The 72089-nt window shown below is 35.3% G+C and overlaps 1 long non-coding RNA gene across 1 annotated transcript; it reads left to right on the forward strand.

The window, feature by feature from the left end:
* Nucleotides 1–3475: 3475 nt before the first annotated feature.
* LOC107976627 (uncharacterized) lies at nt 3476–31584 on the forward strand. Its single transcript, XR_001720698.3, has 3 exons — nt 3476–3544; nt 22981–23061; nt 31483–31584. It is a non-coding gene; the product is annotated as an uncharacterized LOC107976627 (long non-coding RNA).
* Nucleotides 31585–72089: the final 40505 nt, after the last annotated feature.

The following is a 72089-nucleotide window of genomic DNA, read 5'->3' on the forward strand; positions in this document are numbered from 1 at the left end:
AGCTACCCTAATTTTGCTTACTAAACAATAAAAGCGCTTTCACAACAAGGATGAAAGATAAAACAGTGGAATATACTCAGAGATGACTCAAAGGAGAGGCATATGCAGGTGACAGAAAAGATAAAATAACATCTTCATTCCTGGGTCACATCCCTCATTTGGCTAGTTTACGACAATAACGGTTTCCGCCAACAACCTTCAATTTTATCTTCTTTTTTAGAAAACCTTATAACTTCCTTTATGTGAACAAGTACAAGCAATAAATCTAACAAATTGCTCATTCTACCTAAAACCCATTTGTGGTACTTGAAGGGTTTATGAATTTCTGTGAAAGTTTTCCCCACCTTCCACAACACCCTTTAAACTTTTTGGCTGGAATGTAGGTAGATATTTAAGGGAATAGTTAATATTTTTCTTACTTCTTTTCCAAGAAGGCAAAAACGGCAGTAAAGAAAACATATGTCAAATGTTAAATGTGTTTGTTTGAAAACATTTAGAAACTTATTTTAAAAAATGAAATAAAGGTTAGAATCTGAAAAAAAAAATTTCCTTCACTTTCAGAGTCTGATATATCGTTTCTTTGGATGGGTAGCTAATTAAAGTTTTAAAACTTGGAGCTTTTGATAATAATGAATATTTGTGGTGATTCCCCAAATTTAAAGAGAAATAATTTAAATAGTAATATTAAATAGGAAAGTAAAATTTTGTCATGAAAAATGATGACTATTTTTCAAAGGCCATCTGAACATCTCACAAGTCATGCCCTTGTCCTCAAATTAAGACAGGTAATTTTGTTTCTCTTAATCTCACCATTGTTTTGAAGTTCTAATTTGGGAATTTATATTAAACTTTTGGTTATCAGAATAATAGTCAGCTTTTTAACATGAACTTGCATTTTTTAGTCTTTTCATTACCAAGATGAAAAGAAAAAAACATTGAAAAACACATAAGTTTCTGGTGGAAAGGATTGATGTTTATCTCAAGCTTATAAATGCCAATCCATAAATTAATGAGATGCCGTAGAGTTTCTAGTTCACTTCTTAGAAATTCTATGTACATTTCTAGGGATGTACTTCTTGTACAGTAATGTTAATACTTACAGAAACATTAGTATTATTTTAATTCCTTAGTTTCTCTTAAACACTAACTGAAATGATTTAACACATTTAACTTAAGGAGACCAGATTATTAGCAAATAAAGATTAAATTTTTCTTATTTCACAAACTGAAATAAAAATTTTCACAAATGAATATTTCAGCTTATTAAAAAACTAAAATCACATAACATGAGAAAATATATTTCAGCCTGTATTTATTTGACCAGAAATCAACGTAAGGGGATCAAAAGCTCATTAACTACATTGCATTTCCTTAAAACCATGTGGAGTCAGCTGAATTTCTGATCAACTTGATCAGTGGTATCTTTAACAGAAGACTGATTTCCCTCTCCAGAGGGAATAGAATAGACTGATTCCCTCTTTTGATGTGTTATTAAATAACTGATGCTGGTGACCTAAATTTGGAAAATTTGTCCAAGTTGAAGTTGTTTCTATATGAAAAAGTTAGCTCAATTACTTATTTTTGTAATTCTATTTTCAATTTTGGTGTTCTGTCTCCTTGTTCCATGTGAGGGATTCCTGCACCATAGATTTATGACAAATGGCTCAGATATTTCGTGACTGTTTTCTCAAGACTGGGGACATTCACTGGCAATGTCTTTTACCTCTATGAACAGGTGGTGGTACAGCTCTTTCGTGAGTTCTCCAGATAAAGTCATTATTCTCTTCATTATATAAGTCGCACTGACAAGCCATATTGCCTGACACATGATAGACTCAACAAATGAATTGATTTGGTTTCATTTCACATTCAATTAGGTCTTGGCAAAGAGAGTTTGACATATTTTAACCATAATATTCCAAAAATGTGTAATTCTAGGGCATAATGTATACTTTGAATAAATTCACCCAAAATACAAGAGAGCAGGGGGAGGTGGGACTTTGTAGTTCTGTTCTGATACAACTTCAAATTCACACTATTTAAGGAAGGTTCTAAGTTTGACAAATTCTGTATCACTTAAAAGAAAGTGATGGTATCTCTTATTAATGTGTATTCTCTGAAATCATATATAAGAGTCATAACAAAATTCACACTCAGTCAAGTCTTAGAAATTAACTAAACCCTTATTCACATATGAAAACCTAGGTGTTTGAATCTACACATTTAAAAAGGTATTAATTACCAACCATTGGCAATGCTTCCTAAACAAGAAGCTAGCCACAAGAGGGTGAATAAAAGGAGTGACACGATCTAGGTCTTAGGAATATTTGGAGCAACAATGAGCCTGAAAAGAGGACAATCCTTTTTCATTCCCACTAATGTCCGTATCCATGGAAACTCCCTTTTAATAGCATCCACATCACACTGGAAAAACAGGTATGCTACCTTTTGAAAGTGAGTGCATGAAAAGAATCCAGCCCTTTGCTAAGAAGGTCAGCTCTTGAAAGCCTTCAAGAGCTTTGGTAGCTGAGAAAGCTGGAGGGCTGTAAATCCTTCGTTTCGTTGCTAAGAAGCTTGGCTCCTGAGAATCACATCAGTGCTCTCTAACACAGAAAGCGGAATGTGAATCCTTTGTTCCCTGTCTATGATGTTACACTCCTGAGTACTTGTTTCCTTAGCTAAGAGAACATGCAGGAGAGGCCTATTACGTGAACCTAGAGATTAATTATGAATAGACACAAACTGAGAAAGGCAAAAAGATGTACAGTGTGTGAAGAAAGAAGACTTATTCACAAGAATGCCAGATGGCAAATGCCATTACACTAGAAATATATGCACTGAAATAATATTCACATGGTAACATTTTAAAATATTTTGTAGTTTCAGCATTTTTTTTTACTATGATAAATATCTGTCAAGGAAAATGCCTTCCCCATTGGATTATTCAATGCTCTTACTGAAAGCAAAGAGAAAAACATGAAAGGTCATTGTGCCTTTAAATCAAACTGTGACATATTAGAACTACTCTTCTTTTATTATATAGTCATAGAAACACATTAAACAACTAGATAAGACATAATTGTTATTGTTCAACAAAATATAAGTACAGTATGTTTTGGATACGCATATAAGGCAAAGTATCTTTTTTATTTGCACAATTAGATACACACAAATATATTGGTTATGTGACAATTTTTACATTGGCGTATCATAATGAATATCTAAATATTATGATACATATGAAAATTGATGTAATAATTTCTGTACATGTTAAGGTAGAGAAATCCATATGGCTATGATGGGTTATAATACCATCATTAGAATGGCTGAACAATAAAAGTTATTGAGTTAATAATAATGTTAGTAATAATCACAATGCCATGTATTGACTTACTAAGTAGTTCAGGCACTATTATAGGCATCATACATTCATTTATTGTATCATAATCCTCAGTAAAATATCATGAGTTTGGTACTACTATGGATTTCATTTTACAGAACTGACACAGAGAGTTTGAGTAATTTGTTCATGATCAAACATAAGGTAAGTGGCGGAGCTGAGATCTGAACCCTTGCCACCATCAAAAATATTATTTAGAGAGAGTACAACCAGGCTGTTGGCATTCTATGAGTAGTGGCTTAGACATAGAAAACAGTGATAGTCATTCTATTTGTCATTTCTATATATCTTATAAAACAATGTTCCATTCTTTAATTGTTTTGATCTTTATAACTCTTTTGTAAGTGAAGATAGTATATTATATAGCTGAAAACACTAATGTTCAGGGGCAATAAGTGATTTTTCCAATATCATATGTTTAGTGAGTGGCATAGTATGAACCAGAACCAGCTTCTAATATTTGTCTCACTTTAATAGCTTATTTTTTTCTTTTTATAAACAATACAATATTGCAAAAAGCTATCAACCCAAGTGATGATAGAATGCCACAATAATAGCTAATAAATATAAGTATTAATAAGCAATGAATTTACTTTCTCAACGACTATTCCTTCCTGGTGACTACTGGCAACAGAAACAGCATTTTTTTCTGACTCAGAAATTTGCAGCCATTTTCACTCTCTCCCTAAACCCAGTTAGTAAATTGTGATTGTTCTTTAATGTGTAATTTAAATCAGTTATTTTTCTTTCAGTTTCTACTATTAGTAAAATAGCTACTCATAAACCTCATGCCTGGATAACTGCAAAATCCTCCTACCTGTTTTCACTGGGTCTCCCCATTTCAGCCAAACCTCAAAATTATAATTAATCTCTAACTCAAGACAAAGAAAAAATAACCCAGTAGGTTAACTATGGTTAACTGTTAAACTCTCTGCACCTTACAGTTCTCTTTCAAATAATGGTACTCACTCATGGGTCCTTATAGTGTCTAAATGAATTGTTACATGTAAAATAATAGAAAGAGTGTCTCACACATAATAAGCACTCAATATATGTTACTTTTTATTATTATTAGATTCATTGATTTTGTTCATTTACATTTTAAAATAACTAGATTTGAAATGTTCCCAACATAAAGAAATAATAAGTGTCCAAAGTGATGAGTATTCTAAATTCTGATTTAATCATTGCACATTGTGTACATGTATGAAATATCACATATACCCCACAAATATGTACAAATACTATGTATGAATAACGAAAAGAATATATCTTGAAGATTCTTGCTGTTCAATTTTCAAACGCTTGGATATAAAAAAAAAACATGATTTGAAGATTAGGCAGTCAAGAACCTGAACTCTAACTCTGCTCTTACCAGCCATGTGGCATTGAGCAAGTAAGTGCTGCTTAAACGCTCTGCAGCATTTTATAATTCTCTTTCAAATACTGGTACTTACTCATAGGTCCTTACACTGTCTAAATGAATTGTTACATGTAAGATAATAGGAAGAGTGTCTCACACATAATAGGCACTCAATAAATGTTGCTTGTTATTATTATCAGATCCACTAATTTTGTTCATTTATAAAATACTTAGAGGAGCTGTACGGTTAGATGCATCTTCCTGCCTGCCAGTCTTAGGTTTGAGTTCTGCCTGCCTCTTTTGGCAGCTGTGTGACCTTGAAAAATTTGCTTGATGTCTCCAAATCCGTGGTTCTTTATCTTTAGAGTAAATTTTAATTAAAATATCTCCTGTGAAAATTAAATAAGGTAGTAAATATATAGCATTTAGCACTAGATGTGGCTGGTGATACATGGTCAATGGTTGTTAACTATTTCATTATTTTTATTGATGCTGTATGATGAAGAGGTGGTTATAAGAAACAACCATATGCCGTATTCTACGTAATCATTACCAGGAAAATTTTTCAGTGCATCATGGTATCTGACAAATTGAAAGCCACCTGAGAATTTTTTTTCACGAAACATAATACCAAGAAAAACTACGCTACTTCTCCTTTAAAGAAAATCTTACAAACGTAACCAGTTTTATAAATAATCATATTTCCCTTTAACTTTGTTTGCTCTAACTTAAACAAACAAAAAGCCAAATAAATGTGGAATCTGAATTCAGCAAATGAACAAAATCTGTTAAAATACATTTGTTTTCTAAACTTATTATTGGCTTATTGGCTTCTGTCTACTTTTCTACCTTAATATGTGTTTTTCTCAAACCTGTTTGTCTATTGATAAAATGAGGGTACACGATTTTACTCTTGTATTTGTCCTTAAACTACAATTAGATCAGAATACACTTTTTGTTTGCAAATAGATTAAATTCCAAAAGTTCTTTACAAATTTAAAATAAATTTTTTTCCATCTATTCAGTTGGAAGTAATAATGATTTTCCCCATGTGGAAAAGTTTCATGGGCTGATTTCTGCACCCCTTGTCCCCTTGGCAAGTTCAAAAAAACTCATTTAATACACGTTGTACAAATGTGATACGTGATGCTTTCGCAATGGAAATAGTGGAAGCCAATGTGGAGAGGGCTGTGGTGCTGCTGAAGTGAAAAATGATTGCCCTGTGCAGCCTGGTGTCACTGGCTTTATGAGTATTAATGCCATTTTCTCCAATATCTGGTAGCAAAATTCCTGTTTTTCCTAAGATGGCTCATCATAGACTATAGACATATGCTAAGTTCTGGGACTCCAATGTGAATGAGAAAATTTTTTTTAAAAGAATTTGACAGAAACGAAAGTTAACATATCAAGTAAGGACTCACTTTTTTGTTGTTTCTTTTTTGTTTTGAATGAGAGAATATTATTTATATTGAAAACTCAGAAATCAGCTCCAAGAAAACCTGTTTTCTCTTGGAAAGTGAGAAATTGGGCTCATGTTGTTTATTTAAAGATAAAATTTGTTTTTATTTCTTGTAATTAACTTGATTAATTATGCTTTCTATTTATTACAACATAGCCACCATATAATCTTTTCCATTTTATGACTTCAGCCAGTTCTAGGGAAAAATGATTGTTATTTGAGATCACTTTCTCTGCCATTGCATTCTGGTCTGTCTCTTATTAAAAGCCAAATATTTTCGTTCACGGTAATGGGAACTATTACTGCTGATAGTTTCCTTTGTTTTTTTGATTGTTATCATTAAATGAAAAACTTGAACTTTTACACTCTGTAGAAAAAAATATAAACACCTACCTAGTTATTGCACGTTACTTTTCAGTTAATGGAATGGATAAACTCCAGTAAGCCTAGTTGAAATACTTCCCACTGATTCTCATCATAAATCAGAAACTTATTCCCATGCTGGGGGAGAAAAGCACCAAATTCTACTCAGTTCAAATCAGCAAATATTTATTGAGCACTTACTTCACCTAAGATATTGTGCTGAGCACTGCATGGCATACACAGAAGAGGAAGACCTTGGCACTGCTCTCAAGTTATTAATCATCACCCTAGAAGGAATAGTTAGTATGCAAATATGTCTAATTCAAGAGGAATACAAAGATGTTAAAAGATATAAACAATATATTATGGGACTTCAGATAAAAGTGATATCATACCCTGCTTTAGGAAAACAAAAAAGGCTTTGTGGCTTTTTGACTATTGGAGGAGAGCAGAGGGGGTTCTAGGCAGAGTAAAACATCTAAGACAGACAGGGAGTTAGGAACGCATGGGTCTCTTTATGGACTAAGCTCACATTGAACAAAACATGGTATATGTGTAGAGGAATACTAGGACATAGAGATTTGCAGATATTTCCATCTTAAATGATGAGTTAAGATAAATTGTATCTGGTTCAATAAGTATTTGGGACCAAAGAAGGCTTTTGAGCTAAAGAATAAAATAAACCGAGACTGTTGAAGTCATACAAAATGGTTCAGGTAAGAGAACACTCAGACAGGGTTTTATTATTGCAAACTGCCAATTTCTTCTCCTTTGGCACAGGTAATACTCTGGGATTACCTCCTGACATCCCTGGTAAGTAATTATTAAAAGATGATAGCAGAAGAATTTCTCTGAATGTTGATAAAAGAACATAGCAGAATACAATATGTTCAGTGGTGGTAGGCCGTAGGGGGAGACAAAGTGAAATTAACAAAAATGCCACAATAAATACACATTTGATTTCCAAGACATATTATTAAGTAAAAAATCATGGTGTAGAACAATCCATGTACTTTCCTCCCATTTATGTAACAAACAACCCCTCCCTCCCCAAAATTAAAACCTGAAAAGTGAAGCTTATACAGATATTGAAAAAATTGGGGGAAAGGTTTTACTTTACAAAACCGTCCTAGTTGTTATATTTCAGGAGAAGTAGGCTGAGATTCTCAGGTAGGAGGGAGTCATATATGAATTACTACCACGTATCGTCAAAATTGTGTTAAAAATAAAGAGTATCTTTGACTTGATGAAAAGCGGGGTATTTTAATTTGGATTGACCCTGTGCATTTATTTCTCAGTAAAGAGAAACATACTAGCTAATGAATAAGGAAATATTGTAGGCTTTTGCTAGAAGCCAAGACTATTAAGATGACTTCTTCAGGAGTAGATTTATGACCAATATATAGAAAATCTAGATATGTTTTGTTCATTTGAAATATCAATTGAAGAGTTAGATATTTAGCCAAACTTACTTTATTTTTCTGTCAGAATTAAGCAAATTAAAATGTATCATGAGACATGGAAAGGAAGAAGAAGGAGAGTAGAGGAGAAGGAGGGAAAAACAGAAATGTAGCAGCAGTCAAATGACGACCTCAAACTCTAACAGCATGGGCCTCAAAGGCAGTGAAAGAAGGCTAATACAGTGGGCCCCAGAACTTTGCTCCTGTACATCATGACTTGAACGTGGAAGATGGTAACTCAGCCTTTGGGATTATTTTAGAGTTCATCAGTAAGGCCAATGCTAAAAGTATTTAGCATGCAAGGGAGTAGTTCACAATACCTAAAATATAATATTAATATAATGAATAAAAATAATGTTGAGAACTTCAGGTTGAATTATTAAACCTGTGTACAACAGATGAAATTCAATTTACCTAATTTTAAAATCATAACTATACTTTGTGGGGGCGAGGACTGTTATTATTCCATCTGATTAACGAGAAGAATAAATTTGAGAGATACTCTTAAGGTCCCAGATTTGACTGGCTTCAAATACATTAAGCTCTAAGCAGACAGAAGATAGTTAGGTTTCAATAAAACCTGTTTTTGAGGAAAGGAGGTGGAAATGTGAATGCCTGTGGGACTGAATAGGTAAAGCTCTTTTAGGTGCTTTGCAGTGGACTAATGGACCCAATGTAGGAAGCAGCTCTTCGGGCAACAGTAATAGAAGGGAAGAAAGAATGACATTCTCAAGAAATGAGGATACATCATGTTAATGTACAAAGTATACCACTGCCAGTTAGGATTAAGTGGGTTATACAATTATTTTTTTCTTATGTTGTGCTTGAATCAGACTGACTTACAGTGTTAAAGGAACAGGTTACATCTTTGAGTGTTCTGTTTTTCTAGGCTGAAGCAAGTGGAAGTCATTGCCTTTCAAGTTACCCCAGGGTTCCTGGCACTGTCACATGTCTGGCTCTAGGTTATAGGAGAATAATCCGTTAACAATACCTAGCCAGCAATAGTCCCTGGCATCAACAATGATAGTAGTTCAGAGTTCTCTTTCAGTATCCCATTAGTCAATTTGAGTATCAAGATGGGAAGTATCATGGGACACAGTAATAACGAGGTAATGAGGATAATAACGTGGCTCTCTCCCACAAATCTTCCCTGTCCTCTGTTGATGTCACTCATTGCATGGATAATCATTCCATTCTTATCCAGCTTCTCCTTTTTGGGAAGGTGGGTATAAAATATCAGGGGAAAAGGATAAATAGGTGTATAATCCACATCCTGGAACAGAAATTTTCCTATGCCTTCCAGTGGTCCTCTAATATGTGAAATTTCCCCCCCAAAAAAGTCTAGAATTATCCTTCCTAACAAGAACAGATGCTTCAGCAGGAAAGTGTAAACTCTTTCTATTAAACTGTTCAGGACCTATATTTCTGACCAAGACAGGAATAACAGGGATTGGGTATCTTCTCCCTCAGGAAACAACCAAAATCAGCAACAAAGCTGTGAAACAGTGGTTTGCAAGAAACTGCACTACAGACAATAAAGGACAGTGGTCCCTGCAAGATGTAAAACAGAGGAGGCAAGCTCCATGACTGCATTAGCTTAGTGCCCTGAGAGTTTCCAGGCACTAAGCTGATGCAATGTGCAATGTTCCTGCTGATTAGGGAGGGGTATCGAGGTGAAGCTTGAAGGACTCCCTGAATTGAGGTAGAGGTGAGAGCTATGGGAGATCCAGGTGGCTAGAGTTTGGAGGACAGGAGACTGCACAAAAAGAGAATATATAGATCTGTAGACAGTCGCCAATAAGCATTCAGCAGAGTACTGACCAGTGCGTGGACATGAAGAAACTATATGGGGTAGAGGGGAAATAAAACACATCCAAAATGATTGGAGGGAACTTTGTCTGGAGTTTACACAGGGCCAAGAGTAGTGCCTGTTCTTACCAGCCAAACTGAAAGACCTCATTAGTCACTGGTCATTGGTAGAATCATCACAAGGGGTTTGCCTTAGTAGAGAGGAATTATTATTTTTGAACGTACCTAAGGAATTTTAACAGCAAGACCCAAAAGGATAAAACTGTTTTCAAATGATTTATCTTGAGAAAAAGCTCAAGAAGATTTACAGGAATACAAAATATCCAGCATGCAAAAGAGTAAAATTTTTGTTTAAACAGCCAATTATCTTTTAAACACATTTAAATAATAATTTAAAAATCTTATGCATTTATCCAAGTAGTTACTGTTTCTTCATTATGTCATGTTCATTTATTGCTTAAGCTTCGTATTCCTTTATTGAGAATTTTTATTGTATATTGAATGTCATTTTTGACCAACTAATATATTTTATCAACAAAACCTTATTGAAGTATAATTGACATACAAAGAGTTCTACATATTTAACACATAGAACTTGATGAATTTGGAGATAAGTATCCATAAAATCATCACCACAGTCTATGCCATTAACATATCTTTTAACCCTAAAAGTTTCTTCCACCCTATTTAATAAATATCATTATTTGACACTTACATAAGATTTACCCTCTTAGAAAGTTTTTAAGTATACAAAATGGTTAACTACAAGCACTATGCTGTAGAATAGATCTCCAGAACTTATTTACCTTGCATAACTGAAGCCCTGTACCCTTTGACTACTACCTCCCCATTTCCCTCTTCCCCTTCCGCTGGAAGCCACCTTTCTACTCTCTGCTTTTAAGAGTTCCAATATTTAAAATTCTTCATATAATTGTCAAATAATTCCTCATATTTGTCCTTCTGTATCTGGCTTATTTTATGTAGCATAATATCCTCCACATTCACCATGTTGTTTCAAATGGCAGAATTTCCTTCTTTTTAAAGGCTGAATAACATTCCATTGTTTGTGTATGCTACATTTTCTTTGTCCATTTATCTATCAATGGACATTTAAGGTTTCTTGGTTAATGTGAATGATGCTTCAATGAAAATGGGAGTGTAGAAACTTTTTGAGATGCTGGTTTTAGTTTTTTTGGATTGTGAAAGGAGAGTAAACCTTGGGACTGCCAAAGGGAAAAGGGAAAAGCCAAAGGGAAAAGTTAAGCTGGGAACTTCATTGGGCAAACCTGCCTCTCATTCCATTCCTAAATAAGATAGCTACAAAGATAAAACTGCTACATACCTCCCTCACAATTTGCCCACAAGGAAATTCCTTGTGGGCGAAGGACAGACAGAACTCAAAGTGATCTCTCTGCACACGAGACAAATGCATATCTGATTGCTTCTTTTGCCCTATTGTTTCACTAAGCCAGACTGAGACATAAGTGACTATGCCGGTAAATTGCATATTCAATGAAAGGCTAACCAGAAACTCAAAAGAATGCAACCATTTGTCTCTTATCTACCTATGACCTGGAAGCCCCCTCCCCACTTAGGGTTGTCTCACCTTTCCAGACCAAATTAATGTACATCTTACATATATTGATTGATGTCTCATGCCTCCCTAAAATGTATAAAACCAAGCTGTGCCCCAACCACCTTGGGCACATGTCGTCAGGACTTCCTGAGGCTGTGTCGTGAGTGTGTCCATGCGCTCCTTGGCAAAATGCACTTTCTACATTGACTGAGACCTGTCTCAGATATTTGGGGTTCACAGGATACATATTCAGAAGTGGGACTGGATCATATAGAAGTTCTATTTTTAATTTTTGGAGGATCCCTCATACTGTTGTTCCAGAGTGACTGCACTAATTTACATTCCCATCAACATGTACAAGTGTTTCTTTTTCTCTACATCCTTGCCAACTCTTGTTATCTTTTGGGTTTATTTATTTTTATTTTTATTTTATTTTATTTTTGTTGTTGTTGAGAGGGAGTGTCGCTCGTGTTGCCCAGGCTGGAGTGCAGTGGCTTGAACTCGGCTCATTGCAACCTCTGCCTCCTGGGTTCAAATGATTCCCTGCCTCAGCCTCCCGAGTAGCTGGGATAATAGGCGCCCACCACCGTGCCCAGCTAATTTTTTTGCATTTTTAGTAGAGATGAGGTTTCACCGTGTTGGCCAGGCTTGTCTTGAACTCCTGACCTCAGGTAATCTACCCGCCTGCGCTTCCCAAAGTACTGGGATTACAGGCATGAGGCACCACACCCAGCCATTTATTTTCTCTTATACTGGCCATCCTAACAGATATGAGGTGGTATCTCATTGTTGTTTTGATATACATTTCCCTGATGATAATGATATTGATGCCTTTTCATAAGCTTGTTGGTCATTGGTAAGTCTTGTTTTGGAAAATGTCTATACAATTATTTTGCCCATTTTAAAATTGAGATTTATTGCTTTTGAGATGTAGGAGTTCCTTATATTTCTGAATATTAACCTTTTACCAGATACATAGTTTGCAAATATTTTTTTTTATTTCATAGGTCGACTTTTTATTATGTGGATTGTTTCTTCCACTCTCCAGAAACATTTTAATTGAATGCAATCCTGCTTGATTATTTTTGCTTTGTTGCCTTTGCTTTAAGCATCATATCCAAACAATTATTCCTAAGACCAATGTCAAGAAGATTTTCCTCTATGTTTCCTTTTAGGAGCTTTATAATTTCAGGTCCTATGTTTAATCTTTAACCATTATGAGTTCATTTTTGTGTACCATGAAAGACAAGAGTTCGTGGTTTTTTTTCTTTTTTGCATGTAGATATCCAGTTTTCCCAATACTTCTTGTTGAAGAAAGTATCCTTTCTCTATTGTGTATTCTTGGCAACCTTGTTTAAGATCAACTGACCATATATCCCTAGTTTTGTTTCTGGGCTCACTTATTTTGTCTATCTTTATGCCAGTACCACAGAGTTTTCATTACTGTAGTTTTCTAATGTATTTTGAAAGTAGTACGTGGATTCCTCCAGCTTTGTTCTTGATCAAAATTTCTTTTGACTGTTTGAGGTCTTTTGTGGTTTGCAATTAATTTTATGATTGCTTTTTCTCTTTTTGTAAAAAGTGCCACAAGGATTTTGATAGAGATTGCATTACATCTGTAGACCAGTTTGGGTAGTATGAATATTTAATTAACAATATTAATTTTTTTCCAACCCTAACCATGAGATTCCTACTTTATTTGTGTCTGCTTGAATTTCTTCCATGAACGTTTTATAGGTTTCAGTGTACAAAACTCTTTCAGCTCCTCGGTTAAGTTTATTCCTAAGCATTTTATTATTTTAGGTGCTATGGTAAATGGGATGGTTTTCTAAATTTTTTTTCAGATAGTTTGCTGTTAGTGTATAGAAACACTGCTCATTTTTGTATGCTGATTTTGTGTACTCCAACTTTACTGAATTTGTTTATTAATTCTAATAGGTTTTTTTGCATGGAGTCTTGCGAGTTTTCTACATCTAAGTTCATGTCATCTGAAAACAAAGATAATTTTACTTCTTATTTTCTGATTTGGATGCCTTTTATTTCTTTTTCTTGCCTAATTTATCTGGCAAAGACATCACATCAACAGAACAAAGGATTCAAAAATCATATGACCATCATCATAGATGCCGGAAAGCATTTGGTGAAATTCAACAACATTTCATAATAAAAGCTCAAAAATTCTTAGATATAGAGTGAAATTTTGTCAATACAATAAAGACCATCTATATGAAAAGTCCACAGTTAAACATCGTATTCAGTAGCGAAAATAAAAAAACTTTTAGTTTAAGATCTGGAGCAAGGCAAGGATGCTCTCCATCTCTTGCTATTTCTATTCAATGTAGAGCTCATTTCTTTGCAGTGTTTAATTGCATCAATCCTTTCCACAATATTTTTGCATATAGACATTGGAGTTTTCATATTTATAAGAAGTTCTATTTTTATATTTTTATATCTTTGTTGTCTCTACTCAACTTTTTGAATGTACGAAATGCACTTACAGTGACAATACCATTTACAAAGACAATCTGAAATAACTAAGAATAAATCTGACAAAGTTTTTTTTTCAGTTTTCAGTGCACATTTAAACCCTTATTTATAACCAAATAACCTAATAAAAATTTAGCAAAATATTTGAACATTTTACCAAAGAATGTATGCCCATTGAAAATAAGCACATGAAAGATGCTCTACATCATTAGTTATCAGGTAAATTCAAATTAAAACCACAATGAAATACTGCTACACTTCTTCTAGATGATATACTTAAATAGATTGACAATATCAAATGCTATTGAGAATGTGAAAGAGCTACAATTTTCACGTACTGCTGATAGAAATGTAAAATAATACAAACACTTTGGGGAAAAAATTAGAAGTTTCAAAAATATTAGGCACATATATACCATATAAATTATCAATTCCAGTCCTAATTATTTACCCAAAGGAAAATAAAGCCTATATCCATAGAAAAATTTATACCTAAATGCTCATAGCTTCTTTGTTTAGAATAGTCAAAAATGAAAACAACCCAAATGTCCATCAATAAATGAATGGGTAAACAAAGTGGTATATTTAAATAACAGAATACTACTCAGCAATAAGAAGGATTGAACTCAATATATGCAACAACATGAATGAATCTCACAACATGTATAGAGTCAAAGAACTAGATATAAAAGAGTACATAATATGTACTTGTATTTATGTAAATCTCCAGATTGATATATGTACATAGGTATATCAGTGTAACCCAATTGATAGTGACAGAAAACAAATCGGTAGTTACTTGGGATAGGGAGTTGGGGGAGATCACAAAGGGACATGGGAAACTTCTAGGAGTTATGGATACGTTCACTATCTTGAATGTAATGTTCATTTTGCAGTTATATACCTATGTCAAACTTATTAAATTGAATTGCACATGTAAATTTCAATTATATCTCCAAATATATTAAACAAAGTCAATAAAACTTAAAAATAAATGTTTTTAAGATTCCAAAGTCAAATCTTGAAGAAAAGTATCTTCCAGTGATTTTTATTGTGGTCTACTACTCAACATTTGTGGAGATACGGAAGGTAACCCTTGTCCATACTGGTTTGCCTGCTTTTGTTCCTACTACTCCCTGCTTTTGACATATCCTCCTTTTATCCTCAGCTTATTGTCAAAATCACGGTTTTCTATAACCCATTTCAAAGGCTGCTTCTTCCATGAAGCTTTCATTGTTCTCCCAAACTAGAAATTATGTATTTTGCTTATGAATCTTCGTAAGCCTCTAGTATGTATCTCTCTGATTATATTTATATTTTATCCCTTCTTCACAGTCTTAAAAGTCACTTTTTTTGTAGCTAAGACCCTTTGAATCACTGAGATAATTTGAAATGCATAGTTTAGCTTATATAAACTGGGTATTTTTTTTTTATCTTGATACTGAGAACCCTGGGGAGTAAGCTTGTAATATTTCTGGCTTTTAAAGTATGACTTCTGACTTAGGTATTTTCCACAGTACATTCCCTTCCCGATTTTAGCGTTCTCTGAACATCACATGAGAGGAAGTAGAAAGTACATATAATGGAAACTTTATGCTACTTTAACCACTGCCATGAATTCTAAGATAGTTATTTTCAGATAGTCCTTCTAATTTATTTCCTCTAAGCTATTTGCACTGTGTGACACACTCTCATTAAATCCTCTCCCCAATCACAACGGTGGTTACTAATATGATCAGTAATATGATTTCATCTCACAAATGATGAGAATGTAGCATCTGGGGTTTTTTAAGTAACCTGGCCAAGTTACCTAACTACTAAGTGAGGAAGCTAGCACTGGTTGCTATTTACCTCTGACTTCAACTCAGTAATGTTATGTCAGTTTTCTGGCATATAAAATGAAACAGAAAAGGCCAAATACTTTAACGTTAAGGAAATTAGAGTGCTCATGTGTGTGTGTGTGTGTGTGTGCATGCGTGCACATGAGCGTGCCCGCGTAGGGGTGCAGGAGTAATCTATTTTAATCAACATCAAAATGCAAAAGTATCACCTAATAATTTTACTCAGGTTACTGGTGATTTTAATGGAGAATCCAAACCAGGAGGCTTGCCAGTTCAAGTTAATTATTTTCATTTAAAAACAAAATTAGACCACACAGTTTTTCCCTGCAATATCATCTAATACCTCATCTGTACTCACTTTTTCTGAATTGTTTTAAAGTTATCTTCTTATAGTTGGTTTGTTCAGATTAGGATATAAACAAATTCCACACATATTGTTGATGTCTAAGTGTCTTCTAATGATCATAACAGTTCCTCCATTTTCATGACATTTATTTTTAAGAAAATGAGTCATAGATTATTATCTTTTTAAAGTCTCCGCAATACCTCTTAAATTATGTAACAGGGCTATTATATCACATATACATTATGGGCAAAGGCTAGTCTTATATAACGTTGAACATATCTTAGGACTCAACTAAGAGTTTTGCACGTAGTAAGTACCCAAATTACTGAAGTGAATTGAATTGGGGTCTAAAGTATCACTGACAATTAGTCCTTAAAATCAAAGTGTGGACACACCTATTTCTACCTTCACCTAAACATGAAGCCATGGATACTATGCTCTAGTGTTCACTTGAAAGAACTCTTGTTACACCCAATGCCTGTTGTTCATTTCAATGTCAACATTCTTAGGAGGCCTGAGAATTTTCTGTGTTTCTAATGCAGATATGCACACGCACACATACACATTCTTGCACAATACACACAGACAAAAACAAAATCCTGAGCCACTGCAGATTACATTTTCACTTCACTGAAGTTCATAACTAATTGACTCTCTCCATCTGTGAGAGAGAATTTAATTTCCTTTTAATTTATTTTTCCCTTGGTCAGCACTTTCCAATTTCAGTGCATGTAATAGCAAATGCTGCTTTGACTGAATGAGAGACTAAGAATTAGATGTGGTCTGTGATACATAAACCAGTTTCTTTTATCCCAAAGGAAACTAAAAGTACTAATGTTTCTCAACCAGTTGGTAGGGACTGTTATTTAAATTCAAATTAAAGAAAAACAAGTTTTCTGTACATTGCAAGCAATTCAGATCAGAGAGGATACTGAAGCAGATCTCTGACTACGATGTCGTTGGGTGCCTTTCAGAGAGCAAAGATGTAGTTAATGTGGTAGCCTCGGCTTTTCCAATAATAAAGCATATCAGCTTTGTCTGGAGATTGACTTCCTAATTACTCAGGCCCTAAATAATGCAAGCCATGTTCTCTTTTATTAGCTAATATCTTTCAGAGGCTGGAAAGATGGTTATAAAGCCAATTAAAGATATAGTTTTCTGGCATGCTGGACCAATTCATAACATGCACAATATGAAATGCCATGTGAGAAAGTCATTATCAGAATATTCTCCCCTAGTTTATATTAGTTTTTAATTTTTTCCTTCCCTTTGTATCACATTTGATACAAAGCCTTTGATGGTGGTGTTGTAACTCTTGTTCAATAACGAGAAATTCTAATTCCATAAAATTCCTTGATACCACATTAACCTTGCATCAGATAAACAAGTACATTGGGAACTGTGGCTAATACAACTGAATATGAATATAATGCATTGTATTTGAATAGAAACAGAAGAAAGTGAGTACAGAAGCAGCTTAAGTAATAGATAACCTTGTTACATAAAAATGTATTCATTTAATACATCTGTTCCATTAACAAGTGTTTATTGGAGAAAAATCTGTTGTTTTATGTACATAGAGATGCTATACTGCTTTAAACAATTCTGGTTTATTAATACTGACATTAATTTAGTAATTTATGTTTTTCAGTATTTTGGAAGACATTTTTTCATTTAGTAGATAAGAGTAAATAACAATATTTCTATTATAATTCCAAAACTGTAACAGTGATTTAGAAGACTATATTTAATTTCATTAAAACTTTCCAAGGTAACTTTTCTATTCATGTACTTTTAGAGTTAATCTGAATACAAGTAAATTACACATGGTAGATTAAATGATGACCCTACAAATATATTCATGCTCTAATCCTTGGAATCTGTGAATATTATTTTATATTAGAAAAGGAACTTTGTAGATGCTGTTCAAGTATGATTTGGGGATGGGAAGATTAACCTGTACTATCCAGGTGGGCCCAGAATCTTCACAGTGGTCCTTATAAGAGGGAGGTAGGGGGTGTCAGAGTCAGAGAAGAAGGCAATGTGATAGCAAATTAGAGAATACAGTGAGATACTTTTTGAAAACTGATTATAAGCCAAAGAATATGGGCAGTCACTAGAAGCTGAAAAAAGCAACGAAACAGATTTCCCCCTTAGCGCCTTGAGAAGGAACTAGACCTGCTGACACCTTGACTTAAGCTCAGCAGAAATGATGTTGGACTTCTGACATTCAAAACTGTAAGAGATTAAATTTGTGTTGTTTTAATCCACCACATTTGTGGCCAATTGTGAAAACAATAATAGAAAACGAATACAATGCATTTTAAAATTTGTGATAAAATTTCTGAAGCATGTAAGCACTTTGGAAGTTGTCATAGTTTTACCACGTCTCAGGCAAAGTAAGGTTTTTACAGCCAGGAGTATCTGTTTTAGAATCAGGCACTATTGCTTAGTAGGCCTGCAATAGAAGGGGAGTTATTAAGCTCTTTGAGTCTTATTTTTTCTGTATTTAAAAACTGGAAAAAGAAATAGAATCTACCTCTTAAAACAATTATAAAGATAAAATGAGAAAATACATGTAAAAGCTCTTAGTATAGGGCCTGAATGCATAGTAAGCAATTAAAACGTTTTTGCCATTGTTATATTTTAGACAAATGTTAATCTCTGTTGCTTTATTTAACATACGTTAGTGCAGAAAAACCCGTAATGAACCAGTTAATAAGATCTTGCTCTTTTTATCACCAAGGGATAAAGCTAGTAGGGTTGTCAAAAGACTGAGATACATCTGGAACCAGGAAGCCACAGGAATTGAAGGGACACAGAAAACCAGGGTGAGACATTAGCATTAGAAAGAGAACTAATATTTGTTGAGTATCTTCTCTATCTTTGCTGAACTCTTTATATATGTTCAATAAGAACAATGGTGCTATAGGAAATATATTATTATCTCAATTTTGTCAGTGAAAACAATGAACAGGCAGAAAATTAAGTTGTCCAGGATCAGAAACTTGGCAAATGGCAGTAAACATTTGAATTAAATTTGACTCATGTTACAGCTTATGCACTTCAACACACCAATAACAGGGAAAGTCTGGCATTAAGTGAGCCATATTCTATGTTCAGGACAGGAATCTATTCCAGACTGGTGACTCAGGATGCTCAGTTGGAATCTGGTTTCAGGCATTTTAACACCCAAGAACACGGGAATTATACCTTTTATTTTTGTATGTGCAGTGAAGAGCTTAATTTTTAGTTTATAGTGAAAATTTTTATTTGTTAAAATATTCCTCTGGTATATCCCTAGATAAAGCAAACTCTCTCTCCCTACATTATCATTTTTGCTTAATACATTTTTTTATTTATTAGGAATATTCCAGAGAAAGTTTGATCATATTCTTTGCTAGGGTAATCCATATTATAAGTATAGCACACCGAAGTGGAATAATAAATTTAACTCAATGATGCTGGGCTCTATGTGTCTAAACATGGCTGTTTTGAAGAGAAGGGATTCTACAGTTACACAGAGATATGCCTATAAGGTATGCCTTCAACCCTCCACTAGGACAATTCCCTGTCCATGGTGTGTTTCCTACTCTACCAGTAGCTTGATTCTGTGCTGGTTCAAGTGGTATTTTGACATTCCCATGGGCTGGTTAGTAATATACAAGGCAAGTTGACCATATTTGAATCACGGAAATGAAAGGAATTTTTGTCATTTAGTTATTTTAACATTTTATGGGGAAAAAAAACAAAAAAAGTGACAAACTTTTCATCTGTTTGCCCATTTGATATCCTAGTGGTTTATCAGTTATGAATCCTACATCTACTAGAGATTTGCATGATTCTATTGATATATTATCTTCCCTGCATTTGATTTAGGTGACAATAATTTTCATGATATTTTTCTCTGTCTTTTCTAAAAATCAGAGCATCTACCCTCGGACCTTGAGGCGAACAAATAAAGCCATAATAGTGTTTATATTTCTTTCTTGTATAGTAAGGCCATTTTTCTCCATTTCCTCGGAAAAGAAACTCTAGGGTCAATTTTGACATTTGCTTCTATTCTTATCCACATTCGTTAGTCTTATAATTTTCTTTAAACTATGTCTTGAATTCCTTGTCCTGCCACATTTTTGACAGAGTCTTTCTCTGCTAATAATGAGAATGATAATTACATATGTTAGTTGGGCCCTTCATATATACCAGAAACTTTTTAGGTGGCATACATGCATTAAAACATTTAATGTTCATAACACCCTAATAATTTACATGCTATTATTTGTTTTATGTGAAAGGAAATGCAGTCAGAAGGTTTAGCTTGCTCATGACCTTACAGTCGCAAAGTTGAGAAGTATTACAGTATTTTTTTGATATTTTGTGTTGTTGTTTTACATTTCTCTTTCTTTCCTCCATCCAATCTATATCAAATGCATTGACAGGCAACCCTTCCCTATAAATATCACTGTTAATAACACCTACTCAATGCCTCCCGTATTAATTTCTATTATTAACCAATTTTTAAGGGGCTATGTAATCAGCTTCATTTTGCACCATACACTCTGGTCTCCTCAACATCTTAGTTCTTCTTCTCAATCCTCAACACAAATAAAGTATCATAATCTTTTACTCAGAACCCTTGGGTAATCCATATTATAAGTATGGCACACCAAAGTGGAAGAATAAATTTAACCCAATGATGCTGGGCTCTATGTGTCTAAACATGGCTGTTTAGGGATCAGATGTATAAAAGATTTCAGAAATCTTTAGATCTTGGAAAGATACTAATGGAGGCATATCTGTAAACTATGTAGCAATCCTAGTTAGATCCAAGGCAGCATCTTTAAATAAACATATTAATATTTTGCAGCTAAATAGGTAAAGACTCACACTAATTGTGATACATATAGACTATTAAAATCTTTACATCAGTTCAGGTCCTATTTTATCAATAAGTGTGTTACAAAAACTTTCATTTTTCAGAACTTTGTGGATTTCAGGGTTGAATATTAGGAATTGAGGAATTAATAACACTTTCATTATCTTAAGGTCATCATGTTATCTAAAATGTAAACTTATTCCCACACTCACAAATATAAACCTTATAATTGCTTTAATACACAGCTTAAGTCAAACCCTGCAACCCCCACAGTGAAACTTGGGTCGCAGAAACACAACCCAATGTATCTTTCTTCTGCACTTAAAAGCCACACAATTTAACATTAGATGTGGATAGGTCTGTAAGTGTTCTACATTTTTTCACCCTTCTCAACTAAACCTTAAGCATATAGTGATTAGAAATCATGTCTTATTTCTATCAACCCATAACAAGATGGAGTCATGTAAGAGTTTAAATTACTATGTAAATCTTTGTCTAAGTGTTCCAGGAAATTACTGGATTGGCTATGTTTAACAAGGTGAATCAAGTTTATGTGGAATATTGATAAAGATAAGAAAGTTACTTAAATGATTAGTTATGTTTTCTTTTCTCATAATGTGTTAGAACAACTTTTATTATTTTCTTTATTATATGTAGAGATGTGAACTGTTGACACATTATTAATTACTGACACATTTAAGAAGGCTGCTGTGGTATAGTCATGTGTCACTTAATGACAGGTATACATTTGGAGAAACATTTCCTCAGGCAATTTCATTTTGTGCAAACATCATAGAGTGTACTTACGCAAATGTAGATGGTACAGCCTTCTATCTACGTAGGCTCTTTGGTGTATCCTAGTGCCCTTAGGCTAAAAACCTGTCCCCAGCATTCAGTACTATAATCTTGTGGGACCTCTGTTATATATGTGGTCCACTGTTGACTAAAATGTCTTTATATGGTGAATGACTATTTATACAAAGATCTTGAGTTTTGAAAATGGAGAGGCCATTTTCAAATAGGTTTGACTATTGATAAATAAACAAACCTTTCTGAGCCTGTGCTTTTCCATCTGTAAAAAAGATAGCTAATACTTCCCACACGCAAGAATTTTACTGAAGACACATATTAAATGCTACTTACCCCCCTCCCCGCCCCATTTGTCAAATAAAAGAAAAAGGTGCCCAAAGTTTCAGCCTTTCGACCTGCTAACGTTGTCCTGTAACCTTGTAGAAATCACTTACTAGTTTTTATGGCTACTAATTCTTCTCTAAAGAGGGGGACATAACTGTTTCGCCTAACTTAAATTGAAAAAGTGAATCTTTTAAGGGCTTTCAATCTGTGAATTCACCTTACTACTTAGTGTATAGTGTGTATTCTTTTGTCAAAATTTAATGTAAAGAACTGAGGTGGTATTTGGCTTTCGAGATCACTCACATTAACAATAGAGTATTTTTTCCCAAAGTGTGTTTATCTTCCATATAATAAAATTCTGCAACTTTCAGTACATTAGCCCATTTCATGTCTTTGGTAGGAAATACAGTAGCCAAGGAAAATTAAAGTCCAAACCTGAGACTGAAAAAACCCTGGGGTAATGCATAGACCCTGGGGTCACGTTCTGGTAGTATTTTAAGAGTAAAAAGTGAGAGAAATTCTGAAAGAGAGGTTATAGTCAAAGGAACCTGGTAGCAAGTAGTTGGGGGTGGCACTTCATGTTAGAATATTATGTCTAAAATTGTCTGGTTAAATTATAAGTTCTTTGAGAGCTAAATTTAATACAATAAACTATGTAAAATTCCTGCAGAAACTCCAGAACTGAACAATAGATGCTCTGGCAAACATGTGTTTGATGCTGAAGAGGCTAGAAGGCTCTCAGTTGTGCTATTTAATTTGAGGGAAGATGAGTTTAGCTGAAATACCATAAAACTTCTTACAGTTTTTTTTTCTTCTTGATACCAACATTTTATCTTTTTCTCCCCAATTCTGTCTGTTTTAAACAGTGTAATAATCTTATGTGTGTGGGTTTTGAAGAGGAGCAACAGTTACCTGGTCAAAGACTTAACTTCCTCATCTATAAAATGGTAATGATAATAATAGTTCATATTGCATAGATGAGGATTAAATATGGTAATAGGTGTAAAGTGCTTTAACTAACTCTGTAAAAGCTAACTAGAATGAAGATGATTCTGTATGGTGCATGTTGAGAGTTCTTTTGAGGATGAAAATATGAAGCAAAGAAAGAGTAAGAAGATGAAGAAAAGAATTAGGTAAACAGCAGGAGGTGTGGCAGTAGAAATAAAATGAGAACAAGCATGGAACACAGCCCAGTTCTTTCCTAAGTTCAAAGCATTTTTCTCTCATAAGACCATGTTCTATAGAGATATAAATGCCAGTTGTACCAAACCCCCACATATAGCCACACAATTAGCTGTATAAAGCAATATGATTTAAAAGTTACGAGCATGGGGTTTGTAATTGCAAAACCATTAGTTTAAATCCTCATTTCAAAACATATCAGTTTTATGACCTGGGGAAATGACTTAAGTACTTTGAATTTTAGTTACATTTGATAAAAGGAGGCTATTAATAGCTCCTACTTTGTGGATTGTTGAGAACACTGAACAAGATAAAGACTGGGCACAGGATTAGCATAATTCTTGAGATATGGTATGTGTTGTATAAATAGGTGGTTTGCATTTATATTTATTGTATTATACTCTTTTAAAAATTTTACTTACACAGAAGCTTTAAAAACTCTTGCATAATTAATATGCCTTGTGTGTGTATATGAGTGTGTGTATGTAAGAGAGAGAAAGAATGAGAGAGATAGTAAAGGACAGGGGTGAAAGAGCTGGATGGGCAAACACTGAACACACTCCATAAGGCCGTCTTGTTTGTTAACTGATGAATGGGAAATTTGCTACTTTGTCTCCCTGTGATCTTGTTGTATTTTTGTGTGTACATGATTGGTGAAAACTACCTGACGGTGAAGTTTCAACTCTTTTATTAATATGTTGCCTTGACTTGAACTTTTAGCTATGAAATTATTTCTTCTTCTTGAATGTGAATGTGCAATGATTCCTGTATAAAACAGAAACGTTCAGAAAGTAATCAGAGTGGCTCAATTCTTGCAGTAAGTAGAATGAAAGTGATCTGCTAACAGTGATATTTGAGGAACAGCAGGAAACCTTAATTTGTGAATATTTTCATAAACTTATAACTAGAACAGAAAACTTTCAGCAAATTTGTAGGTAAAATGAGCTAACCCATGCTCTGAACTATTGTGCTGATTTCTACCAATTTATTTCTAATTTATAGGCATTTTAAAATTATATCCAGGGCCTCTTTTTTTATACTGTCTAGCATGAAAAATATTGTTAAGATTAAATGAGCAGCATTTTTCTCAGTTCTGTTCAAACCACAGATGCTACGTTTGATTTTATTTCTAACAGTGAGATTGAAATTCTATTTTAATATGCAGAACTGCAGCCCAGGGAGTAATAAAATACAGAGTGTTTTCATTAGATGATGGCCCTGCACCTCTAGTTAACAGGAAAGCTGATTCATCAAACAGCAACCATCAAGACAGCATTAACTAAGACCTGGAATGAAAACACGAGATTGGGGTGAAAATTACCTGTTTTGCATCACGTAATTGTAACTTTGGAGAAATTCCTGGTTTGTGGCATAAAACTGTTTCCAGGGATGCAGAAGTGTTTGCTGTAAATTTGCTACAGATGGTCTAGAGATTGAATGTTTCCTGCATTTAAAAGGGATCTTAAATTTTATACCAGTTGCCCCTAATTTAAAGGAATGAACATTCACCTTTACGCTTTCTGCTCCCCACCAGAAAAAGAAATAATCAGAACTAATTCTGCTTTTCAATTTACCTCTCAAATATTTACATACACAAAATATGGAGTTGGATTTTTAGGCCATTTTATTCTAGTGGAATTCACAGGTAAGGGATTCTATCTCCAGTCAAAATGTCCCCGTGGACTCTAGGCAATAAATTGACATGATTCTTCTCATCATATAATTGCCCATAGAAAAAGGGATAGCTTTTCTTCTCCTAATGAATTCTAACGCACTTTAAAAGCAAAACAAGTAACAACAACAAAAATAACAAAACACTCAAGCTTTGTGATACATGTAGTTATTGCAGCTTGATATAAAATGTTAAAGCTAGAAGAAATTTTAAAGATCATCTAGTTTCACTGGTTTTAAGCTGTTCCATGAAGTTGCCTTGCGGGTAGCTTTAAGTGGAAAGCCTGGGAATCGAGACAAGAGGAGATTTACATGCTTCTTTGGAGGCCCTCACATTTCCTTTCAAGTTTCAGCCAGATCACATTCACTTTACCTGTTTAATCTAATGGGTTCTATTGAAGGATTTCTTTGGAAAATGGATACAGCTGTTTAGAAGTATTTGAAAACTACATCAACCTAGTCATATTACCAATGATCCAAAACTTTGTCACCAAGTAGAAAAACCAAGGCTAGAATCCTGATTCTTAATGTAGGGTTTGCTGGGTTTTTTAAAACCACATTTTGAAATTTAGTTATTACAGTTAGGTCAGTGTTTGTATCCCCATGATGCACATCCCTTTTGTACATTAATCAGTTGATGTTACATTTAAAAGTCAATAGCTAAAGAACATTTATATAATATCTATGACAGGTTTCCTGAACACAATGCCCTATTTAAAATACTCTGATCTTTTATGGGAAAAACAGCATTAACAAAAATAAAAACCAAATTTTATACTGTGGGTAGAACTGAAAATAACACCCTAAATATATAATTGGATGATGAAATATCAAATGTAAGTACTTAAGGTAACAGAGAAGAAAAGGTAAAAGAAACAAAGTAATTATTTTTATTTGTTGACTAGTCATTTAAATTGAACACTACCAAAATACTATTAAGGCCAAGTTATTTGACTAAATGATGGACTTGGTACAGAAAAATCATATTTGTGCATATGTGACATATATACAGTTTGAATAATCAGCAAATAAATGAAGGAGACAAAATAATTAATTATTAAAACCACCATTGTCTTAGTCTGTTTTCTGTTGCTATAACAGAATACCTGAGACTGGGCAATTTATACTTAACATAAATTTATTTCTTACAGTTCTAGAGGCAGGAAAGTCCAAGGTCAGGAGCCTCATCTTGTTAGGGCCTTCTTGCTGTGTCATAACATGTCAGATGCCATCACATGGCCAGAGTGCTAGAGTACATCAGCTCATGTCTTTCTCTTCTTATAAAGCCACCAGTCCCATGATGGAAATCCCATTCTGATTACTTTATATAATCCTAATTACCTCTTAAAGACCCCACCTCCAAATACTATCAACACATGAATTGGGTGATGAAGTTTCCAACACATCAAATTTGGGGGACACATTAAGATCATAACAACCAGTAATACTCTGTGTACTAGATTCAGTATGAAACAAGGTTTAGATATATTAATTCATGTAGGAGTAGGAAAAATGTTCAAGACCAGCACTGAAAAAGGAATGGGATGAGAATGAATGATGTGCAAAGGAGTGGAATATAATAAATATATTTCAAAAACTTACTACGTTTCTAAAAATTTTTGGAATCTGGGATAGATAAATAAGCAAATTGATAGAGATTGTAGTTTAAGGTGTCAACATAATAGGTAAATAAGTTATCCAATAGAAATGTAGAACTGCAAATAGTGATAAATACCATGCACAGGCTGGGCACGGTGTCTCATGCCTGTAATTCCAGCACTTTGGGAGACCGAGGCGTGCAAATTGCCTGAGCTCAGGAGTTCATGACCATCCTGGGCAACATGGCGAAATCTCATCTCTACTAAAATACAAAAAAAGTAGCCAGGCGTGGTGGCATGTGCCTGTAGTCCCAACTACTCAGGAGGCCGAGGGAGGAGAATTGCTTGAATGTGAGAGACAGAGGTTGCAGTGAGCCGAGATCATGCCACTGGACTCCAGCCTGGGAAACATAGCAAAACTCTGTCTCAAAAAAAAAACAAACAAACAAACAAAAAAAATGCACAATGAAAGTTAGTTTCAATAAAAATTTGGGGATGAAGGCAGGTAGTCCATGTGAAAGAAGAACATAGTCTGAAGTTAGAAGATGTGATAAAATTTAGCAAACTGAGGAATTGAGCCATGGTGGAACTATTTGTTTTGTTTATACTCAGGATACAAGAATGCATTAATCTTATCTACTCAATTTCATGATTGATACCATTACTTTATTTTTTCTCATTGAAACTGTAGCTTAGTTTTAGTAAAGAGGAAGAACAAATACTCCTTTCAATAATATGGAAATATTGCATTCATTTTCACTAAAAATACTACTCACTAATGGTGTTTGTTAAAATATAACTGTGATATTGTGAAATACATATTTGATCTTTATCCCAATTTCCTGACATATAGCTCCTAAAATCCTTGGAGTAAGTAGAATGGAGAGTATCTGTTATATGTTAATGAGATGACTAGTGACTAGCAGCCCCTAGGTAGCTTCAGGATGGAGGCTGGTTACCAGAAAGACCAAGGCTTTGTTAGAGGGTTGGGATTTTTAACCCGTCCCCTCCTACCTCTGGAGGAAGGTAAGGGCTAAAAGTTAAGGTGGTCACCAATGGCCAATGACTTAATCAATCATGACTACATAATAAGACTTCCAAGAAAACCCAAAAGAATTGGGGTCAGTAGCTTCCAGATAGCTAAACAAGTGGAGGTTCCTGGAGGGTGGTGTGTGCTGAGAGGGTATGGAATCTTGGTGCTCCCTTCTCCCACGCTTTGCCTTATGTGTCTCTTCCATCTGGCTGTTCATCTCTATCCTTTGTAATATCCTTTATACTAAACTGGTAAATCTAAGTACGTGTTCCCCTGAGTTTTTTGAGCCTCTTTAGCAAATTAATGCAACACAGGAAGGGGGTCATGGGAACGCAAATTTATAGCCAGTTGGTCAGAAACACAGGTAAAACAACCTGGGACCTGTGATTGCCATTGGAAGTGCAGAGCAGTCCTGTGGGACTGAGCCCTCAGTCTGTGGGATTTGATACTGTCTTCAGGTGGATAATGTCAAAACTGAATTGAAATAGAGAACGTCTAGCTGGTATTCACTGCAGGATCTCCTGCAGAATCATCTGCAGAATTGCTTGCTTACTCCCCCCACATACATTTGGTCACAGAAGTGTTTTTGTTGTGAGAGTATAGTATGAAAAACTGAGTTTACTTTTTGTTATATCTACAATACCCATTCGGGCATTAAAAACTGCTGAACATGGTAAAGATATGATTGAATCTGATGACATTTACGTAGTGTATTATTTTTAGGCAGCATTATCTTTCCATCAGGGCAAAAAAAAAAAAAGATACAACTTTTCCCCGGATATCAATTTTGAATCAAATGTGTATATATGTTTTTACACAGATAAATTAGTTTTTATTTGTTCCATATATTCTCATGCATTCTACAGAAATAAACAGCTGTCTTAACCATGGTAATATTTGCAATTATTTTCTTTAGCAGTGCAAGACTTACACAGTCCAGCTTCAGCATTTCCCTGCAGCCATTTATAAGTGATTATTGCATAATTATTCCCAGAGGATAAGCCAATTTTAGAGAGTAACAGCTACACGACATCATTTCAAGAGCTTTTGAAGTGAAGAAGCAAGGGCCCCTGTCCTTTATTTCTTGGTGAATTTGCTTAGAATGCTGAATAACTAGAATGTTGAATAACTATTATTGTTATTTTCAATTTCAAAACAGCAGCCACTGCAGCCATACAAACCTTGGTTCATTTCTCCATAGTAGACATGTGACTTTGAACAAATTATTTCTTCTCTATTATTCTCCCTTTCCACTTGTATAAAATAAATATAATTATAGGACCTATTTCAGAGTGTTTCTTTGAAGACCAAGGATAAATTCTTTGGAACATAGTTATAGCAAAATAAGTGGAATTATTAATCTATCTATCTTCAAAACCAAAGTCTATCAGTTCAATGAAAGAGTAAAGGATCCCAAGAAAAGATATATTGGATTGTGCTCTGGTGAAAAATAAGCTGAAACCATCAGGGGCTTAATGGAATATTTTCTAGTTTTATGTACCCTGGTGGGTATGGCTTAACAAAGATTAAAGAGTTGAGATAGAGAAAGAGAAAAAACCAGATCTGTCTAAGAGAACTTCTCTTAGTCTCATAAGTGAGATTATTGCAGCACAGGGCTCATTTCCCCAACGGTCTTATTCACCTTCTACCTCCATAATCAACATATCCTTCCTGAATTTGCTTTTTTTTTTAGGTCTACCTTCATGTGTGGCTGAAAAAAGGATGAGGAAACAACTACTATTTATTAAACAATTTCCAGGTTGTAGTGTTTTATATACATGGTCATTTAATCCTCATAACAAGCCAGTGAAGAAGAAATTTGTGATCTCATGCTACCAATTCGGGTCTGGGATTTACAGAAATCACATTATTTTCAAGGTCATACAGCTTACACATAGTAGACCAAAGATTCAAATTCAGGTCACAGCTGCTCAGGGAATCACTTTCATTTTATGACTTCGAAAGTCAGCTATTTATCTGCTCCTCTCTACTACCATGTCCAATTCAAGATCGAATATCTTGGTCCTAGCCCATACCAAGTACATAAGAGAAAATACTATATACTTGCTGATTGGATGAATAGATATTCATCAAGCCCTCAAAACCATTGCAACACGGGCAAACAGCGGAGTAAAGGAGTATCGGATGGTCCCTCTAGGAAGGAGATAAGCCACAAATTTCTTGGTACATTTCACAGTTCCTAAGACACTGGAGAATATATTAAGTTGGTGCAAAAGTAATTGTGGTTTTTGCCATTAAATGTATTAGTAAGACTGGGAGAGGTGGCTCACGCCTGTAATCCCAGCACTTTGGGAGGCCAAGGCAGGCGGATCACGAGGTCAGGAGGTTGAGACCATCCTGGCTAACAAGGTGAAACCCCGTCTGTATTAAAAATACAAAAAAAAAAAAAAAAAAAAAATTAGCCGGGCGCCTGTAGTCCCAGCTACTCTGGAGGCTGAGGCAGGAGAATGGCGTGAACCCGGGAGGCAGAGCTTGCAGTGAGCCAAGATCAGGGCCACTGCCCTCCAGCCTGGACAACAGAGCGAGACTCTGCCTCTAAAAATAAAATAAAATAAAATAAAACAAAATAAAATAAAAAATAATAAAAATAAAAAAATGCATTGGCAAAAACACAATTACTTTTGCACCAACCTAATATAAAGTCCACCCATTGTTGGCTGAATAAGTCTATTATCTTTATTTCAAAACTGAGTACTCAGAATACAGATATCTTTTTACTTATATTTCTCTTTGAAATAAAATTTTAGAAAATAGGTTTTATTTGTTAAAACTTATGCTGAAGAAATTCCTGGTAGGAGAACTACAAAGCAAATTCCGGATTCAAAACAATTTGTAATCAAACATCATGTGGTAAAGCAATATGCCTACCAAAAGAAATTAATGAAACCAAGGCTAAATATTTGAAGGTGATAGTATTCTGAGATTTAATTATAGGGGGCAAAAGAAAATGGCTGCTGAGTGTATTTTTATTTATGCAAGCCTTCTCAGAAAGACAGAAAGGAAAAATATTACCTATTAACTTCTTACTTAGTGGATTAACATCTCTTTTCCCCACCTGCAAAATGAATACTTCAAAGTATGAGCACTCTGATTTCTTTTTCTCTTTCTGTTTTTTATTTTTATTTTTATTTTTATTTTTTGACAGTCTGGCTTGCCACCCAAGCTGCAGTGCAGTGGTGTGATCTCGGCTCATTGTAACTTCCACTTCCAAGGCTCAAGTGATCCTTCTGTGCCTCAGCCTCCTGATTAGCTGGGACAGGCGCATGCCATGACGCCTGGCTAATTTTTGCACTTTTGTAGAGATGGGGTTTCGCCATGTTGCCTAAGCTGGTCTGGAACTCCTGGACTCAAGCAACCTTCCCACCTTGGCCTCACAAAGTGCTGAGAATACAGCTGTGAGCCACTGTGCCTGGCTAACGCACTGATTTTTATCAGCGAGGAAAAGACCAGTGACATACTGGCCCCTACACAGAGAGCCTGTTTATAACATATTGTAAAATCTTAGTAGTCTTGCCCTCACCAGCTTCTTCCCCATGCTGCATCTTGTTCCACAGATGATTATCATCTGCTCATGTGCAGGCAAAGGTAAATTCCTTGCAATGTATGAGAGAAAAGAGCTCATTACCTCTGAATTAGCAACTCCTGCAAAGATTGCATGGCAGAAGGGACAATATTTTGAAATCAGTTATACTTGCTTATGTATCCTAAATGCTGCTTTTTTTCCTGACAGATAATATCAAATATCATACTAACTTCATATAGTAAATTTTTATATTTTGTCAGTAAAAATTCATAAAATAATATGGTTGAATTCTGCATTCTGTTTTCACCCTTAAGTAAACTCTTTAATATCTTTTTTTTAGGTTTTTATATCTGTTACATATGTATAATTTGTTCTCAGACATTGCTGTGAAGACTAAATAAAATGCCATATGTGGAGGTCATAATGTAATACCTAACACCAGGTAACTGTTTAATAGTTAGATATTTTTATTGGTATCCTAGATGCTACCTTCCAAATCTAAATGTTCTTGTCCTTCTGAGAAACTATCAATAAATTATTTTTACTCCACATCCTGGAGCAAATAGAATTGAGAACTAGTCTTTTTGCTATTGGTTCTTTCGAAAGGGAGAGCCCTTCTCTAGCTTTCTCCATGTTCCTGCTTCTACTCATTGAAAGGAGATGCCATTAGTGCAAGATCCCTTTTCTCACTGAGGGCAGTTTTGGAGAAAATACTGTAGGTGTATTTGTATTCACTTGGTCACATTTTGCTAGTGGATAGGGTAAATATATTTTAAAAATTTGAACCTGTATCCATATGTCCTTTCTAGTTGTGTTGCTCAGGGATTGTAGTCACTCATGCACTGCCTGCTTTCCTATACTAAACACACCTGAGATCTTCTAGTCTCAGTGAGGTTCACTATTCTCTCCCAGTTTTTTCACTTACATCTGATGGATGCTACACTGTGAGCCCAAGTGGTTTTGATTAGAGATAAATAGGAAGCAGGAGGGAGTAGAAGGGTCCGTGGTGACACCATGTCTAAAATTACACGTTACTATAAATCTTGTGTCTTGGCATTTGTGAAGTGCTTGCTTATCTAGTATAGTTGTAAAGGCATACTTTCCCTGTTGGCTTGTGAGCCTTATTAGTCAGAAGTTGATAATAGTGGGAAATGATAAGGTTGGGATGGGAAATCAGGGGTGAATTGCATCTAAAAAATATTGTAACATGAAGATTATAAAGAAATAGTTAAGTTTGGCCATTCTGCAAAAAGACTTATTGTGTATTATTATTGCTAGTGGCTCATAAACGAAGCGAGACCTGGATGTGACTTTTGCACATGTATCTCAATATTTGAATAGGACGTTAACTGATTCCTACAAACCTCTTGTGAACTCTCATTTATTTTAGAATTCTTTTGTGCTTGCAAAACATCCATCTGTTCTTAATCACTTCCTCAATATTCTTGCCACATTTTTTTCATATAGATTTTTCCCTCATTTACCATGTGCTAAGTATTTTGAGGATGGCATTATGATGAGAAAGAATATACTAAAAAGAATGGAAAAATAGCATATTTCCTAGCATCAACTTGCTAGACATTCCAGATAATTTGAAGAAGATGCTTGTCTTTTAAAATAATTTAACGTTTCCTGCATAACAAATATGTTAAAATGGTACAGCTACAGAAGAATTATAATTTATTTCTTGCTCTGTTTGTTTGTTGCCAGGCCCTTGGTCCATTATGCCAGCTCAAATTACCTACGAATCATACACCTACTGGTCTTGCATACCAGCAAGGATTGGAGACAATTGATCACTGGAGACAGTATAATAGAATGGCTCAGAGCTTCCAATTCTTGATTTAGACATTCCTGAGTTCAAATACAGAGTCTTCCAACTATTTTCTAGTTGAGTGTCCTTGGGGAAAATATTTTGCTATTACTTAATTTTCCTCCTCTAGAAAATAATTATAAATATTGTTCAACACACATACAAAGTGTTATAAGAATTAACTAAGATAGTTTAGGTAAAAACCTTATAATACTAGCATAATGTAAGTGCTCAAAAATATTAATTATTTTTGATTATTACTCAAAATCACCATACCCTTTAAAGCCTGATTCCTTATTTGTATCAATCCATTTCTAAGCTCTTGCATTTATTACTTTGTCTTTGATTCCTTCCTCTATCTTGCTTGGTCTTCATATATTTTCTCATGATATAAGAATATTCTCCCTAACACTCTCTCTCTCTCTCTCTCGGACTTTAATTGCCTCTCAGGCCTAGAATTTCCTTTTATTTCATGTGGTAGCTCAATGTTCAAGTATCAAGCAGCCTAAAACCTATTTTAAGTCAGTCCTTCACCAAAGTCTACTGTGGCAATTAAAATTTTTATTTATGTATTTTTATTACTTAGACACAATAAGGCACTCAGACCATTAATGAAAAACAAATAAAAACAAAAACAAAAAAATTGCCTGCTCTCCACTGATCACACAGGGAAAATGTGGATTTATAGTTCTTATCCATATATCTACACCTAATCTTCATGTTGCTTAAATAGTTTGATCGTTAGCTATCAGCCTCTGAAGACATTGCAGCAGCCATCCTCTCACTACAACAGAGGAGAGTTATAAATAAAGCTTCTCCTTCCTTTACTTTCTTTCATCAATCATGGGAATTCAAGATATAAATATTCTTTTGAAATGTGAAATAAAATTTGAGCATACATAAACTTGAACAGAATCCTAAAATCGCTTCACTTTTAACACATTTCCAATTCTTCAGCCCATAAATTATAGGCTACATATCCTATGAATTTTAACAGAGAAAAGATGGAGGATAAATAAAATTAAAACCAAAGATGTCTTTATCCTGATTTCCAAGATAATGCCTATATGGCATTGTAGATTTAAGAAAAGGCTGCTAAATAAAGGGTCAAGGATTTAGATGTCAGCCCCAGCCCAGTCCCCAAGTTGCTAATTCAACTTGGGTTCATCACTTAGCCTATGTCGACTGCTGCATCTTCCTCTGTACAACAGAGTCTGATAAATTATTTATTGAAGGATTTACAACTTGTCTATTCAAGGAACCAAAATACCTAGTAATATTCATATACCTATGAGTCTTGTGTGCTAGTATTTTTATAAATAAGCTACAGCTAAATGTATATACACATACACACACATATATGGTCTTGATTTGGCAAGTCTAAGTGGAAATGACGTTACTGTTTCCTTTCTTTCACATTTCTACACAAAACAATGGTGGCACACCAAGCACCATATCCTTTATCACCATGAGGTTAATTTTCCTAAAATAATTTTAAGCACTTTGATTTGTGGTCACAGTTTTTTAAAAAAACAGCATAGTTCCTTAATTTTTTTTCACTCATTTTTGGTTTCCTTCACAAAAGGAAAGAATGAAGGAATTATTTAAAATATCCTAATTAAAAATCTAATAACTGTAGTCTTGCACAGCAGGAGATATTTTAATTTACATTATGGCTATTATTTATTGATCTTTCATTATTAATTAACATCTGCAATAGATTATGAACGTAAACTTTTTATAAAACTTCAAAAATATATTAATACTATAAGATCATCTATTTATTAAATAACCCTATTGTTACTAAACACTGGACATTTATTTTGAGAATATCTGGAATAGTTTTTCAAGTGACACTAAATTTTCTTGCATACAGATTTTTAAAATGCCATTTTAAAAGAATAATCCATGTTTTCTTGCTTATTAGAGAGCAAATGAAGGAAACTACGAACAAAGTCAAACCAATATAAGCCTTCTCTGGGCTTTGATCAAAGCTTAAACATTAGCTACAATAGTTACTCTGTTCATTGCAAAGATTAGAGGGAGGCAGTGGCTTCAAACAATTTAGATGGAAAAAGAGCAATCAGAGGAATGGTTGTGTGCCTTGGATCCATACAATCCCAAACTTATAAAGCACCCATAAAAATGCACCCATCAGTAATTACAAATAAAAAAAAATCATCTAAACATAAAGTTTTCGCCTCAAGGGAAAACAACAAGAACCAAAGGATGGGAGAGGGAGTAGGGAAGGAGCTAATGCAAAAGAGAAAAAGAAAGTACAACTATTGCTGTTCAAACCATGTAAGACTTGGAAGGAGCAAGAGAAGCAGCTAAATCAAACACTTAGCTGGAAAGGAGAAACTGAAAGCAAACAAAAAAGAATCCAATTACTTTATGTTTGTTTTTGTAAATGGTTTTCTGTAAGAGGAACAGAAACTATTTTGACTTGTTTTCCTCTGTACTATACTGCTGAGAGCAAACCGTACCTTATGAGTAAGTCCAAGCAACTGCTGATACTTCTGCTAATGCTAATTAACCTCCTGCTACAAATATCAACAAACCCACATCTGAGCTTTGTCTGCACATCATTCCACCCTCCCTTTTATAATTCAAATTACAGTAGTCACCATTGGTTGCTACTTATTGAGCAGAATCACACCAGCAGTTGAAAAACAAGATGACAGCCGGGGTCACACTGTCTGTTATTTCCCAGACAGAAAAAGAACAAAGGCTTAAAATGGCTTCAAGAAGTCAAAATATAATTTCTATAAGGAAAGATAGATGAGGGACTCATGATTGAGGTATGAGGGTTGAGAGTTTTTCTGGAGGTATTTGGACATGCTTAGAATCCCATTTTGTATCAGGAATATCAAGGTCATTGGAAATCCTTACATCTGGATTATTACAAATGCAATGTACGCAATTTTCAAAAGCATGGTAAGGGCTCTCTCAACATCTAGTATTTTTGCATAAATGCTCTTTAATTCTTTGTTCAGTTCAGATCAATGAGACTATATAGGCCAAAAATAAGAGGAGAAATTTTCATTCCTTCCTCCTCTTAACTACTCTCCAAAGTTGAAACAAAATTAGCATCTACAATAGTTGCTTAAAACCAAGGATAATTGGCAGAAATGATCCTGACATTAAACTCTGCCACTTGATCTTGATTTTCTCTCAAATATGCTTCCTCTATTTTGTTTCCTCTATTTTCCTTAAATTTTCAGTATATTTTTAGGCATATGAGTTTTAGCCTAGGAATCTAGAAATCATTGCAGTGAGCCAACAAAAAAGATGCTTTCTACTGGGGAAAATGCTTCAGAGCTCCTGAGTTTGAATTCACATTTGCCTGCCCTCAATGTCCTATACTATTTTCATGATCACCCTGCCTTTAATGTTTTTTCAAATGATTGAGACTTACCTATAGAACACGAAGCTTTTTTTTTCAAGATAGCTATGTGACATACACCATGCACACCATGTTCTTCTGGCAAATGCTCATTTGAGATTTCAGTATTCTCTCTTTTTATACACCTTTCTTTCAGATAATTGAGTTTCTAGTCATAAGCATGTGCTGTTACCATAGAAGGTTTGATGATAATTAAGAAGTTCTTGGTTAAACAGCATTGCTTAAAACACATAATATGGATAACACCACTCCCAGGAAGATGGAGCCTTGGTCTCAGACTGATAGTTTCCCATTGCCGATATGATGTAAATTATTACAGTATCAACAGCATTGATTTTCCAAGGTAAGAGGTGGTTTTCTCTGTTTAATCACCTGCTGTCTCCGCAACCTTGAGAATTGGTGAGCCCAGTTTCCTCATCTAACAAATAGGGATAACGATGTCCACTCTGCCTAACATGTAAGGTGGATATGAAGACTCAATAATAGGAAACTCATCAATGGCTTTGAACCTTTTAAAGATCACAAAAAACACTTAGATACCTGTTATTATTTTTAATCTTATAAAGGAATCACAAATCCCAGACTCAGTCCAGATTGGATCCAGCATCAAGTTAGTGTAGAAAAACTCAGAACTGTTTTCCCACTAGTCTGTGTCAAAACTCCACCCACTCCTTAAGACTTGTCTTTAAAGTTGTTTTTTGTTTGTTTGTTTGTTTTTTTCTGAAAAGTGTTCTGGTTCCTTCAAATGTACACATGGTCTTCCTCCATTTAATTTCTATTATGGTCTCCCTTTTTGTTAAGCGTTTTTGTTTGTTTGTTTGTTTTTCACTTCTATTCACCCGGCTAGACTGTAAGTCCCTGGAGGGCAAATGAGTTCTTTGTCCCATCTCTGCGTTCCAACAACATCTAGAACCATAGTAAAAATGTAATAACACTCACTGAAACTTTATCTAAATTACCCTGATTCAAGGGAAATCTAATAAAACAGTATTATTAGATAAAAACAAAATTAGAAAATTTAGTAATGATAGTGATAAAGGGATGAGCAAAAAAAAAACAGGTAGTTTAGGGGCTAATATGAATTCAAAATACAAAATGAATTCGTGTTATTCTTTCATTTATTCATTCACTTGCTCAACAAATATTCACTAAGCCCTTCAGATGCGAAGGGAATGTTTTAAGAACTGTTACAGAAAATAAAATTTTCCAAAGTGCCTTTATAAAGTAAGGAAACTATACTATATTCTAATTCATGAAATGAAAAGCTGAGATGGAGTTTAACACTACTTATGTTTGGAAGTCTCCTTTCATTTTAGCTCTTGGATAATTGCACAAAAACCACTGTTTCGGCAGACATGAGGTCATATGAAATGTCAGACCTGATAGGAACCCACAAAATAGCTGGTCCAGGCCCCTCCTTTTATCCAAGAGGAAAAGATCTCAGTTAATTGCCCAACATGGTCAGTGGCCGTAGTGTTTGATTTCTTCTTGTTCTCCCCCTTACCCAGAACTTCTGCAATTATAGGCAGCAATTATTACACGTATGTAGACTATAAAACTATGTATTATACAGAATATAACAATTATCTGATATTTGCCCACGTGTTTGATAAACTTATAACTTTTTCTAAAGGAACTTGATGCAGCAAATAAATATGTGGTTCATCAGAAAGAAGCAGAATCAAGTCAAATGGGATTTTATGCAACAACATTGGACATACTTCATTTAAACGCTTTCATTTAAAAAGGTATTTCTACTATCTATGCCCAAGTAAGAGAGCAGTAACTTGAGCTACAAAGAATTAAAAAAAAAACCCTGTCTTGTCAAAATTCTTTCTTTATTATTTTCTTGCATATCCACCATCATTAAAACAATGTGTGTGTGTGTGTTTTTTGTTTAGTTTTTTTTTTTCCAGGATCTAATCAGATCTAATTTCATTCTAGCCCAGTGTCCACAAAAAAATAGATCATGTCATAAATAAGAATCTATTTCAAGGTTGTAGTGATCAAAGTTAAAAAACCTGGCCTATATTTTCTGCAGTTTCACAGGATTTGTGCTTCTCATGTGTAATGAGAAACTTAAAAATATAGCAAAATTGAAATAAAAATCCGTGCAATTCTTTCAGGAGCTTTGATAACTTGTATTGTTACAATTCTTAACATAAAGAACTGAGAGAAGCTTGGAGACTTACTTTCCCCTCCTACTGTCATTCTTTCCCAGATTCCCTGTGGTCTGATGCTAATTATTTTGGGGTTGTTTGTATTCTTGTGCCTATAAATGGCAGATCTTTACAGGGAGTAGATTTGCAGCAATTAAGAGCTAGACTTTTGAAAGCTCACTCGTTCCATGTCTGTTCGCATTTCCACTCCCCTCAGTGGGATGAAAATCAGAGGGGTGTAATTAGGGACTTCAGCTCTAACACCGGCCAGTACTCTGCTTGGGAGTAAGTTTCTCCCTGAGATGAACTTCAGTTTCCTTATCTGTAAGATCAACGTGTTCATACTTACTTTCAAAATTTGGCATGAAGACTAAATGCAATAGTAAATGTAAAAGAGGAACTCAGTGTTTAACAAACAGTAGGCACATAACTGATGGTGAAGTCCTTCTTTTGTTATCTCTATCCTTCTACCAGTTTTCGGAGAACGAAGATAAGATTCTGTTAGCCGATAGAACCAAGCCAGAGGAAGGGAGTGCAGATCTACTCTGAGGTAATAATGTAAGCAGTTCAGAACTCTTCTCCAAAATCTGGCAGATGCTGCATTAAGAATGCTCTCTTTGGAGTCATGTTAAAAGGCTCCATAACAGCCATTGAGGAAATCATACCACACCACACTAAGTTCTTGAAGCACTTTTGTATCATCAGGACAATGCTATTTAAGGAATAGAGGGATGTATTAGTCTGTTCTCACGCTGCTAATAAAAACATACCTGAGACTGTTATAGTAATTTATAAAGGAAAGAGGTTTAATTGACTCACAGTTCCACATGACTGGGGAGACCTCACAATCACGGCTGAAGGTGAATGAGGAGCAAAGTCACCTCTTGTATGGCAGCAGGCAGGAGACGCTTCTGCAGGGGAACTCCCATTTATAAAACCATCAGATTTCGTGAGACTTGTTCACTACCACGAGAACAGTATGGGGGAAAACGGCCCCATGATTCAATGATCTCCACCTGGTCCTGCCCTTTACAGGTGGGGGTTATTACAATTCAAAGTAAGATTTGGGTGCAGACACAGCCAGAGCAAATCAAGAGATATACCGATGAATAATAGAGTCCTTGTTGTTTTCATAAAAGTTAACGGAATCAGCTGGGCACAGTGGCTCATGCCCATAATCCCAGCACTTTGGGAGGCTGAGGTGGGAGGATCACTTGAGGCCGGGAGTTTGAGACCAGCCTGGCTAACATGGTGAAAACCTGTGTCTACTAAAAATATAAAAAACTTAGCCCAGAGTGGTGGCACATGCCTGTAATCCCAGCAACTCAGGTGTCTGAGGTATGGGAATCACTTGAACCCAGGAGGCAGAGGCTACAGTGAGCCACGATGATGACACTGCACTCCAGCCTGGGTGACAGCGTGAGACCCTGTCTCAAAAAAAAAAAAAGTTAAAGAAATCCACAACCACACATTTTTGATACCTTTAAAATGTGAACTAGGCTTTAGTGTATGGGAGACAGAGAAGAGGAACAGAGGATGAAAGAATAGAATCTAAAGGTTTTAAGCAGAAGAGGGCTTATGCTGCCCAAGGAGGCCAGGTGGGCTTCCAGGTCTAGGATGTTCACTGTGTCCAGCTACTGTAGACTTCCTAGGACTTATCCTTTCTCTCTAGAGGTCTCTTCCTGACCTCAATTTTCAGGAACAAACAAACTGGTGGCAAGGGAAAAAACTCTAACATTTTGCAATTCCAAAGGGACCTTCATTAACATATAATCCAACACTGTGGTTTATCCCTGAATTCTCTTTACAACTGTATGGCAAGATAACTCTAAATCTTGTGCTTGGGGATTCACTGATTTCTAAGTTGGAAGGTCTAGATTTTGTAAAACTTTGTCTTACGTTGATCAAAAATGCACCTTCCCGTTACTTCCATTCTGTTCCCCTAGTTTTACTCTTAAGAGAATTGAATAACTTTCTAATTGCTCTTTTCAAAACAGTATTTTAGACACAATTTTTTTTTCCAAGCCAAATATCTGTACCTTCTTCAAGCATTCTCATAAAATATGGGATTCTTCACCAAACTGTTTACCTTTCCCTAACAATATGTCTGTGGTGTTTATAATGCCCTTCAAAAGTACAATTACGAATAAACATTAAAAACTGTGGTTTGACAAAAGCAGAATAGAATGGAGCTATATTTTTCTTCATTGTAGATACTGTCTGATTTTCTCTCTACCACCTGTGCAAGGATCATCTTTAGTGATGGCCACAGCCAAGTGGTGATTCACAGAGACCTGATGTCTCTAAAGCATTTCCACAGATGCTGCTTTTCTTCCACATCTATAATGTGAAGATTTAAGGAAAGTTCAGGATTTTTTTTTGTTATTGTTTTTTCTCATTTAATGTCATCTGTTGATATTCAGCTCTTTCCTGCAGTTTATCAAGATATTTTTAGTTCAGGCATTCAAAGCATTTGCTGTCTTTTCCAGTTTCATCTTAAGTCTGATGATTTTGTTTTGCAGATATAAACACAGTCACTAATAAATATGCTTAACTGTTGAGAACAGCCTTATGGCCAACAACACATTTCCCTCCAGGTTAGCAATGGATCCTTAAATCTTGAGTCTGGGAACAAATCTACCTGATTTAATGAGTATTCAGGATACACTTTTCCATCTCAATAAGAGATAAAAACATCTCAGCCAGGCGCGGTGGCTCATGCCTGTAATCCCAGCACTTTGGGAGGCCGAGGCAGGTGGATCACAAGGTCAGGAGGTCGAGACAATCCTGGCTACCATGGTGAAACCACGTCTCTACTAAAAATACAAAATATTGGCCAGGCGTGGTGGCGGGCACCTGTAGTCCCAGCTACTCGGGAGGTTGAGGCTAGAGAATGGTGTGAACCTGGGAGGCGGAGCTTGCAGTGAGCCAAGATCCCACCACTGCACTCCAGCCTGGGTGACAGAGCAAGACTCCGTCTTAAATAAATAAATAAAAACATCTCCTAACATATCTCACTAAATGCTTTGTAGACATACTACCACATTTTCTGAATTACTAGGTTGGCAACACTATCAAAAGTAAAACTGAAGAACAAGTGAAATGTAGTGGCTAAGAGTTTAGATTCAGAAGCCAAGTCACTTAGATTTGAATGATGACTCTGCCACTTTCTCACTATGAGAGTTTGTGGGACATCTATGAACTCTCGATGACTTAGTGTCCTATTTGATAAAAAGAAATAATTGCACTGACCTTAAATGGTTGTTGTAAGGTTTAAACAAACATAAACATATTTGGAGTGCCTAGCATACTTAATAACAAATAGAATTATTAATGATAATATTAATATATTGGCATTAATAGAGATGCATAAAGATATTCCATAACTCAAAGCTTCTTTGCTAGTTATAAATTTGCTTGATTCACAACTAAGTTATCAAAGAATGAAAACATTTTTAACAATTAAAAAAAACGGTACGTAGAGTGGATCTACCCCATAGAGCTGTTCTAGTAAACAGAAGAGGCCTGGTGTCCAAGCAGTCTGGAAATCTCCACTGACTATGGTAATTGGAGATCTAGTGCAAAAAACCAATCTGGGAACCACAGGCCTCAGTCAGCAGTCACTGGTCATATGAGTGGTCCATGCATAAACAATGTATTCCCAGTTATCAAGCTGAGGTTCAGGTAGAGAGATTCAGTCTTTCGGACCGAATGACAACCAAGGGCAGCCTATGGATGACCAAAACTCCAAATATTTGTTAGTCTAATGGGCATCATTGGTCTCTCTATGGATTGGCTCTCCAAGGGAACTCTTACATCTGAAGCATAGATAACTGCTAATAGCCATGCTATATTTTGCAAGAAGATTTTGCTCTTTGAAATGTGTGCCTATTGCAGACAGACGCTTCCTCAGAATGTCAGTCCTATTACTCACATAGTGTGATTATTCAGCGTTTGAGGAGAGCTAGTCAAAGACCACTCAAAGGAGCTATAATGTAAAATAAATGATTATCTGTTACTTATTGTAATAAATGGAATTTCACATTTTTTCTTTAAATTACAGATGATTTTGTTGCCCTCCACCAAATATTTTAATTTTGCTTGTTTATGACTGTTATTTTACTTATTTGATAACAAAGGTAAAAAGTGATCCCAACTCCTATGTTAATGATATGTTTATTCTTTTATGCCACATTTATAGACAGATCAAGATATCCCAACATTGTGATTATGTCATCAAATTTTCAGTCAAGATCTAGATTGAGTGTTTGCAGGTAAAAACTTGAATTTCTTTATGTCTATTTACCTGGGTATATTATTAAATATTATCATTGCCTGTAATCTAAACTCATATGAGTTCTTACTGATTATGTTATATCAAGAAACACCAATCATAGCTAATTCAAATATGACAAAGCTAATGACCTCTATTAATTTATCTGCCCTTACTTAAAGTGTCTTCCTTCACAATTTTTAAGGACAGAGAGAACCTTCTGTTAACTAGCATTTTCCAGACAAATGTATAGAATTCTGTTTATGGCTAGAAGCCAAAAAATAAAAGACCTAGTATTAACTGGAATTATTTATGTATTTATTTCCCTCTATTAAACCTCTAGTGTTTTAAAATACTGAAATAAAATAGTCACAGTGTTCTGGGAACAGTTTACTCTCTTTAAGTTAGATAACATAAATTTGTGATGGGAAAACTTTGAACTGAAATTTCAGTCTCCCTTAAGCAACTTTCAACAGCTTACATCAAGTACAATAAACTAAGAGCATGTAAAGTCAGTTTCTTAAATCAATCCATGTTATTCATCCACAAAAGTGTGTTCAATGATTGGGTCTCTTCCACAAAAGAATGAAAGCAAGTGAATTATGGAGAAGTTCAACATTTCTATAAAGGACTTAAGTTTGTAAAATTTATACTTACTTAAATGGCTTTCATTATGAGATATTCCAGGAAATCTGACAGAGATTGGATGATGAGTGGATCTATTTTTTCTTTGCTTTCTTCTTCTTTTTTTTTGACAATGTCTTACTCTGTTGCAGAGGCTAAGTGCAGTGGTATGATCATAGCTCACCGCAGCCTCTACCTCCTGGGCTCAAGGGATTCTTTCGCAGTAGCCTTCCAGTACCTGGAACTGCAGGAGCCACCATGCCTGGCTATTTTTTTTCACTTTTTGTAGATATGGGGTCTGACTATGTTCACAGGCTATTCTTGAGCATCTAGTCTTTAGCTATCCTCCTATGTCAGCCACCCAAAGTGCTGGGATTACTATAGGCAATCCACCGTGCCCAGCAGATCTATTTTTTTCTAGGCTAAATTGCCCAATCTGGAAGGTAAAGACAATTCTTCCCAGCAGAACATGAAAGTAGAATGAAACAGTAGGAAAAGTGGACAATTTAAAGAGAGAATGCCAGCTTAATATGCTGCAGTTGAACTCATTAATTTGGATTATAAATGCAGACTCAATTCCAGAAATGACCCATGAACTGGAAATTTCAGATTCCTACAGAATATTATGGTCAAATACAGAAAAGGACAGAATAATTCCTTTATTTGGACCCTCAGATGAGCTGAGATCCTAAGAGCCAATGAAATTTAGGGGTTAAGATTTTAGGCTTCAAATTGACAGGCTTGGTCTTGTCTGCGCTCTGTCACTGGCTAACAGTTATTGCTGGTCAAGTTATTGAACATCTCTAAGAACCTGTTTTCTTATCTATAAAAGCAGGCTAGTACTGGAATGTAGGAAATGGTGAATGAACATTTGTTAAGTGAAAAAAATATTTTAGAATCATCTGTTTTCTTTAGTTTTCTCTTTTGTGGGAAATGTAACACAAGTTACAGAATAAGAAACAGATAATTGTGCCCCTCCCACCAATTTAATCACTCTCCTCCTAAACTCATGAAAGCAAGTGTAGGGGTTGCCTTTACGTCTTCTTTCTTTCTTTTTATTTATTTTTTTAATGTAGCTCATGATATTTTCTCATGGGTGAAGTAATTAGAAAGATGGTATTTAAAAGTATCAGCGATGGGATTCAAAATCTCAAATTCCATAGCATTTGAGCTTTGAATATATAATTATAGTCTGAAAGTATTGGGTATGAATTTTTCTCTGATATCATGTTTTATATCTCTGGCAACATCTGACAATAGCCTGTTTAAAAATATATATTTTTCTGTAAATGTATGAGTGATTATGTTTGACTACCTAACCTAAAAAATTAAGGTAAATATTTGGAAGGAAACAAGTGTTCTAAAACTGAAAGGTAGAAAAGTATAAGCAGAGATAGCCATAAATATTATAGGAAATAGCAATTTCAGTAAGCCAGATGAAATAGTGTGATCTGAAAAAGTCAAAACTAAAATACCTATTAAGAGTAATGGCCCAAGCCATGCTTGTTTCAATCTTTTCTTTTGTTTGATTTTAAAATATTTGCCAACCATATGATATGCATTGTGGAGAAAGGAATACAATCCTTTAAAATACAAAACAGGTTTATGTTTTGGACCAATATAAAAAAATGCATGCTAAAATGTGAAGTCTAATAAGGCTTTTTTTTTTCTCAATCTGGAAATAAAAAGGAGAAAAGAAATGTGATCAAAAACATTATAAGTAGTTCACCTCACTACAATGAGAGTACACTCAAGGACTGTTTTGTTAGGTATATTCATTTCTTCTTTTTACCAACAATCAGCTAATTTTTCATGAAATGACTTACTGGTCTATCACAATATAATGGTTGATTTTGCTTCATTTTTAAAAATAGAGAAATAAACTTACTTTTCTGTATCTTTTTCATAATCCAAAGGAGTCATTTTTATATTGAAGACAGTTTTCTCCCACCTTAAGTCAATGGAGCTGATAAAACTTTCACTTATTGCTTTGTACCCCAACTCTCCAATCCACAGTACCTGTCAGTAGTTGCCAAGGAACAGTGACAAATGTGTGCCTCCTATACATTGGCATTCACTGCCGTTATGCTGTATTGTACGGTGAGTGTGTTTAAATAAGAATACAACTGTAGATCAGAATGAGACTCTTACAGTAAACAAGGATAAGTGGAGACAAATGAACCCTTTACTAACCATCTGTCTTTGACATTAGGCAATTTACAGGCCTTTTTACTCTTATCCTTTATGTGTAAAGATGTAAAGATTCCAAGAGCAATTGATCTTTTTATGAAACTTAGAAAAATGTATATTCATATTCAACTTACTGGGTATATGTATAGATATATTTGAGTGGCTTGAGGATGAAGGATTTTGAAGGATAGTGAATATGTAGGTAGGTGTTCTGAGACAGGGTTGTCAAGTTATAGGTATAAAGATAAGGATCTGTAGATTCTCTTTTCCCTGACACCCATTTTGTTTCAAGTTTGTTCACTAGCTCTTTAGTAGCCATTCTCATCATAAATTTAGGAAGAAAATAGTTACAGTGTAAAGATGCTGAAAGTCGATCTGTTTGGAATCAACAGTGTGGGCCAGGAGTCATTGTTCTATGTGCCATTTTTTTTAAAGGGATATTTTGAAATACGGAGAAAAGGATATCTGAGAAATAGAATTGTTTTGTTTGTTTATGAGAACAGTCATTTGAGTAGCATTATACAAAAACATGGTCTTTTCACATAAAGCTGTAAAAGTTATCAAAAAGGCTTTTCCACTGGAGTATGATATCAAATTAGTTAGCCATGATTGAACCAGGAACACGATTGAACTAGGTTTTGAAAGAACATACCTCAAAATAATAAGAGCCATATACGACAAACCCACAGCCAACATGATCCTAAATGGGAAAATCTGGAAGCTTTTCCACTAGAGTATGATACCAAATTAGTTAGCCACGATTGAACCAGGAAGAAATTGAATCCCTGAACAGACCAGTAATGAGTACTGAAATTGAGGCATTAATAAATAGCCTACCAATAAAAAAAAAAAAAAAAAGCCCAGGACCAGACAGATTTACAGCTGAATTTTACCAGATGTACAAATAAGAGTTGGTGCCATTCCTACTGAAACTAATCTAAAAACTTGAAAAGGAGGGAATCCTCCCTAATTTATTCTATAAGGCCAGCATCATCCTGACAGCAAAACCTGGCAGAGACACGACAAAAAAAGAAAACTTCAGGCCAATATCCTTGATGATCATTGATATAAAAATCCTCAACAAAACTCTGGCAAACAGAATTCAGCAGCACATCAAAAACTTACCCAGCATAATCATGTATCCTTGGGATGCAAGGTTAGTTCAACGTATGTTTCATATGATTCATCACATAAACAGAACTGAAGACAAAAACCACACGATTATCTCAATAACTGCAGGAAAGGCTTTTGATAAAATTCAACATCTTTTCATGCTAAAAAGTCTCAATAAACTAGGTTTTGAAAGAACATACCTCAAAATAATAAGAGCCATATATGACAAACCCACAGCCAACATAATCCTAAATGGGCAAAAATCTGGAAGCATTCCATTTGAAAACTGGCACAAAAAAGGATGCCTTCTCTCACCACTCCTATTTGACACAGTACTGGAGGTCCTAGTCAGGGCAGTCAGGCAAGACAAAGAAATAATGGACATCTAAGTAGGAAGACAGGAAGTCAAACGATCCCTGCTTCCAGATGACATGATTCTATATCTAGAAAACTTCATAGTCAAACATTCCCTGTTTCCAGATGACATGATTCTATATCCAGAAAACTTCACAGTCTCAGTCCAAAAGCTTCTTAATCTGATAAACAACTTCAACAAAGGCTCAGCATACAAAATCAATGTGCAAAAATCACTAGAATTTTTATACATCAACAGTCAAGATGAGAGCCAAATCAAGAACATACTCCCATTCATGATTGCCACAAAAAGAATAAAATTCCTAGGAATATAGCTAACTAGGGAGGTGAAAGATCTCTACAAAACACTGTAGAACTACAAAGGAGAACTACAAAACACTGCTCAAAGGAATCAGAGATGAGAAAAACAAATGGAAAAACATTCCATGTTCATGGACAGGAAGAATTGATATTGTTTAAATGGCCATGCTGCCCAAAGCAATTTATAGAATCAATCTTATTCCTATTAAACTACCATTGAGATTCTTCACAGAACGAGAAAAAAACTATTTTAAAATTCATACAGAACCAAAAAAGAGCCTGAATACCAAGGCAATCCTAAGCAAAAAGAGCAATGCTGGAGGCATCATGCCACCTGACTTCAAACTATACTACAGAGCTACAGGTCTACAGGGCTATAGGCTACAGGGCTACAGTAACAAAAACAGCGAGGTACTGGTAGATGCATAGACAAATGGAGCAGAATAGAGACCCCCAAAATAAGTCCACACACCTACAACTATCTGATCTTTGAAAAACATAACAAAAACAAGCAATGGGGAAAGGACTCCCTATTCAATAAATGGTGCTGAGAGAACTGGCTAGCCATATGCAAAAGATTAAAAGTGGACCCCTTCCTTACACCACTCACAAACATCAACTCGAGATGGAATAAAGACTTAAATGTAAAACCCAAAAGTATTAAAACCCTGGAAGACAACCTAGGAAATACCATTCAGCACAAAGATTTCATAATGAAGACACCAAAAGCAATTGCAACAAAAGCAAAATTTGACAAATGCGATCTAATTAAATAAAAGAGCTTCTGCACAGCAAGAAAACTATCAACAGAGTAAACAGACAACCTCCAGAATGGGAGAAAATTTTTTCAAACTATGCATCCGACAAAGGTTCCATATCCAGCATCTATAAGGAACGTAAACAAATTTACAAGAAAAAAGAACAAACAACTCCATTAAAAAGTGGGCAAAGGACATGAACAGACGCTTCTCAAAATATATGCAGCACAATCATGTGAAAAAAAGCTCAAAATCACTGATCATTAAAAAATGTGAATCAAAATCATAATGAGATACCATCTCACACCAACGAGAATGGCTACTATTAAAAGTCAAAAAATAACTGATGCTGGCAAGGCCGTGGAGAGAAAGAAATTCATATACATCGTTGGTGGGAGGGTAAATTAGTTCAGTCATTGTGGAAGACAGTATGGCAATTCCTCGAAGACCTAAAGCCAGAAATACCATTTGACCCAGCAATCTCATTACTGGGTAGAATACCCAAAGAAATATAAATCATTTTATTATAAAGACACATGTATGGGTATGTTCATTGCAGCACTATTCACAATAGCAAAGACATGGAATCAACCTAAGTGCCCATCAACGATAGACCGAATAAAGAAAATGTGGTACATATACATCATGGAATACTATGCAACCATATAGAAGAATGAGATCATGTGCTTTGCAGGGACATGGGTGGAGCTGGAGGCCATTATCTTTAGCAAACTAATGCAGGAACAGAAAACCAAGTCCTGCATGTTCTCACTTATATGTGGAAACTAAATCATCAGAACACATAGAGGGGAACAACACATACTGGGGCATATCAGAGGGTGGAGGGTGGGAGTAAGGAGAGGACCAGGAAAAATAACGAATGAGTACTAGGCTTAATACTTGCGTGATTAAATAATCTGTACAATAACCCCCATTACACAAGTTTACCTATGTAACAAACCTGCACTTGTACCCCTTAACTTAAAAGTAAAAAAAAAATAGCCACTCACACCAAAACCTGTGACAATGTGTGACCACTTGAATCATCACTCAGTTTGATCTTTGTAATCCCAAAACTAGAGAGTACTCTTCTATATTCACTTATTTTGATGAGTATATCTTTTCATGGTTTATCTGTTAAGTTTATTTGTATTAAATAATCTGATAGTTTCTGAAACTTCATTTAAATCTATTTTAAAAGCTATTACAATACTTAGAAGAAATATTTACTAAGTGTACAACTATGTTCAGTGAGCAAACACTACAGGAATAAAGATATTTGCTCATGCTTGTTCTCATAGATATCCTATAATGGAGGACAGTAAGATAAACACAATGAGTGTTTTTCAAGAAGATTATTATTTACAGTATATATCTATCCTACTACTATAATAGAGATGACTTACAGAGTCTATGTTTATGTGTGTATGTATTTAACATAAAATTTATTTTAATTATAATCTATTTTCTTTATTCACAGACCGATACAATTTATCTTCTTTGTACACATAGACCTATATAATTTATTTTAACATTAATTTATCTTTATATGAGTTAATATTCTATTAAAACTTTGATATAAGGTTGTTTTAAAGTATCTGTCCTTCATGTATTCATTTTGTAAAAAAGCAATTTTTTGAAAAACTTAGGTACATAGTGGTACAGATCATAAAAAGATAAGAGGAAAATCCCTAAGTGCTATGCAAATGATTAGAGATTGTCACGTTAATGAACAAAAGGATCTTGATAGTTCCTCACACATTTTAAATTCTGTAATTCTCTGAATGGCATTTAAATCTTACGTAAACTGGGCCTTCGAACCAACTCATCATCAGAAATTTTAATGTCAGAGGAAACATAAAAGAGGTTAAGACAATTTTTCTGAGACTTGGCACTTTTTATAGTCATGGTATCCCCTTCAGGATATGTACCAAAAAGGATGCACACATACTAATTATATCAACCTGAACCTCAAAGTACTGGACAGATGTCTAAGCATACAAGAATAATTGGGACCTTTTCTTCACATTAACAAAATGAAATATGAAACATCTATTGAATATTCCAAAAGGGAAATATTTCTCAAATAAATAGCTATAGATGCTGTATTCGTATCAATGAATGCAAAGTAATCATATTTGTTCTTATTTTGTTTTGTGATTAGTAATAATTTTTAAATATATTTTTGAGTCTGGGTATAGTTTAATATGGCAGGGATTACTTGAGATTTCATATATGTCAGATATTGCTTACTAAAACTCTACATTTTCTTTTGCAATTTAGTTTATTTAACCATCACATTACACTCCATGAAAAACCTCATTAGGAAAATATATTGTACTAGAGAACAATAAATCGATATTTTAATAACCATATGCTTAATCTTCCATCTGTTTACAGATTGTAAGTACATTTTGTTGCTATCAAATATGAAAGTTTGGTGCCTGAATAAACAATACAAATGTACGGTTATTTAAAATATGTCCACAAATATTTTTTCTTATTTTTTAATACAAGGGTCTGACTTTATTTGTAAGAGTCAAGATTAAAGTTATAAATATAACTACTTTAAAATAGATTGTTCATGAGGTTAAAAATTATGTCAATTGTCCAAACTATGACATTTTTGAGGAACTTAGGTCTACCAATTGGTGGGTGAAAGTAAAGGATGAGTCAACAGGGAGGGCAATAATAAATTTCAGAGAAAGAAAAAAAGAATAAACCCCTTCCTCTTAAATTCTGAAACGAGAGAGAGAAGGAGTTAGGTATATTAAAATCGCATTTTAAAAGCTTTACTGCTAGTGTTAGCAAAGTAAGATTGGGTGGCTTCATATGTGTTAAATGGAGACAAGGAAGCAGAGACAGGCCAAGAATAGTAATGCAGTGGCCCTTCTTCTATTATAAGTACTGTAAATCAGCTGTGAGTGCAAAGTAACCTGTGTTGCATAGTGCTTCTTCTTGATAAAAATACATTTAAACGTTATCTAATTTTATCATCAAAATAACACTTAAAAACACCTAGATCAATGGTATTAACCAAATACAACAGAAGAGGAAACCAAAGCGTAGATTATGGGAATGTAATTCACAAAAGTTCATACAGCTCATTAGCAGCAGCAGGAGGAACAGAGTTTGGAGGCTGGTATAAAACATGTCTGCAACAAAATGGCTAGTTTCCATAACCTCTCTGAACCTACTTCCCATCTTTGAAAGTGGACTACAACTTTGTCTCTAGGATGTTGGAGGGATTAAATTGAATTAGATAATATTTGTAAAAGTGCTTCTCATGTGGTGCATTATTGAAAAAATGTTAGTCCCTATTCCTTTTTCCTACCCCTATGTCTTTATTCCCAATCCTGAGTTTTCCATTATTCTACAGTGTCTTTTTCAAAACTATTTTAACTTGTAATGGATGAGAAACGTAATGTGTAATAGATACAAAGAGAAATATAAATATTGGCTCAGGGAGAGAATTCAGTTTTCTAATTAATAGTAGCAGGTGTGGTATGGTGCAACACAGTTTCGTAGAAACGTTTTTCAGTCCTGCCCTGCAATACCTGCTGCCTCAGCTGTCCATCACAACACTTGTTCTGTTTCTGCCTATGGCATGTTTAGTAAATATGTTTCAACACCCGGGCCTTTGTGGGATTTTATAGAAGAAATAGCAAGATACTCTTTTACTTATGTTTTCATTAAAAATTTCCAACTTCCAAAAGTGATTTTCTTTTCCTTGGAAATGATAAATGTTTTGTCCTGGAAACTAACAATAAACAGGATATTGGAAGCCACTTTTGTTCTGCCATGCAAAGCTTTATGACACCAAATTACTCAGGCTAGCATTGCCAATTGGTATTATTATGCTCTTGGGGCAGTAATGTTAAATAAACACTTAACAAGAGTTCATCATAATCCTCCCATATTTCTACTGTGTGAATTTCAAGAGTGGCCACGATTTCACTATTTGAGCCCAAATAAAAACTTATTCATAGAAGTAAAATAGATAAGTCAATACTTTAACATTCACTCACTACTATAAAGCTCAATGTTTCATTAACAAGGAAAGAATGGCAAAGATGTTTCCATTTGCGTAGTACATGCATGGTACTTATAGGAGAGTAGTCAGAAAGAAAATGGCCCAGCTTTAGTCTTAAGTTCATCAGTTCAAGTATTCAGCATTTACCATATGTAATTACATGTAAGCATCTCTTCTGTTGTAGGCATAGTTCTATATCTTGGCTTATTTAAAAAAATGACACAGTCTCTGGCTGGACCTATTATCATGGTCTAATAGGAAGAAAGTTAGGTTAAAAAATAGTACTTTAATATGTTGCTTGGGAATGGCCAGTTCTTATTAAACTATCAACTTTGAAAAATTAATAATGATGCATATAATTCAGTTCTTACAAGTATTCAAAAGACACATTTTCTGTTACTAGGTTCATAAAGTTGTGATGAAAATTCAAGAGCTAATCTTTGAGCTCCTTTTTTTTTTTGCCACAACTAGGAAACTGGGATGATCAGTGTTCATACAGTAGAAGAATAACAATTTTAAGGATTGTCATGTTTTTTGTTTTTTTTGGTCTATATTTCTTTTTTTTTTTTTTTTTTTTTTTTTTTTTGAGACGGAGTCTCCCTCTGTCGCCCAGGCTGGAGTGCAGTGGCTCGATCTCGGCTCACTGCAAGCTCCGCCTCCCGGGTTCACGCCATTCTCCTGCCTCAGCCTCCCGAGTAGCTGGGACTACAGGCGCCCGCTACCACGCCCGGCTAATTTTTTGTATTTTTAGTAGAGACGGGGTTTCACCGTGTTAGCCAGGATGGTCTCGATCTCCTGACCTCGTGATCCGCCCGCCTCGGCCTCCCAAAGTTTTGGTCTATATTTCTTAACATTGACCTAAATCAGCAGGCTTTATTCAAAAAACTCTCAGCGACTCAATGACATTTATACAGTATCTCAGCATGTTACCAATGTCTATTGACTTTTCTGACTTAGAACTCATCTTAACAATTTGCAATTTACTTTAAAAATGTTATTGTTGCATCTTAGAATACTATGCTTGATTATTTCTCCTCAATCCTTTCAGAAAATTAGTTCCATTCTGATACTTTATTCTTCCCGTGTTAAATAAAAAAAGATTATTAGCTCTAAGAGTGTGGACTTGATATCTTAGCTTGTCCTAAACTCTCAAGCACCTCAGAGAAGCCTTAGGAGACATTTATTGATCTGGATTCCCTGCCATGTGTTACTCAGGAAAATATAAGAAATATTAGTAAACACTGATTATTCCCTACAGTAGTCTGTAATCTGGAAATATGTGAAAGCTCATGATTCATGGATTAACATAGATATCAGTGATAAAAGGTGATAAACTATTTCAACTATTGACAAAAAGCCAAGCTCTGTACAATATTTAATGGCATTTATCCTGAGACTCATATTTGAGTGACCAAGGCCTGTGACACAGCCCCAGGAGGTCCTGAGAACAGGTGCCCAAGGTGGTTGTGTTACAGCTTGGTTTTATTAGGAAGATAGAAGTTACAGATGAAGACATAAATTAATACAGGCAAGGTAGACATTGGTTCAGCCTGGAAAGATGGGACATCTCAAAAGAGAGGGGGTGCTTCCAGGTCATAGGTGGAGACAAAGATATCTTGATTCACTATTGTTAAAAGAGTTCAGCTTTGCCTGAAGAGTTGAAGTCAGAATAAAGAAATGCTTGAGTTAAGATTAGGGGGACTGTGGAAGCTAAGGTTTTGTTATGTAGCTGAAGCCTCTAAGTAACAAGCTTTAGAGAGAATAGATGGTAAATGTCTCTTATTTAACCTTAAAAGGTGGCAGGCTCTCGGGGAAAGATCTAGTAAGGGAAGGAGATTCTTCACAGAATGCAAATTTCCCCCATAACAGAGAGCTTTGCAGGGCTACTTCAAATTGTGTCAAAGGTAATATTATTTTGAGATAAAATGCTTTGATTTCCTTATGGACTTGCTATCTGTTGTGTGATGCTATACCAGAGTTGGGTTGGAGTTGAGTATCTTATTGCTACAAAGAGTCTGTTTTATTAGTCTTATGATTTCTACTGTAATGTCAATGTTGGTCATAACAAGGTATGTCTGACCTCCTCTTCCTTCATGGTCTGAACCAGTTTTTCAGGTTTCTTTTAGATTGCCTTGGGCAAGAGATGGTTACATTCAGTTGGCTGGGGTGTTTAGAATTTCATTTTTGGTTTACACTACTTGTAACACTTCTGATTCCAATAACACGGGATTGTTTTCACACCAAGAACAAATTCTCTAACCTCCAAACACCAATTCAATTCAATTCAATTCAAATACTACCTCCCCAGAGTTAGCTTCAGACACTACAGGTTAAGGGCTCAGTGCCACAGGATTTCTCCCACTTCCCACACCAATTGCAAGTCCTGGACTTCCTGTACTTCCAGCCAACTAGCTATAATTTGGAGGTTCCCATAAATCCTTCCTTGGGTTCATTAATTTTGCTAGAATGGCTCATAAAACTTAGAGAAAGCAGTTTACCTACTATTATCAGTTTATTGTAAATGATATTATAAAGAATAGAAATAAAGAAGGGTAAGATCTGGATGGGTCCTGAGCACAGGAGCTCCTGTCCTGGGAGCTAGGGGTTGAGGTGTCCTGCTCTCAAGCACATGGGTGCATTTACCAACCCAGAAGCTCTCAGAGTCCTGTAGGTTAATGGTTTTTATGGTGGTTTCACTACATGGGCATGAGTGACTACATTAGTTTTGGTGATTATGACATTTTGATTTAAAATAAGATATATATTTATATTGCCAGTGGAAGAGGTCCGAGTTACCCCGAGAGTTACCAGCAGCGTATCTGTACAGGTCTGTAGCAAATTCAGTCCTTGCTTCTTCAGAAGAAAGAATTCGACTGGGGGCGTAAAGCAGAAAATGAGACTTAGGCAAGTTCCAGAGCAGGAACAGAAGTTTATTTAAAAAGGCTTTAGAACAGGAAAGAAAGGAAAATTTGCTTTGAAGAGATCCAAGTGGGCACCTGAAGGTCAAAGAGAGAAAAAGAGAAGAAAGAAAAAGCCCCTTTAACCTTGACTCTAGGACTTTACAAAGTCTCCTCTTTTGCATGATTCTTCCCTTAGGGTGGGCTTCCTGCATGCACAGTGTTTTCCTTACCCTATGGAACTGAGCACGGGCAGTGTGTTTAGGGAGTTATACACATGTCCGTCTGAGGCTTTCTTCCCTTTTCTGGTGGTGTGTGCCCTGGGAAGATCATACTTTGCCATTTTTGTTTATTAACATACATGATCAGGAGGCTGCTTCTCCTTGGGGCCTGCATTCAATGAACAGTTTTAATGTTTTAACAGATGTAGACCATCAGGAGATTTTTCTCTCCAGGCTGCTGAATTATCATTCTTAGAGAAGCAATGTGATAATTGCCAAACCATCACCATCTAGCGGGTTGGGGAGGAGCCCTCTCCTGCCCTTCTCCTGTTTAACTACCTGTAACATTTATATATATGTATATGTATATATATACATGTATATGTGTGTGTGTGTGTGTATGTATATACACATATATATATGTGTGTGTGTGTGTATATATATTCATGTATATATATATGAAATTCATCCCAGTTTCCTGGCACAACACTTTCAAAACCCTTGGAATCTCCAAAATGATAAGTATCTTTTCATGTGCTAGTGAGATGACTGATGGCGCTCCTATATAGCCTCAGGAGGGAGGTTGGTTGCCAAGGAAATCAACCTTGTGATTAGAGGGTTGGAACTTTTTGTCTTCCCGAGCCACCTACAGGGAGCAGAGTGGAGTTTGTTTGTTTTTGTTTGTTTGTTTGTTTGTTTGAGACAAAGTCTCCCTCTGTCACCCAGGCTGGAGTGCAGAGGCATGATCACAGTTCACTTAGCTTTGACCTCCTGGGCTCAAGCCATCCTCCCACCTCAGCCTCCTGAGTAGCAGGGTCTATAGCCATGTGCCACCATGGCCAGAAAAATTTTTATTTTTTATAGAGATGAAGTCTCACTATGTTACCCAGGTTGGTCTCAGATTCCTGGGCTCAAGTGATTCTCCCTCCTCAGCCTCCCAAAGTGCTGGGATAACAGTCATGAGCCACTGTGCCCCAATGTAACAATCATTTTTAATCCCCATGAAGCTCTTTGAATAGTGCAGCTTTCTCAAAATCCTAGTCAGCTTTCTATATATTTGATTGCAGTAAACTCTATATGGTTGGGCATACCTTAATCAATTAAAAAATTTCTAAGAATTTTTTTGAAGCCTGAGTTCTTGATTCAGACCAGAAATGGACTCTAATTAGTTTATCTAGTATTACAAATTTTCTGTCTGTCTCTATTCTGATTGCCTTAGCTTGAATTATGAGTTTATGAGATTTTTGCATTTCTATCACTGATATTTGGCAAGGGAAGGACATGGAAAGAACCCACCAGATTGTAAACTTTCTTCTTTCCCTGCTTAATGCTTTCTCCTTTCCAACAGTACAGGAAAGCTTTACCTAGTTTTACAAGTTTGAAGTAATGTTAATGAGGAACACTGATTCTGAATAGTCACATCATCTTCCAAAATTTCTTATTTTATGCCTGATACAGAAGTTAAAAAGTGAATTTTTGTGTGTTCTTTGCTATTATCCTCTTCTTGAGAGAAGTATGGTGGATTTCTTACTTTTCCAAATATGACAGGAAGGAGAAAATGGCATAAAAACCTAAGAAAAAATACAATGGTTGCTATTTCTAAGTATTATTCTCCTGCAGATGATCTGATTAAATTTTCTTTCTTTCCTCTGTTACTATTGCACATTTCCTTTGCTAGAGAGCCAAGTCAGAAACTCTCCTGATAAAGTTAGGTATGCCATAACTATGACATTCTCTACAAAAAACATTTTTGTGCAAGATCTAAATATTAAAAGTTTTTTGCAGTAGAAGGCCAGAGGCTGTATAAGCACACTGAAGTTTGGCTTTTTATCCGCTTGGATGTTCTCTAAAGACATAGTTTGGAATGTTGTAAGATTAGCTCCATTGATGGAACATATGTAACAAGTTCCTTTACCTTTGTATACAGCTTTTTAAATACCATATCTGTCTATTATACCAACTGGTTAATTTTGGTTAATTTATTTAAACATGGAAAAAACCATACACTTATATTTGAACAGGAGAATATATTTATGAGCTTCTTAGATATTTTAGGGAGCTATGTTTTTCAACTGTGTATAACATAGATAAATGTTAGGCAATGTTGTATTTATCAGTCATTGTTTTGTTTAATATATATTTATTAATTACTTATTATGAACCAGCCAGAGACGTATGGGAAGATAGGCCTTGATATGAGCTTATAATACAAAATGATGTGTGAATTGAGAGAATAAAAAATGTCTTATGGTAAGTTATTAAATTATTAGATGTGAATGAGCGTGGGTCCAATTGGGAAAGAAAAAAATATACAGTAATATGAGCAGGAAAACCTGACTAATAAACAGGATTTAGTTTAAGGATTGCTGATAATGTTTGCCAAAAGCAGAAAACCAAGAGTTTTACATTTTATGGGCTGTTTATGAAAAGCGACAATGCAAGTGAAAGGTGTAAATCAGACTGTCATATTTAGCTTTGACCCTCAAGGAAAAAATATAAGCCAGAAAAAAATCTGTCCTAACACAGGGATGTGAAAATAGATTTAGGGCTTAAATTTGTTTTAGCGAGGTGTATTGGTCAGGATTCTCCAGAGGAAAAATAAAAAACAGATTATCTATCTATCTATCTATCTATCTATCTATCTATCTATCTATCTATCTATTATCTATCTATCTATCTATATATATATATAAAGTAGAGATTTATTATAAGAATTGACTCACATGATTATGGAGGCTGAGAAATCCCATGATATGCCATCTGCAAGTTAGAGAATCAGGAAAGCTGGTGGTGTAAGTTTCAGAGTATAGAATCTCAACAATCAGAGGCTTTATGTCCAAAGTGGAGATGATAGATGTCCCAGTCCAAAAAAGGAGGAAGTATGAACGCTTCCTTCACCTTTTTGTTCTATTTGGGCCCTCAACAGATGAGATGATTCTCATCCACATTGGCAAAAGTGAATCTTCTTTACTCAGTTTATCAATTCAAATGCGATAAAATTCAAATATAATATTGTTGGGAAACAACCTCACAGCTACACACAGAAATAATGCTGCCTGAGCATTGCTCAGCCCAGTCAAATTGACACATAAAATTAAGCAACAGTCAATGAATATTAAAAAAACTAAATCCAGTAATATACTAAGATATTATGAAGATAGTAGCTCCTTGGGCACATGATATGAAGAAATGCACATATTCTCTGGAGGGACTCATCATCAACATGATCCTGAGCATTTTCTCAAAATTAAAAATTAAAAGCATACAAGAAAGTCATGTTTATAAGAGATAATCATCAGACAAATACAAACTAATCTTTCTTAAATCCCAAAGACATAGATGATGTGTAAAATATTTAGAGATAAAAGAGACAATTGAAAATATAGATAACAAAGAATAAAAAATAAAAAAAAACACAAAAGATGAAGCATAAAAAGAAACTTCTAAAATAAAAAAGTCTGATCACTAAGATTAAAAATTTAGTGGAAAATTAAAAAGCATCTGAGGCATGCTTGATGAGCAAACCAATAAACTGATATATAAATATGAAGAAGTTATTACCTATAGCATAGAAAAACAAATCAATCTAAATATAAATGATAAAGACATAGAATCAACCTAGGTGTCCATCAGTGGTGAATTGGATAAAAAAATGTGGTACATATACACCATGGAAGACTATGCAGCCCTAAAAAGAATAAAATCATGTCCTTTTTAGCAACATGGATGCAGCTGAAGACCATTATCCTAAGTGAATTAATGAAGGAACAGAAAACCAAATACAAAGATTAGAAGATGTAAATTAAGTCTATAGTTACAGATGAAAAATTAGAGACTGCAGGCAAAGAAATATTGAAAAAATAAGGGAGGAGAGATTAACTAGGCAAAAGACAGGTTAGAGTTGGGGTTGGTGTGGGAGATGGTTGTAAGAAAACATCCTAGGAAATAAAATGTTTTGTGCAAAATTTCAGAGAGTATGTTAACTGAAAGTTTAGTCTTGGTTATATTGTAGAGTCAGAGAATGTCAGGGAAGCAATGAATCTGGAATTCTATGCAGTGACCAAATCATGAAGAGCCTTGTCATCTATACTACCATCAATTTTGTCCAAAGGGCAAGAGGAGACTTTAAAGTATTTTTAGACATAGGCACCAGTTTAGGTAATATTGAATTGAAGCTTTTGGGTAAACAGTACATTAAAACTAATTAGCAATGGTTTAAAAAAGTTGCTGGATGTCAGCAGGGTCATGGACTAGAAAGCTCCAGGCCCTCCTTTCTCCACAGAGATAATATGTTAACAATATATGGACCAGAATGTCTCTGTGAAAACTTCAGTGACCAGTTGAGAAGCCACAGCACCCAAATCAATGTAAAATCAAGAAGAGTTTCCAGTGAAAGGGGAAGAAAAATTGTGGCATCTTGTACGCATCCTCGACCCTTCTGTGTGACATAACACGTATAACAAGAAAAAATATCTTATATTTGACATTCTTTTTTTAAAACAGAAACAAAGAGTGGTTCATGCATTCCACATTCTAGGTCATCTGGTAGCTGCCTGAGGGAAAGAATTTGGTTTTGCCTAACTCAAAGCGCTGGCAGACTATTGCTAATGTGTTCTGTTTTCAACTGCAGAGTTTGGAAGCCTGCTGAAAACAGGTTAACACTGTGACACATTACAGTTCCTGTTCCGTGAATAGAAACTAAGAAGAGAAAGATATCAGAAAAGATATGAGAGACCCTAGAATTTCTAGCTGAAGTGAAAGTGAAAACTGAAGGTGAAAGTCTTCTCCTGCAAGAATCCAATACACAAAGCCAGAGGAAAGAGACTGTTTCTGGAATGCTGACATCCCAGCAAAAGATTACAAGGCATAAAAGACAAGAAAATACAGCCCAATAAAAAAAATCTCATGGAAAAGACCTTAAATAAATGTCCACCTATGGGTTGCCTAAGAAAACATTTAGGAAACTGTCATAAAGATGTTCAATGATATACATCTGTCATAAAGATGCACAGGGAGCTGAAAGATAATACAATTAAGCAAAATCAAGAAAACACAATTGGAAAAACAAAACAAAAATGTCAACCAAAAGAAACTGCAAAAAGAAACAAACAGAAATTTTGAAATTCAAGAGTACAGTAGCTGAGTACAATAGAATGAAATAATTATGATTCATGAAAAAGGTTCAACAGCAGACCTGATCATGCAGAAAGGCAAATATGTAAACTTGAAGACAAGTCATTTGAAATCATCAAGTCGGAGGAATGAAAAGAAAAAAAAATCTAAAGAAAAATGAAGAAAACCTAAGGGACTTGTGGAACACTGTAAGTGAGCCAATATATGCATTTTGGAAATTGCAGGAAGAGAAGAGATAAGAAAGGAGCAGAGAAGAGAGCTTATTTCAAGAAATAATGACCCCAAACTTCTCAAATCTGATGAAAGAAACAGATATGCAAATTCAAGGAGCTCAAAAAAGAACTAGGAAAAAGCTAAAAAAAATCACACTGATATATTAACAAAACTGACTGAAGTCAAAGACAAAGAATCTTGAAAGAAGCAAGAATAAAGCAAGTTATTTCATACAAGGAACGTTTCATAAGACTATTCTCAGCAGAAATCTTGCAGGCCAGAAGAGTGGAATTATATGTGCAAAATCCTAAAAGAAGAGCTGTCAACCAGGACACTATATTTGGGAAAATTTTTCTTTAAAAATGAAGGAGAAATTAAGACTTTCCTGGATAAACAAAAGTTGAGGAAGTTCATTACCACTAAGCCTTCTGTACAAGAAATGCTGAAGGAAGTCTTCCAGGTTGAAACAAATATATAACATAAATGGAAATATAAGGTTCTTCAGTGAAGGTAAACACATGAACAACTAGAGTAGCTTGGATTACTGTAATTATGGTGCATATACATTAAATTTAAAAACCTGGTATAAAACTATGTTAATGGGTATATAATATTTAAAAGTGTAATTTTTGACATCAATAATTAAAAAGGGGGGAGTGGCACTATAAAGAGTAGAATATTTATATACAATTAAGGTTATCCTGTTATCACTTTAAAGTGGAATGTTATAATTTTATGATGTTTTATGTAATTGCAATGGTAACTACAAAGAAAATATGTATAGAATATACTCATAAGGAAATGAAAAGGGAATCAAAAATTGCTACTACAACAAAACACAAGTAAAGGCAGTAATAGAGGAACAAAGGTACAAAAAAAGCTACAAAGAATACAGTAAATAAATTAAAAAATTGGCAATAGTAACTCTTTCCTGATCAGCAAGTACCTTACATGATAATGGCTTGAGCTCCTCAGTCAAAAGCCATAGATTGAGACTAAACTGATTTTTAAAAAAATAGTTACTTATATTCTGTGTACAAGAGACTCACTTTAGATAACACAAATAGGCTGAAACATGAAAAGACGGAAAAACCTATTTCATGCAAATGGTAAACAAAAGAGATCAGTGTAGCTATATTAATACCAGATAAAGTACACTAGGTCAAAAACTGTCACAAGAGACAGAAGACATTATAATGATAAAAGGGTCAATTATTCAAGAAGATATAACAATTATAAATATTTATGCCCTAAACCTCACGGTTCCTAAATATAGGAAGAAAACATTGACAGAACTGAAGGGCAAAATAAAGAGCAACATAATAGTAATAGGAGACTTTAATACCCCACTTTTAGTAATGGATAGAACAATCAGAACATGAGATCACTAAGTACAAAGGACTTAATGCTATGTACAAACTGGACCTAACAGACATATACAGAACATTCCACCCAATAAAGGCAGAATATACATTTTTCTTAAGCACACTTGGAACATTCTTCAGGATAGACTATACGTTAAGACACAAAACACATCTTAATAAAAGTAAAGAATATTGTAATTATACCAAATGTCTTTTATGATCAGAATGAAATGAAACTAGAAATCAATAGCATATTTGTTACGAAAATGTAGAAAATTAAATGATACACACTTAAGTCACCAATGGGTTAAAGAAGAAGTCAAAAAGGAAATTAGAAGTTATCTTCAGGCAAATAAAAATAAAAGCAGAATATCCCAAAACTTGTAAGGTCTAAAAAAAGCAGTGCAAAGAGGAAAGTTTGTAACTCTAAATGTGAACATTAAAAAAATAAAAAATCTTAAATCAACAACCTAACTTTATACCACAAGAAAGAGGAAAAAGAACAAACTGAATGCAAAGTTAGCAGAAGGACTGAAATAATAAATATTAGAACAAATTTTTAAAAATAGACAATATAAAAAGAAAAAATCAGCAAAACTAAATAAGTTGACAAAATTGACAAAACTTTAGTTGGAATAATTAAAGAACAGAGAGAGAGAAGAATCAAATAACTAAATTCTGAAATGAAAAATGGGACATTTCAAGTGATACCACAGAAATAAAAAGGATTATAAAAGAATACTATGAACAATTTTACCCAAGCAATTTGGATAACTTATAGAAAATGGACAAATTCATGGAAATGAGCAGGCTGCCAAGACTGACCCACGGAAAAATAAAAAATCTGAACAGACTAATAATGAGTAAGGAGAGTGAATCAGTAATCAAAAACATCAACCCCTCTCCAAAAAGCCCAGAACCAGATGCTACACTGGAGAATTCTACAAACATTTATAGTAGAACTAACCCCAATCCTCCTTACACTCAACCAAAATATTGAGGTGGAAATAATACTTTTAAATTCATTCCTGGAATTTTTGACTATATGGGAGACTAGGATCTATTCTTCAAAATGTGTACCAAAAGGAATGTTTATGAGCTCATTTGTATGATATGATTTCCTCACATTTAGCTATTAATGAAACTGTTATTTTAAGGGGGATAAACTTAATTCAGAAAAGGCATATGTTTAAGAGAAACAATTTTTTTTTCAAAAATAAACACAGTTTCCATTTCGGCAGAATAATTTTTGTTGTTGTTAGCACTGTATGTTCACACTGCAAACCTCAGGTCAAATACCTCCGCTACACCAACAGTTATGTCAACACAAATATAAACAAACAGATACTACATAATAAGGAATATACTCTAAGTATAAGATGTAGCATTTATACTAGAGCATGTAAAAGCTTCATTCTGGCACAAAGTTTCACTTTGATTTCTTCATCTTCTTTGTTATAATTCAGAATGCCTTATTCATTGCTTAGAATAAAATTCTGGCACCTCATTTTCCTTATTGCCATTGGTTGTCCAATGCCCCTCTCTACTCGCCTGTGGCTGTGTGAACTTTCTAAAGCACTGATGAGGAAATCAGCCCCTTGAAAATCAAAGGATCTTCCTGTCATATATTTTAACAATTAAACTAACAAAAAAGTCCTTAAAGTTTTACTTGCTAGGAAAAACACTCAGAAGTCTTTAGACATCTTTGTTTTTCTGTTGGACAAACACTGTGGAAGTTTCAAATGGATGTCAACTCAGTTTCCCGTTTCAAATGCCCTTCTACTGTTTTCTAACTTATGTTCAGATTCATCACAGCCTTTCCTACTGAGTGGCACTAGGTTTCATCTACCATATCTGAAGTCAACTTGGCCCCTCCTCTATTGCTGACCACCAAGCAATTCTTTGGGGAGTGCTGGGTTCTACGCATTTGTATTAAAGCCAATCGAACTCATAATGTGATTTGTTGAGGAAACTGGGGTATGCTAATGCCAGCCTTTGGCTTAAGTTGCTGCATTATCATCCTTCCTTTCTGCAATGTCACTATGCTGTCCTTTAAAGTAATTGTCTTTCTTCTCTTTCATTTTTAAAATTCTAAGTCTATAGTCTTTATTTCAACAACCACTTTCCTCAGAGCTTACTACTTCTCAGCTTAAGAGCTTTGAATAATTTTAAACATCTAATAGATCAAATCTAAATTCCTTGAAAAGATGTTTTAGGGCTTTCATAATAAACCATGAATACCATTTCTAGACTCGTCACTACAGGTTCCCAAATATCTTAGATCTCATGTTCCAGAACAATTTATCAAATTGCATGTTATCATTCATTTGCAGTGTTTTTACCTAAATTAAAAGTGTATATTCAAAAGTAAAATTGCATATGTTCAAATTCCACCTTTTCCATTCACCAGCTGTGTGTTCTGGACATGTTTCTTACCTCTATGGTTGTCAGTTTTTTGACGTAGGTAAAATATCTATTGGGAGCTCAATAAATGTTAGTTACTATGTTTCTTAAATTGGCTTTTTCCTGATTCTCTATTTGATTTCTGAAACTCAATTTAAATATCACTTTCTCTACGAAACTTCTTGGATTTCCTCCAGATAAAAATCATCAGTTTTTCCTTTGTATTTCAAAAGCATGTTCTATAAAGCTTTGCTAAACAGTCTTTACTATCTGTTATCTACCCCCGTTCCTTTATCTATTTTCATTGGTTTATAAGTCATCTCAAGTAGAACAAAGACCAGCTTGAAAGTAGTATCATGTGTTATTCCTTTTTGTTCTTCCCATATCTAGAGCACAAATAGCAGCTTAATAAATGTGTGTTGAACAAATAGATGCAGAAAAATAGAAATGGATTAAATTATCAAATTAGATGATGTAAATGATTATGTATACTTAGTAAATTTTAAAACAATTAGTCCCAGAAACATAGAACATTGACAAAAATAAGTAATCTTTGAGTACTGTAATTTTTAAGGTTTTAGTTCATATTACCCTGAGAAAAAAATGTAGACACTTCAGCTATATTAATAAAATGTAAGTGTTAGCAAACCAAAAGGATAACAGCAGACTAAAAATTCTTGCTGCTTAATTATAAAGATGCAATACAATTAGCTCTGGTTTCTTCCAAGTTTAATTTAGTTTATCCCCTTAGGAGTGATCCATTCACTGTTTAATTTAGTTGTAACTTATTGTAATAAATATTTTCCAAAAATCAAATTGTAATGCGCAGAAGACATGCATCAGAAATTTTAGATTTCTCTATAAAAATGCTTTGTTTTATTGTATTAATAATATTGAGATAAATTTAACTTCCTAAAGCAATTCTACTTAAGAATGTCATTAAAAATACTTCAAGGTTTGGATGCTGACAAACCAAATTGAGATAAGATTTAGAATTCTGTTGGAAATTTAAGTTTTTCCCAATCTGAATAACAGAAAAAAAATGTAATGACAGAGAAGGAAGAAAAGAAGAAAGGAGGGAGGGAGGAAAAGGAATGAAGGGGAAGAGGAGGAAAGGGAAGAAAAGGAAAGAATCCCACACTTACATATGCTTGATCAAAATGGGAGAGTAAGTAGAACATTGGGTTATTATTATTCAACACAAGTCATAAAGTCTTTTTTGATTGAAATGCCCCAATTTTAAATCTGTTTTATATGATAATTACAATTTTTCAGTTAACATTTAACATTTTATTTTTAGCCTACATCCAAAGAGGAAAATGTGTAAGCTTAATCTCTGAAAAACTATTAGGGACATAGCCATTTAAGAAACATTCTGACTCAGGTTACATTCCATATGTTACTGTCACCAGTATATCAGCCATGTTTTGGAGCCTGCCCCTAAAGCTGGATATTAAATACACTCCTTAACTGGGGGTGTCTCATTGCCTTAAGATAGCTTGTAATACCTTTGAAAACTGAGCAGAGTTCTTTATCTTTACTCTTCATAAAAATTCAACCATTTTGGAAAGCTTCAGAAATAATTGCACAGCCATGAAGCTTCATCCTTGTCTATGAATCTATGATTTCAAACCAATACTGACTGTAATCCTAATCTAAAGGGACTCTACCAAAGAATGTTGTGTGAATTTTAATATTCATTCTTATTTTCCTGTCTCCCATATGATTTACATCTAGTTAAGCTGCTGGTTTTCCACGCTCTGGTGATATCTACACTGGAGACCTTGAAATCCTGCTGTGATATTTTCCCTTCTTCTTTATTATTATTGATGCATTTTTTACAATGAAAGCGAGATTGACAACTTATGAGATGGCAAAACAGAATCCTTCTCTCTAAGTATGGATGATGAAATAGAATGATGAAATATTCATAATATTGTTTTAGCAGTGTTTAAAGCAGTACAAACTTCATTTTGAGAAGAAACTAAAACAATAAGACATTATGATTTTAAAACACCAAGGAGGCCAGGTGCAGTGGCTCACACCTGCAATCACAGCACTTTGGGAGGCTGATGTGGACAGATCACAAGGTCAGGGGTTCGAGACCAGCCTGGACAATATGGTGAAACCCCATCTGTACTAAAAATACAAAAATTAGCCAGGTGTGTTGGCATGCGCCTGTAGCCCCAGCTACTTGGAAGGCTGAGGCAGAAGAATTGCTTGAACCCGGGAGGCGGAGGTTGCAGTGAGCCGAGATCATGCCACTGCACTCCAGCCTGGGTGATAGATCAAGACTCCATCTCAAAAAAAAAAAAAAAAAAAAAAAAAGAAGAAGAAGAAGAAAAAAAAAAGACATCTAGAAAGCAGACAGCTTAAAAGGAAAAAGTCATTCTTCTGGTCTCATATATGTGAGGTGAAGGGTTGATACAATTTGGGTCTGTGTTCCTGCCCAAATCTCATGTCAAATTGTAATCTCCAAGGTTGGAAGAGGGGCCTGGTGGGAAGTAATTGGATAATGGGGGCGGATTTCCCCCTTGCTATTCTCCTAATAGTGAGTCAGTTCTTACAAGATCTGGTTGTTTAAAAGTGTGTAGCACCTCCCCACCCTTTCTCTTTCTTCTTCTCCATCCAAGTAAGCTTTGCCTGCTTCCTCTTTGCCTTCTGCCATGATTGTTAGTTATGTGAGGCCTCCTCACCCATGCTTCCTGTACAGCCTATGGAACTATGAGACAATTAGACCACTTTTTAAAAATAAATTACCCAGTCTTGGGTAGTTCTTTATGGGAATGTGAGAACAGACTAATACAGAAAATTGGCATCAGGAGTGGGGGCATCTCTATAAAGATATCTGAAAAAGTGAAAGCAACTTTGGAACTGGGTAAAAGAGGTTGGAACCGTTTGAAAGGCTCAGAAGAAGATAGAAAGATGAGGGAAAGTTTGGAACTTTCTAGAGACTTGTTAAATTGTAGTGACCAAAATGCTAATAGGGATATGGACAATGCGTTACAGGCTGAGATGATCTCAGATAGAGATGAGGAATTTATTGAGAACTGGAGTAGTTACTCTTGCTATGCTTTAGCAAAGAGACTGGGAGCATTGTGCCTCTGCTCTAGGGATCTGTGGAACTTTGAACTGGAGTGATGATTTGGAGTATCTGGCAGAACAAATTTCTAAGCAGCAAAGCATTCAAGATGTAGCCTGGCTGCTTCTAATAGCATATGGTCATATGTGTGAGCAAAGAGATTATCTGAAACTGGAGCTTTTATATAAAGGGAAGCAGAACACAAAAGTTTAAAATATTTGCAGCCTGATCAGGTGGTAGAAAAGAAAACCTCACTTTCTGGGGAGAGATTCAAGCCAGCTGTAGGAATTTGCATAAGTAAAGAGGAGCTGAATGTTTATAGGAATGACAATGGGGAAAATACCTCCAAGGCATTTCAGAGACGGTCACAGTAGCTCCTCCCATCACAGGTCCAGAGGCCTGGGAAGGAAGAATGGTTTCATGGGTTGGGCTCAGGAACCCACTGACCTACACAACCTCAGGAAATTAGTCCCTACATCCCAGCCACTCCACCTCCAGCTGTGGCCAAAAGTCCCCAGATACGTCTCAGGTCACTGCTCCAGAGCTTGAAAGTCACAATCCTTGGTGGCTTCCATGTGGTGTTAAGCCTATGGGTGCACAGAGGGCAAGAGTTGAGGCTTGGGCACCTCTGCCTAGATTTCAGAGGATGTATGGAACCACATGAATGTCCAAACAGAAGTCTTCTGCAGGGGCAGAGCCCTCATGGAGAACCTCTATTAGGCAATGCAGAGAGGAAATGTGGGGTTGGAGCCACTACACAGATTCCCCACTGATGCACTGCCTAGTGGAGCTGTGAGAAGAGGCCACCATTTTCCAGACCCCAGAATGACAGATCCACTGACAGCTCGCACTGTGCACCTGGCAAAGCTATAGGCACTCAATGCCAGCCCTTGAGAGCAGCCATAGGAATCTAGCCCCACAGAACCACAGGGGTGGAGCTGCCCAGGGCCTTGCAAGCCTATCCCTTGCATCACTGTGGCCCGGATGTAAGACATAGAGTCAAAGGATATATTTTGGAGATTTAAGATTTAACAACTGCCCTGCTGGGTTTTGGACTTGCATGGGGTCTGCAGCCCCTTTGTTTTGGTTGATATCTCCCTTTTGGAAAGGCAGTATTTACCCAATGCCTAAACCACCATTGTATTTTGGAAGTAACTAACTTGTTTTTAATTTTAATGGCTCGTAGGTGGAAGGAAGTAGCTTTGTCTCAGATGAGACTTTGGACTTTGAGTTATTGCTGGAATGAGTTAAGACTTTGAGGGACTGTTGGGAATGCATGATTGTGTTTTGAAATGTGAGAAGGACATGAGATTTGGAAGAGGCCAGGGGCAGAATGATGTGGTTTTGGTCTGTGTTCTTGCCCAAATCTTGTGTCAAATTATAATCCCCAATGTTAGATGAGGAATCTGGTGGGATGTGATTGGACCATGGGGGTGGATTTTCTCCTTTTTCTTGTAATAGTGAGTTCTCACAAGATCTGCTTTTTCAAAAGTATGTAGTACCTCACCCCTCTCTCTCTTCCTCCTTCTCTGGCCATGTAATATGTGCCTGTTTCCTCTTCACCTTTTGCCATGATTGCCAATTTCCTGATGGCTGCATAGCCACACTTCCTATACAGGCTGTGGAATCATGAGCCAATTAAAACGTTTGTTTTTTAAAATAAATTACCCAGTCTCAGGTAGTTCTTTATAGTAATGCAAGAATGGACTAATACAAGGGTAAATCTTGATACGATTGAATTTGACATTCAGATTCCAGAATGAGAGTGATTAGCACTTGTTTTGAAAAGTGAGACAGGACCAAAGACATGTAAGTGCTTTCATTATGATTACAGGTCAGCAGAAAAAAAGAAAGAAGGAGTATGATAGAGAGAAAAATATACTTTTAAAAATATTAGCACTGAAGCACTAATTTGGCAAATATCGCAGCAATGATAAAGTATGAACCCCTGTGGATTCTAAACAAATAGACAAAAAACTCTGAGGTTTTAATTTTGTAACCATTTTATGTACTCCTTGGAAAAGAGCACTTGTCACTTGCAAAGGTAAATGTCAGTGGTTTTTCTTTGACAATGTCATTTCAGGTGAAACTAGATTGTTGGCTACTCATAATATTTAAGTGCAGTGAAAGAGCAGAATGAACCTCAACAGAATAAAGAAATTATAGTAAATCTGATGGGGATTGTAACTATCTCTTGCAAAAAATTTGAACACTGGGTGATATGAGGGGAAATACACAAATTTTTGGAGGCAGATACATGGGGCTTTGAATTTGGGCTCTGTTACTGATTACACAGCCTTCAGAATCAGTAATTAATATCAAAACACCTATTATGGGCTAGAACATTAAGATGACATCCCTGATACTTTTGATAACCCTTAAGGTTTTCAGTAACCTTAGCCACATTTTTCCATAGAGGAAGCATTTGATAGGCATTATTACTTTTCTTTTTCCTTGTAGCAAACTAAATAGGCCACTAGCTTAGCAACTATATCTATATCTGCACAAGTGGAAATAAAAACGAAAAAGTCAGCACAGATGTGTATATATTGGTAAGATTCTACAAATAAACAGGTGCTAACTCATGTAAAATAACTGTCTTTGCCTCACCTTTTCTTCCTAGTCACTGAAATTATTTTCTCAGCTTAAACAAGGGTTTTAGCTTTAAGGTTCCCTATCACACTTTATGACTTTAAGTATTGCATATACCACATTTGTTATTATTTCAAATTCTAAACTCTAAACTAGAATATTTGTAAGGATAGTCACTTCTGTGGGGAATGAGATACAAAGTCAACATGAAACCTGAGTTTACAGCTCACCTCGAAGACAGAACTAAAGTACATGATGGAATTATGAGAAAATAAATGACTTGGTTTCTAAGCGAGTCAAATGCAGTAAGGTTTCATAATAAAAATAGTTGAAAGTATAACATTGTAGTTTATAAAAAAATACTAATTCTATAAATAGGGATTAGCAATGTATGAGGCACATCTGCTTGGCATGATATTTCCTTAGCCTAAGTCCTTTATTATACCTTGCTGCAAATACTAAACAGCATAACACATGCAAAACAGTGAATACAGTGTTTTGCACATTATTAATATTCAATGTATGCAGCATTATTATTTTATTATCTATGTGAAGTATAAAAGTAGGAAAAATCCTGATGGAAAATGTATTAGTCCATTTTCACAGCGCTATAAATAACTCTTTGAGACTGGGTAATTTTTAAAGGAAGGTTTAATTGACTCAGTTTAACATGGCTGGGGAGGCCTCAGGAAGCTTGCAATTATGGCAGAAGATGAAGGGGAAGCAATACACTTTCTTCACAAGGCAGCAGGAAGGAGGAGTTTCAGGAGAAGCAGGGAAGACCCCCTTATAAAACCATCAGATATTGTGAGAACTCACTCACTATCATGAGAACAGCAAGAGGGAAATCACTGTCATGATTCAATTACCTTCACCTGGTCCTTCCCTTGACACATGAGGATTATGGGGATTACAATTCTGCATGAGATTCGGGTGGGAACACAAAGCCTAACCATGTCATTCTGCCACTAGCCCCTCCCAAATCTCATGTCCCTTTCACATTTCAAAACCAATAATGCCTTCCCAACAGTCTCCCAAAGTCTTAATTAATTCCAGGATTAACCAAAAAGTCCAAGTCCAAAGACTCATCTGAAACAAGGCAAGTGCTTTCCACCTATGAACCTGTAAAATCAAAAGCGAGCTAGTGACTTCCAAAATACAATGGGGATTCAGGCATTGGGTAAATAAACTCATTCCAAATGGGAGAAATTGGCCAAAACCAAGGGGCTTCAAGCCCTATGCAAGTCCAAAACCCAGCAGTGCAGTCAAATATTAAAGCTCCAAAATAATCTCCTTTGACTCCTTATCTGACATCCAGGTCATGCTGATGCAAGATGGGGGCTCCCATGGCATTGGATAGACCCCCTGCCAGCTGCTTTCATGAACTGGCATTGAGTGTCTGTGGCTTTTCCTGGTGCACAGGGCAAGCTGTTGGTGGATCTACCATTCTGGGATCTGGAGGATGGTGGCCGTCTTATCACAACTCCACTAGGCAGTGCCCCAGTGGGGACTCTCTGTGGAGGCTCCAACCCCACATTTTCCTTCTGCACTGTCCTAGCAGAGATTCTCCATGAGAGCTCCACCCCTGCAGCAAACTTGCCTGGACAACCAGGCATTTCCATAAATCCTCTGAAATCTAGGCTAGGTTCCCAAACCTCAATTCTTGACTTCTGTACCTCAATTCTTGACTTCTGTGCATCTGCAGGCCCAACATCACATGTAAGCTGCCAAGGCTTGGGGCTTGACGGCCTCTTCTGAATCAACAACCTGAGCTATATGTTGGTTCCTTTTGGCCATGGCTAGGATGCACGGCACAAAATCCTGAGACTGCACAAAACAGCAATATCCTTGGCCCGGCCTATAAAACCATTTTGTTTTTTCCTCCAAGGCCTCTGAACCTGTGATGGGAGGGGCTGCCGTGAAAACCTCTCATGTGCCCTGGAGACGTTTTCCCTATTGTCTTGGTTATTAACACTTAGCTTCTCATTTCTCAAGCAA

This window comes from Pan troglodytes, chromosome 11 (genome assembly GCF_028858775.2).
Source record: "Pan troglodytes isolate AG18354 chromosome 11, NHGRI_mPanTro3-v2.0_pri, whole genome shotgun sequence".
NCBI lineage: Eukaryota > Metazoa > Chordata > Mammalia > Primates > Hominidae > Pan > Pan troglodytes.